Genomic DNA, 72,089 nt, shown 5'->3' with positions numbered 1-72,089 from the left:
TTCAAGTTAAATTTTACATAAGCATTTTTCTCAAAAAATGCTAGGCTGAATCTTTTCAAACATCACATATGTCTTTGGTATCATATGATGACGTCACAAGCCAAGTTGCACAATTCTGGCTTTTATTTTGTCAAAATTATGCCCTTTTAACGTCGAAATTTTGTTAAAAGTTTTACATATAATAGGATTTCTAAAAAACTATCTGGCCAAATGTTTTCTAACTTCACACATGTTTTTGACACCATCAGATGACCTTATATAGCAAGTTACATAACTCTATGTTACACCTTTGCAAAACTATGCCAAAATTTCATATTTCTATCATTAACCGTCGTAAGAAAGAATGATGTTTGATATTGACACATTTACAAGAAACTGAGGTAAACTTTTATTACGGAAAAGCTGCATCATACACAAACATGTCATTGTAAAAACATAATCCTTACAAAGATTTCCTCAAAGTTAGTACAGTTACATTATATTCATAAGTGACAATTTATGTAATCATTTTTTTTGTCTAAATAAATAGTTTTGGGCGGTGACTGATGCATAGCTAATAGTTGTCGCGAAGTATGTGGGATGTATAACATGGTAGACAATATGAAAAGGGAACGTGTGTGTCAGGCCGGTTGCATTAGACGTAAGATTAAGATTTGGCATCAGGTGTTTGATCAGTTGAAATATCGATAATGCACATCTTAATTTGGTGTCATATAGATTTATAGATACAAAGACAGATAGGTCATATGGCGAGTTGTCTAGCTTTTGATAGTCGAGGACGATCTCTGGTACCTCTCAATGCATTGTTTCAGGCATGGGCTGGTACCAGGCTAAACCCACAGACTTTTCGCAAGCCAGCAAGATGGATTCTTCACATCGGAGTATTCTTACACACAATGAAGGTTTCGAGTGTAAATTTTGGTTTTGGTTCGTTTTTAAATCTAATTCGAAGGCATAAAGATTGTGGTTAGGTAGTTATCATTTGGATATGAAACACAGGGTTGTTTAAAATGTATGGAGGTCAAATGAAATTGGAATACAAAACGGAAATATATGTATCTCATAAGAAGAATTGGGGTATGTTCTAGTAGTACATAGCCAGTTGAATGCTGTGACCTCTGGAATGCTCCGCCTGAGGGATCATGGGAATTGACCAGATGCCAGGCTCCGCCTACAGGTCACGTGGTACCACGAAATACTAAACCTCCGACATTTAGTAATTTATTATGTTAAATTAGGGGGCTGAGATATAAAAATGTTCTGTCTATCAAAATGAAGTGTTGTCATATTGTAAACGTAATAACGTGAGCTTTCATTTCTGAACTATTTTTGAAATGCGAAGTAAAAACCATGTCCGAGTGGGGAATCGAACCCGGCAACTTTCCTACCATCTTGACTAATAAACAACGGTAAATGACTTCGTATTTAACGACCGTTTGAATCATAATTAAGGTAGTTTACCTCCGATACCTATGTACAAACGCTTTTCAATTTTGAATGGAAAAATAGTAAAAACAACTAATTTTCTCGTGTTACCATGAAATATAATCTGTCAGTAACTGCCGGATTAAGAAATCCAGTAAATTTCTAAAAAGTTTGTTTAGCTGTGTGATATGCGATCACTGTCCTTAAAACACTGACTTAGGCTCTTTACTTCCATTGGAGGCGCGTTGTCTCACCGCATCCTACATTAGTACTCATGCAGCACAAAACAAATGACAAATTACCTAGGATTGTAAAGTCTATAAAAATGGGCCTTTGCACAGAATGCTGCAACCAAGCAAAATAGTACTGGACTCGGTTTGAATGGATTTGTTGATGAAAAGTGATGCAACGTGCATGAAAAGTGATACAACACACCTAACGCCCCCTCGTACCAGCTTAACTGGAACTCGGTTATCAATATCCAGATCATCGAGGACCAGAAAAGATTACACTGAATCCAACTACGGGGTGACATTTTACGGTCGCCACAAGGCTCTTACACTTTGCTTTTATGATGGTTAATAAAAACACATTGAAACGTCCTTAGCAAACAAAGAAATAACCAGGAAAAGTAACATCATTCATGCAAGTTTGATCGTGCCTGTTCGTGAGAGATAGGCTGAGAACATCATAGGTTTAAATTTAAGATCTATTTTATAAGTATTTTCTCACATTTTTTTCTCTCGTTTTATCTTTCACTTGTTTCACAGGATGTTCCACAAGATACGTCGTCTCATTTCCAGACATTCAGCTTGGTAAATCAAAGAAAAGAAGATGTACAAAAGAAAAAGTACCGTTGTGACTTTTGTACGAAAGGTTTCAACTGCTCATCACACCTGGTAGAACACCGAAGGGTTCATACAGGGGAGCGCCCTTATATATGTATATACTGCAACAAAGGGTTTACGAAGAATTGGAACTTGAGAGTTCATATAAAGAATCACCATGGAGATATGTTATAATAATTTATTGCAAACCTTACCACACACAGGATGTGTAGTATATTTTAAAGGATTTACGTTTCTGGATTCTAATTCAGAAAGTATTATACGTACCGCTTTCAAACTATTCTGAATGACTGACCACTGTCGTCATAGGGCTCCGTGTTAACTTTAACAATTTATTTCGTTCCAGAGAGTAAGTCAGAAAGTATTATAATGTATCTTTGGTTTTCAAACTTTACACAATGACTAAGTAAATTATTTTTAGCTCGACTATACGAAGTATAAGGAGAGCTATCCTACTCGTCCCGGCGTCGGCGTCTTTCCGCGTCCCCACGTTGGTTAAAGTTTTTTTACACTTTCTCTTTTTTCACCTTATCTCTGTAATTACTAGATGGATTTGATTCAAACTTGAAATACTTATTCCTCATCATCATCCACATCATCTGACATAAGAGTCATAACTCTGGCACCAATATTTCATGAATCATGAATTATCCCCCTTTTCACTTAGATTTTCAGGTTAAAGTTTTGATGCACTTTCACTCTATCCCTGTTGTTACTGAATGAATTTGATTCAAACTTAAAATATTTGTTCAGCATCATCAAATACATCATATGACACAAGATGCGTAACTCTGGCACAATTTTTCATGAATTATTCCCCTTTTTACTTAGAATTTCAGGTTAGAGTTTTATGCACTTTCACTCTATCTCTGTTATTACTGAATGGATCTGATTCTAACTTAAACGATTGTTCAACATCATTACCCTTATCATATGACACAAGGTGCATAACTCTGGGATCAATTTTTCATGAATTATTTCCCCTTTTTACTTAGAATTTTAGGTTAAGTTTTGATGCACTTTCAATCTGTCTCTGTTATTACTGAATGGATTTGATTCAAACTTAAAATAGTTGTTTAACATCATCACCCACAGCTGCATAACTCTGGCACCAATATTTAATGAATTATGCCCCTTTTAGCTTAGGATATACTTACATGTATATAGTGTTTTGATACATTTTATCTTTACCTCTCTTATTACTTTAAGTTGATATTTTTGACACAGATTCAGGCTATTGTGCAATATCTTCATCCACAATTGGAGTCATTAAACACTCCAGTGACAGCTCTAGTTTCCTCACATGTGCCCAGTTTCACTATCCAGCATCGAAATAGTCGAGCGCGCTGTCTCCTGTGACAGCTCTTGTTCTGTTTGTTTTGTTTTAGGTCACTGGCTAACTTGTTAAGGTCAAAGGTCCCAGACCTAACTTACAAAATGGTTTTCGTTTCTGGTCTGCTGACAACTCTGTTTTAATGAAAGTTTTATGTCCTGATTTATGCTTTCAAATTTGAGTAAATATGCCTACTGTGACGGTGCTGTTCATACATGTATTAAATATATTTAAATGCCTTACTGAAATATAACAACTCTGAGCAGAAGTACACAGAGAACATTAAGACTAAACCAAATACATGAGATGATCCACTGGAAGCATGAAGTGCAACAAACACAAACGTATAGCAGATTGTGCTATTAATTTATGGACAGCTTTCTTTTCTAGTCTTTTATCTCAGTCATCCTTGGACGGATATTGAAGTAACTTTGCCCGAGTGACGTGTCTTGAACTGTTGAAATTTTACACATTCAATACTCATAGAATCCTTTATGGTACAATTAAGGCTTTTTTGAGGGGTAGGTTCACAAGCTACCAGAAAAACGTATAGTTCTAAAATCATAGAATCTTTGTTATAATCGTAACAACAGTTAGTTCATGAGCTCCATGTATAAACATCGCGGTTATGTCACTGATTATGATCTTGCTGTGTAAGTGTTCTATATTAATTGAGATAACCCAGATTTTAACTTTTAGGATTCGATGGATATTTAACGTTTTGAAATTTGAATAGCTTTCGCAAATGCGGTGGTCCCAACGCCGCGGGGTGGAGGATTCGTAGCAGAAGCGGTATATAAATATGGCCGGATGAATGTATTTCCACTGTCATCGGTAAGTTTCCTTATGAGTTTATCTTATTTTTTCATGTTTGGCTGAAAACAACAAGTGAGACAGTAGCCGTGATACGTACTCTTCCAGCCACAAACATTTGTTCATAATTCATAGCCATTAATGTAACCACTTCTGTACAATTTGATGAGGGGCAGCTGATTTTGTAGAATTTCGATTGAAATGTTGGAATTTTTGTACAAACCAAAACCTGATTATGTTTGCATCATAACGTAAGTATGATACTATCAAACAACAATCTTTTCCTTGTGATCGGGGAACATTAAATGCAGGTACATAATATAATCGACCAAAAAATATTCAAACGCAGTGGGCGGTGGATGTAATTGCAACGCATTACGCTGTGTCCGATTCCTTTAATATCAGTTCTGGGGTTTGAAACTTAATTAAACTGCACTTTTCCCGGGATTTGACTTTGTTGTGACTATTACATCACTCTGACACCAGATAGCCATACCAGTCCAACGTTTAGAAATAGTATATGTTCTTACGCGACAACTTACTCATCGTTTATGCTGTATGACCGGTGTAGCGTGATTATCACACGGTCGTGACCAGGTCCACGGTTTATATATGTTTTTCAAAACCTGCCCAAATGCTTATTCTTTGTCCAATATTTGCAAAATTTTGCATATTAAATTCTCAAAGATAGCTTTTGTAACTTACATAATTTAATTTTGATTTTATATTCCTGAAATTTAAATATATTGATTTGAATATGCCCATTTTGACGTATTTTACCGGCTTTTATGGTGCTTCAGAAAAAACTTGCAGAACACAGTAACTTATCTTTTTCACGAATCAGATTGTCTTAAAACTTGCTAGAGGTGTTAAATATTGTGCATGGGACTGTTGTTTGTGAATAGCTACTCAAAATAATAAGATTTACACGCTCTGAAAATGACCTTTTTGTCTAAAACGCTACGAAAAACATGGCCGCGTTGTGCAAAAAATGAGTTGCTTATTTCAAAACTGTCCTATTATTCTTCAGTAAAACATCTTGTTAATTTAAGACTCTAATAACTTGCTTGACATACCCATAGGCAAATATCTGTTATCGGTGTAATTACACCTTTGGAGAAAAGCGTGATTCGCACGTTTTAATTTCATCATTCGCCGCCTGAAGAGACAAGATGGCGGAGCTTGCGAAATCGAAAGTAAGTAGATCTGCACTTTTGAAATAAAATGTTGTAGATTCTAGATCTTTCTGATTGACAGTCACTTGTTTATCTTATTTATCTGTTTTCACATACAATATGGATCTAGTAGATTACAAACAACCAGTTTAAAATAATCACCTAGTGTGCGGATGCTCTTAAGACTTCTTAAGTTCTTCAGCCAAAGCCTGGCCAGAGTGACATAAATAACTTTAGATCTAGGTCTACAAAGCAGCTGTAATTGTGATTTATTAGCTGTTTTCTACAACTGAAATTCGAAAAAAGTGATCCGTAATTAGATGTTCAGTTGGAATGTAATCCAAAAATTTAAAACAGGATCCATATCATATGGAACAGAGGAGATACTGAGATATTTTTATATGATATACTGTATGGGCAATGTCCCCACTTGTGTTAAACACTCGAAAGACCAAAATATTGGAAGCAGTTTCAGATCAAATTTTCATCGCTGCTGACCCTTTAAATTCTATAGGTTTAAATGCCGATTGTGTCACAATTTTGAAATTAATTTAAAAAGCATATATTTATCAAAAGGGGATTCGGTTAAAGGTAAATTTTATCTAACGTCGCTTTGTGAAACAATGAACATAAGCTCTGTAGAGCTTTTGAACGACCCTTTTTTAAGAACAGTTAAAACCAATTATACCTTACCCCCAGCAATTTGCGAGTATATAACATTTACAACTGGGCCTACTGAGGCAATCGTGATAAAGTGCCTTACCCAAGGTCACATCGCAATGGGAGTTGCCAGGAATCGAACCTGGGGCCTTCACCTCTGTAGGACAGCATAATAGCCCTATCAACCAATGCGTCCGCACGAGTTCCTCATTAGTTTATGTTAAATTATGTAGTATGTAAGTTGTTGGCTCAGCTCAATCCAGGGGTCATGGGTTCAAGCCCCAGTGGGGTCAGGATTTCTCATATGACACTAGTACTGGTTATTCCAAGAAGCAGACTCAAGAGTGGTTCCAGTAAGCTTAAACTTTGTACATTTAAAGCAAAATACTCTTTTTTCATTACCAACATCTTACTCTCACCAATATTTCACATCTTGTGATGGAACCCTCTTCACAAAAATATAGTGAAAAAGTACAAAATTTTAATGTACAACACTACAATTTCAAAACCCCATTAGTTTTCTAAAGTCCTAAGGTTTTTCTAAGATCTTTATCCTTTCAGCTGTGAAGACAGAATATGTTTTTTTGTTTAACAGATCAACTTTCTCAGACATTTGATGGATGTCTATACACCCAAAAATGTCCCCTTTGCAACTTTTTAGTTGTTAAGTGTCAGATTTCTTTTATTTCTTTAAAAATAAAATTAGATTATACTTTATTTGTGCCGTGCCATGAGAAAACCAACATAGTTGGTTTGCGACCAGCATGGATCCAGACCAGCTTGTGCATCTGCACAGTCTGGTCAGGATCCATGCTGTTCGCTAACAGTTTCTCTAATTCCAATAGGCTTTAAAAGTGAACAGCATGGTTCTTGATCAGACTGCGTGGAAGCGCAGGCTGGTCTGGATCCATGCTGGTCACAAACCCACTATGTTGGTTTTCTCATGGCACGGCTCATTTTCCTTGAAAGGGAGTTACAGTTGATAAAAAAGCAGCTTTTTAACTTGACATATTAAGGACTGTTCAACATTCACAAAGCCAAAAGTGATGTCCCCTGTGCACCTTTTTTGACATTCATTTAATTTACCATTATATAAGAAACTCTGGACAATTTAGAATTCATTGTTTGCATTTTTTCAGAAGTAACCAGTTTTCAAGTTAGGAAGTGGAAACATCAATTTTTTTACCCACATTATGTAAATGTTCACAAGTGAATACTGTGTAGTTGAAAAAAAATTTACTGACTATGAACATATTCTATGAATATATATTTTGCTGCAGTTTGTCTCCTGTGCATCTTCTTAGTAACATAATAAAGTATGTACGAATTTTACTGTCACATTTTACCATGCATGGCATTTTGTCATTTTCTACTCTCAGTAGGCAATGCATGTAGAATAAATGATTTCAATGTGTTGGTTATGTTTAAAGTCACTTATTTTTCAGTTAAAGGAACACATGCTGTTGAATAAGCATTGTGTTTCTTGTGAAAAAAAAATTATGAACAGTAAACTAATAATGAATGAATATTATACTGATTTTCAGTATGTGTCCCCAGTGCATCTGCAATATAACTCAATTTTGAGTTGAAAATCGTAGAAATTAAGATTACTGGACATTCTTGAAATTTGGCATGTTTTGAGCATTCAAAATTTGAGGAAAAAATATGTTTTATAATAATATGTTAATTTATTTTCATTAAGCAACAAATTTTCTAGGCAAAGTTTTATTTTCATGTCAGATTTGTGCAGAAAGGCTGATTTTAATCAATCTCCACAAACATTTGATTGAATAAGTTTCAAACCATACACATTACACCTATTACTTATCATATATGTTGAAAATATAACTGTTAATATATTTCCTTATCATAAAACACTGCAACATTTATCACCCATCATACTGCAATTGAAATTCACTGAACTTTCAAATTAAAGGCTGAACTATTTTCTGATAGGTTTTTCCAAAGAAGTATACATTTATTTTTATAGCTCTTTGGTTTTTCTCAACACTTTCCCAAAGTTATTTCCTTGAAATTTGAAGTATTTGCTATCACATAAAATAGGTGACCACCATAAGAAATAGGTTTTCAACTCTATGTCCCACTTTTTCTTCATTATTTTGAAAACCACCCAAATATAGAACAATCTGAACATCCAGTTATTTTGACTAAGTTGGAATAGGTAAAGGCAATTTTTATTTACCTTTACTTTGTGAAACAGTTAACATAATCTTGGTAGAGCTTTTTAGCAACCCCTTTTCAAGAACAGTTAAATACACAGAGCTAACTTAATTCTGTTTCACTGTTACAGTAAATAATAATTAAAGACACTGATTCTGGTGTGCCTGGTATGTGGCCTATGGGGATGATAAGGTCTGGTATTGGAGGTAAGGGCCAATACACTACCCTGTTGAGAAATTCATGAACAGTTCATGAATAATCCTTGAACTATTCGTGAACTTTGTTCATGAACAGTTCACGAATAGTTCACGAAAGTTCGTGAACTACAAATGGGACTTTTTACGGCATCAAAAATTCATGAACTGGGCGTGGTTCGTCAAGTTCATGAACTGGACTGATTCATCAAATTCATGAACTGGATGTGTTCATCAAAGTTCATGAATTGATAGGTTCATGAATTTGATGAACCTGAAATTCGCGAACTTGATGAACAGTTCATGAATAATTAATGAACTATTCGTGAACTTTTCATGAACAGTTCATCAACTACAAATGGGACTTTTTGCGGCATCAACTATTCATCAAGTTGATGAACCATAGTTCATGAACCAGGGGTTCATGAACTGAAAGTAACAAGATAAATGGAAAGTTGATGAACCCAGCTGAATTAGAAACAGTGATTTTGACAATAGTGACGTTACTATAGCAACTGCCTGATAAAGCCTGTCTGAGAAAAGCAGGCTTTCTCAGGTCAGTGACTTGAGAACACTTTGCAGTGTTTAAGCCTGTGATTAAATCCCATGGACATCCGATTGTGTCCATTTTGCATTTGAAAATTATTACGCCCTCATATGACACTGAAAAAGGTCTTTAAATTCCAAAATATAAAAAAGCGGAAAAAACAACAAAATCCCAAGTGAAATTTTATCCGAAATTCAGTTGCTAGATGGTCTAATTTACTTTAATCTCAAGACTGACATTCAGATTAGATACTAGCTTTGTTTCAGGGTCGTGAAAACATGTGACATTTTAAAAAGATTTTATATTTTTAAAATGAACAATTTATGACAACACCATAATTACTTATTTGATATTCAGTATACTCATGTTCCTTTTAAACCATTCCTTACTGTAGTATAATAAATATTTCCTTCTCATTTGCTGCACAAACTTCTAAAAAATTGCTGAATCACATGTGCAAAAAATTCCCCAGCATGCAACAAAATAATGGAAACTGATCATGTGACATAAATTTAATGTTCATGAACATTCATGAACAGTTCATGAACTTATTTATTTATTGTAAAAGGAAAACCTAAGTTTTATGTTTAATGAGTGAACAGTTCAGAAACTCCTTATTGGGTTCAAGAACTGGTACTGAACTAGAAAAAGGTTTTGAATTTTTAGTACTTTTATTGAATCTTAGATGACTTTTTCTTAAGAACACATCAAGAATGTTTTAAGAATTTAATATTCTTAAACTGCTCATAAAATGTTCATCATTTTTTTTTCAAGAATTTTTCTTGAATTCTATAGGTATATTGACATTCATGAAAAATTCTTGATTCATTCTTAAACAAGTTCATGAATATTTCAAGGATTTCTGGTATGAAATGAAAGACATCAATAAATTCACCAACCATGTATCAGTGTACACCATTATTCTTTGCCAGTGACATTTTCTAAATTGCCAAATAATGATGAAACTTCTGTTAGCTGTCCCCAATGTTTAATCAAAATTTTGTACAAATTGCAGACAACATAAAATACAAAATACATGTAGTAACATTCCTAGTCATATGTATGTTATCAGTAACTCTGATATTAGCCTTCAGCTGTAAATACTAGAAGCTTTTACAAGTAAACGGATCCTGTTTTATGAATTTTATGAATTTCAGACTTGATTGATCAATTCATTAATTTGAAGTTCATGAACAGTGTATGAACTTCAGGTTCATGAACCATCAGCATAATTGAAATAAAATCAAATACTGCACTGGAGTTCTGAATGAAGTCACTTGTTTGATTACTGAACTTATAATTCGTGAACTTAAAATCATGCACCAAAGGTGAAATTTTTGAAGAACCAGTTCATGAATAATTCTTGAACTTTAGGTTCACAGACAGTTGGTGAACTTTTTCAGGAATAGTTTCATGAACAATTCATGAACTTTTGGTTCGTGAACAGTTCACAAACTTCTTGAGGAACATTCATCGCATTGTTCACGAATGGTTCAGGAATGTTCATGAACAGTTCGTGAACAGTTCATGAACGCTCATCAGTTCATGGACTACAGCTCAACAGGGTAGTCTGGACCATTGATAGACTTGCTTCTGTTTATCATAATAAGCTACTGTATAGCTACTGTGCAGTAAATAAATTGCAGGTGATATTTCTCACCTTTATAGCAAATCAGTTCTCACCTTTATAAGGAGGTTAGAAAGCTTGATTGAATTAGGGCTAAATACACAAAGTGATAGGATAAAACTGTGTTTTTATCATATTTTTGATATACATCTCATCATTGCTGTTTTTTGTTTTTTTTATCAAAAATGTAAAAAATGCATTCAGGCACTTAGCTTTTAGAAATAATAAATTATGTGTATTTTGAACAATGATATATCTTTACTGCTGGATTTTATTATACATAAAAGAAACGTTATTTAGACAACACTAGGGGAATTATGCATTTTTAATATATAAAATCCTTCTGTCCATATCCCTTTTTATCTATTAAAAATGAATGCAACTGAACGCTTCTTTAATTTCTAATAAAATTCAGCAATTATCATTTTTTATGCCCCCGAAGGGAGGCATATAGTTTTTGAACCGTCTGTCCGTCTGTCAGTCTGTCGGTCTGTCAGTCTGTCCGCAATTTTCGTGTTCGGTCCATATCTTTGTCATCGATGGATGGATTTTCAAATAACTTGGCATGAATGTGTACCACAGTAAGACGACGTGTCGCGCGCAAGACCCAGGTCCGTAGCTCAAAGGTCAAGGTCACACTTAGACATTAAAGGATAGTGCATTGATGGGCGTGTCCGGTCCATATCTTTGTCATCGATGGATGGATTTTCAAATACCTTGGCATGAATGTGTACCACAGTAAGACGACGTGTCGCGCGCAAGACCCAGGTCCGTAGCTCAAAGGTCAAGGTCACACTTAGACATTAAAGGATAGTGCATTGATGGGCGTGTCCGGTCCATATCTTTGTCATCGATGGATGGATTTTCAAATAACTTAGCATGAATGTGTACCACAGTAAGACGACGTGTCGCGCGCAAGACCCAGGTCCGTAGCTCAAAGGTCAAGGTCACACTTAGACATTAAAGGATAGTGCATTGATGGGCGTGTCCGGTCCATATCTTTGTCATCGATGGATGGATTTTCAAATACCTTGGCACGAATGTGTACCACAGTAAGACAACGTGTCGCGCGCAAGACCCAGGTCCGTAGCTCAAAGGTCAAGGTCACACTTAGATATTAAAGCATAGTGCATTGATGGGCGTGTCCGGTCCATATCTTTGTCATCGATGGATGGATTTTCAAATAACTTAGCATGAATGTGTACCACAGTAAGACGACGTGTGGCGCGCAAGACCCAGGTCCGTAGCTCAAAGGTCAAGGTCACACTTAGACTTTAAAGGTCATTTTTCATGATAGTGCATTGATGGGCGTGTCCAGTCCATATCTTTGTCATTCATGCATGGATTTTAAAATAACTACGCATGAATGTGTGACACAGTAAGACCACGTGTCGCGCGCAAGACCCAGCTCCGTAGGTCAAAGGTCCTAAACTCTAACATCGGCCACAACTACTCATTCAAAGTGCCATCGGGGGCATATGTCATCCTATGGAGACAGCTCTTGTAGCTGGTTTTATTTGCTTACTTTTGATAAAAAGATCATAATCATTGAATAAACAAACTTGTAATTTCTCTTAAATAATTATTTTATTGTTAAGGAGTGTCAGAGAATTGCTTTCCTATAAGAGTTATAATTTAACTGGCCAGGACATTACTCAACATGACTGAGCAATCAATATTAGTATATTATCAGTTAAAATAATTTTGTGTACATTCTGAAAAGAAAAAAGAAAAAAAAACAGCAATGCAAAACACAGGAAATAACCAATTTATCTGTAGGCAATAAAATTTATGATTCTCTGACAATAATTAGGCTACATGTCAAGTCTACAGGGGTTTTATGGACCCTAATCAGACTGGACCAGACAGGATCTTGTATATTGGGGATTAAAAAGTCTGGTATTTGAGGGGTGGGGGGAGGGGTCACTTATATAGGAGATTTTCTTTGTCTTTTAATAACAATTCATTAAACCCAGAGGAAAAATCTCATTACAGCAAGTTTTGTACATAATATAATGTAAACATATATATTGAAAAATCTGTAAATTACGCCTCTAGTGCGACTCAAACCCACATTGATGAGGGGCAAGTGATTTGAAGCCAGAGACCTTAACTACTTGGCCACACTCACAGTGCCCCCTCACACCAAAATGAAGGTGAAAGATTGAACTATACCATGCTACTATATATCTTAATAACAATTTGTGCATCATTATTCTTTTAAGATAACAAAATATGTAAAAGTAACTTTAAGTCTATGGTTATCTTCAAACAGGTTCAAATCTCTTAAACACTAATAAAACTTTTTTATGCAGTTTAAGTCTCTTCACTTTTAGACTTCTGATAGCAAGTGTAATTATACTTAATTCTGTAACTGAAATGTTATTGAATTGTGATTGCAAATTGGAAAATATGATGAACATGATGAATTTCTTTCTATTTTGTCTCTTGGAACCCTCATTTTATTATTCTGCACATGTGCATGTCTAAGTAACTATACTAAATTAAAAAATAGATTTATAAAATAAACACATTTTAGAAAGATATGCAAAACTCCTTGCAAAACTATTTGGTGGTATTTTGAAATTAAAAAGCAGAATGGTCTGTGTTAATAGGCAAATTCCCTCTCTTCTTACTTATTCAAGTTCCCTGTCTTCTTTCTTATTCTGTATACATGTGTTGAAATAATTTAACACAAATGGGCCTTTTGTGACCTTCTTTAAAGACTACAAATTATTTTTAATCCCCCGCCGTGGCGGAGGGATTATAGGAATGGTCTGCGTCCGTCCTTCCGTCCGTCCGTCCTTCCGTCCTTCCGTCCGTCCTTCCGTCCGTAACAAAATCGTGTCCGGTCCATTTCTCCTAAACCCCTTGAAGGATTTTCATGAAACTTGGGTCAAATGATCACCTCATCAAGACGATGTGCAGAACCCATGAGTCAGCCTTGTCGGTTCAAGGTCAAGGTCACAACTCAAGGTCAAAGGTTTGAGCCTGCCATTTTGTGTCCGCTCTATATCTCCTAAACCCCTTGAAGGAATTTTATAAAACTTGGGTCAAATGATCACCTCATCAAGACGATGTGCAGAACCCATGAGTCAGCCATGCCGGCTCAAGGTCAAGGTCACAACTCAAGGTCAAATGTTTGAGCCTTCCATTTTGTGTCCGCTCTATATCTCTTAAATCCCTTGAAGGAATTTTATAAAACTTAGGTCAAATGATCACCTCATCAAGATGATGTGCAGAACCCATGAGTCAGTCATGCCGGCTCAAGGTCAAGGTCACAACTTAGGGTCAAAGGTTTGAACCTTCCATTTTGTGTCCGCTCTATATCTCCTAAACCCCTTGAAGGATTTTCATCAAACTTGGGTCAAACGATCACCTCATCAAGGCAATATGCAGAACTTATAAGTCAGCCTTGTTGGCTCAAGGTCAAGGTCACAACTGAAGGTCAAAGGTTTGAGCCTTCCATTTCGTGTCCGCTCTATATCTCCTAAACCCCTTGAAGGAATTTTATAAAACTTGGGTCAAATGATTACCTCATCAGAACGATGTGCAGAAATTTTGAGTCAACCATGCCAGCTCAAGGTCAAGGTCACAACTAAGGGTCGAAGGTTTGAGCCTTCCATTTGGTGTCCACTCTGTGTATCTCCTTAACCCCTTGAAGGATTTTCATCAAACTTGGGTCAAATGATCACCTCATCAAGAACTCATGAGTCAGCCATGTCAACTCAAGGTCAAGGTCACAACTGAAGGTCAAAGGTTTCAGCTCTGTATCTCCTAAACCCCTTGAAGGATTTTCATGAAACTTTGGTCAAATGATCACCTCATCAAGACGTTGTGCAGAATTCATGAGTCAGCCATGTCAGTTCATGGTCAAGGTCACAACTGAAGGTCAAAGGTTTCAGCTCTGTATCTCCTAAACCCCTTGAAGGATTTTCATCAGACTAGGGTCATATGATCGCCTCATCAAGAACTCATGAGTCAGCCATGTCAACTCAAGGTCAAGGTCACAACTGAAGGTCAAAGGTTTCAGCTCTGTATCTCCTAAACCCCTTTAAGGAGTTTCATGAAACTTTGGTCTAATGATCACCTCATCAAGACGTTGTGCAGAATTCATGAGTCAGCCATGTCAGTTCAAGGTCAAGGTCACAGCTAAAATCAAAGCTTTTACCCTTTCACTATCCATAGCAGTGGCGGGGGATTTAGCTGTCTTTCAGACTGCCTTGTTTTGTTATAAACATGGGTGTCAGGGGTAATTGTAACTTTTTCCATATTTGTAATATTGGAAACTTTAAAAATGTTCTGGTCAGAAACAGCAGGGCCAATTTTAAGACAAATTTACATTAACTGTCTACCATTATTGTTCAGCTTATTCCTTTTCATTCAGAAATCATGGGGGGGGGGGGGGGGGGGGGGAGGTCATAACCTAATATTCACCAGTCCTAAGTATTACATTTTCTACATTAACATTTTTTTCAGAAGGGCTCACATGTTATTACTGATACATTTTTATTAAATGAAGCATGTGTTCCAGATCATTTTACCTTGGAGTTTTAATGTATATATAGCTACTACAAAATTAATGCTAACTATCTTTTATCATTATACATAATGTTATCTACGGTGAAACTTTATATAATTAAGAAAATGACCATTGATACTTTCCCATTTATTTATATTGAGTTAAATTAATATTAACTAGAAAATAGTATATTCCAAGTGGTGACTTTTTTTTTCATAAAATAAAATTGTTGTATGCAATTCGGATATTTTCTTATAGCTGATCCCTCCACTGTAACAAACCTATATTATCAACACATATAAATGCATATTTCAGATTGGTACTTGAAAGTCAATGGTTGATCATGATGACCATCTTTTATTTAATGGAGAAAGAAACCAATATTTGCAGCTGGACAGGTTGTCACCACAGTTCAAGGATTTAGGTAAGGATGGACATTCTTACAGATCTATATATGAACATGGTGAATGGTTCTTTATAAAAGTATTTGTAATTTATACTATATAAGTTACAAATCTCATAGACTAGCCACTACACTGATAATTAAGAATTTGTCCAAAAAATTCAACCTTTGTCATTTTTCTTACTTTGATGTAATAGTGTCAGATGCCAGTCTAATTAAGTGATTTCATAGACTAGCCACAAGACTGATAATAAAGAACTTGTCCAAAAAATTCAACCTTTGTCATTTTTTTACTTTGATGTAATAGTATCAGATGCCAGTCTAATTTAGTGATTTTATAGACTAGCCACTAGACTGATAATTAAGAAGTTGTCCAAACAATTCAACCTTTGTCATTTTTCTTACTTTGATGTAATAGTGTCAGATGCCAGTCTAATTTAGCGATTTCATAGACTAGCCACTAGACTGATAATTAAGAATTTGTCCAAACAATTCAACCTTTGTCATTTTGAGGTTTATAACCAAATGGGACATAGGAAAATATTAAAAAAATCTTCTTCTCAAAAACCAGAAGCCCTAGAGCTTAGATATTTGACATGTAATATTGCCTAGTGGACCTCTACTAAAGTTGTTTAAATTATGACCCGGAGGTCAGAATTGACCCTGACCCTAGGGGTCACTTGATTTTACATAGGAAAATCTTCAAAAAAATTCTAAAAATAAACCAGAAGGCCTAGAGCCTATATATTTCACTTGTAGCATTGCCTAGTGGACCTCTACAAAATTTGTTCAAATCATGTCCCCTGGGGTCAAAATTGACTCCGCCCCAGGGGTGACTTGATTTTACATAGGAAAATCTTCAAAAAATTTATATAAAATAAACCATGTAGCATTGCCTAGTAGACTTTTACAAAATTTATTCAAATCATGACCCCGCCCCATGGGGTTACTTGATTGTACATAGAAAAATCTTCAAAATTTTCTAAAAATAAACCAGAAGGCCTAGAGCTTAGATATTTGACATGTAGCATTGCCTAGTGGACCTCTACAAAAAGTTTTAAAATCTTGTTTTTTAAAGTTACTTTAAGAAAATTTCAACTATATTTTCTCATAATTCTTTTGATTGCTTTTTATTATGATCTTTTGACCTTGAAGACTTGTCCTTAAGTGCAATGATAACAGGTGAGCGATATAGGGCCATCGTGGCCCTCTTTTTGTTTTTCTTGGGTTTTTTTTGCTACATTAAAATGTTGAATGTCAGTGTGACCTTCATATAAAGTAGCATATTATGAAGCAAAAAGCAGACTTGTTAAAAAGAATGATTTAAAAGGAAAATGTTTTGGATAAAACCAAATTTAGCTATTTCTATATGCAATATATTTGTCATTTGATACTGCAATTAAGTGACATCATTATAAAATATTTTTCTATCTATTTTAGGTCAGACATCAGCTTTTGAAGTTGCTTTCTTGGCACATCATGCTGTCCAGTGGAGTTCATACCATATGCCAGGCCTTTATACATGGTCAAAGAAGATGAATTTGTTATTCAATTTGTGAAATTTGATTTAGCGAGGACTTTCATATATGATGATTATATTCAGCAGATTATCTTCAAGTGTGCACTTTCTAGAATCACAGTTTCTAGGAGGTTTTCAGTTTAAAGTTAGATTAATTGAAAAATAAGGGGAGCTATCATACTCACCATGGTATCGACACTGGCATTACACCAGGTTTAAGTTTTTCTTACCAGTCCATATTTTAAAAGGACCTTTTGACAGTATTGAAACTTACAACAGTAAGGCCTCACCAAATTAAAAAGTTGTTCATCGGATTTGCCGCTCGTATATTTTCAGAAACACAAAAAAATATTTTTTTTTGTTTTTGGCTTGCGCTCGCCCCATTGAAAAAAATCAATCCAAAATTTTTTGGTGCGCTTCTTTTTACGGACGTAAAAGTGTATAAATGCTTGTAATTTCAGTCCTAGATTGTTCTCAAATGGATTTTAATCAAAATAAATACATACTACGCACACATCGTCTATAATAAATCATAACACTTATATTTAGTTGCATTAAAGTTGTTTCCCCTTTATGCAATTACGCCATTTTCTTCAAATGTTTACCAAATTACAAACTACAAAAAATCGATTTATTTCATTGAAAACTGGATGAAGAAAAACATACTAATTTATTTGATAACATCAATCTACATTATTTTGGTAAGGGTAAATACTTATTGATGCATGTCACTTATCTGTTTTCTGTTTTTCCTTGCCAAATGATCAGCATTTGCATACGAAAGTTGGTGGGATAAGGAATTTACATTACGAGTTGTTTTCAGAACAGTTTCGATTTTCAGATTTTCCAATCATTTAATAGACTAATGTTAATGCACGTTAATCTCCATTTCAGACTTCAATTGAGACTTTGTTTCAACAAATTTAATATGTTATGAAAGTTTAAAGTTAGAAAAAGAGCTGTACATAAGACATCAAGCTCGACTTTTCTGAATCAGAGATTTGCCAGTAAAAGGGGCATAATAGTCAGAAGCTTTGAAAGTACAGAGCTACTGGTCATTATATAAAACTTAATTTAAAATATTCTATGTTAAAAAGGGGCATAACTCTGTCTAGATTCAGACTTAAGAAAATATTTTCTCCAGGTGTAGACTTTGACAGTAAATAACTGTTCTAAGTTTCAAATCAGAAGCTTTAATAGATCTAGTAACACTCGCATAGATATTTGATGTATCAAAAACTTTGTAAAGTCAGCTAAGAATGCTACATCAAGTCACAATTGTGTGATAAGTATGGTGTAAGGTTATGCATTGTTGTTTATTACATATTTTCTAACAGCATTTTCAAAAGCATGCATTATTTGATTACAGTGTACTGTATGACAATCTTATTACCTTTTTTTAATGAGTTCGCTTTGTTGTGCGTCTGCAGGTCAGATTTTCTCCTGGGGACTTACTTTTTAATTTAAAAGGGCTATACATTCTATTTCAAAGTTTTTATTAGTCAGTCGAGAGCCAAATGAAGACAAATATATTTCTTCGCTCTTCGCTCGCTCCTGATTTTCTCAAAAACCTAAAAAAATATTTAAATTATTTTTTCGCTCGCTGCCTCAATTTTTTCAGAAAAAATCCGATGAACAACTTATCAATTTGGTGTGGCCTAATGTATCATCATTATACCAAGTTTTAGGCAAGAGTACATAACTCCATCAAGGATTTGACTGAACTATGGCCCTTTGAAACTTTTGTCACTTGTTTATAATAATAGTCTCTCTATATAGGCAAGAGTTCATAACACTATAGAGTATTTTGGATGAATTATGTCCCTTTTGGACTTTGAAATTGGTTCAGTTTTTGTACAAGTCCACATTTTGACAAAACAGTTTGACATATAGCTTTGAATCTTTCAACACTAAGTCTTACCGTTACAATAATATAACTTAAAATAGTTGTTCAACATCATCAGTCATCACCCACATCATATTACACAAGATGCATAACTCTTGCACTAAAATTTAATGAATTGTGCCCGTTTTGCTTAAAATGAACTTTGTATAGTGTTTTGATACACTTTATCTTTATCTCTCATATTACTTAATATTTTTAAAACAGACTTAGTTATTATGCCATATCTTCATCAGCCGTTGGAGTCATTAAACACAATAGTGACAGCTCCAGTGTTCTCAGATGTGCCCAGGCTCACTATCCAGCACCGAAATAGTCGAGCATGCTAACTGAGACAATCAGGTAGATAACTATGGACAGATTTTATGTCAAATCACCTCCCTTTATTTCAAATTGAAATGGGTACATCAGTGTAACTAATGAAGATACTGTTATGCCATCACATTGACTTGGACACTCAGTGAAGATACATATTGACTGAATTTATGACAAAAGTACCTCCCTTTATTTTTTATGTAAATGAATATATTTAGCAGCTTCTAATGAAATTGGTTTGAAAGGTTTTTTATGTCTTCCATGGTAAGATATAGTCATGTTAGATAACTTTTGCTTGAATGTTTATAGATATGAATACTTCTCTTATATATTATTGTGAAACTTGTACTGTGTATCTTCTACATGCATGTACCAATACATGATTACCTTCCCTGATTTTTATAAAAATGGATTTATCTCAGTAAGCATATATATAGGACTCATTTGAAATTTCATTATTGTCATTAGTTGGACAGAGACAATTATTGTAGATTATATTGACTGATTTTATGCCAAGTTACATTCCTTCGTTTCTTGTTAAAATAGGTGTATCTCAGTAACCAATGAAGATACTGATTTGAAGTGTCATTTATGCAATGAGATGGACTCGGACAATCAGGGTAGATAACTTTTTACTGGATTTATGACAAATAACCTCCCTTTATTTTATGTAAATGAATATATATCTCGGCAGCATCTAATGAGATTGCTTTAAAATGTTATGTAAGTCTTCCAGGGTAAGAAATAGTCATGCCAGTACAAAAATGCAGCATTTGAGCCTAGGGCCCTCAAACATGATATGAAGATTGGCCCTGACTAGTATGTGACCCACAGGTCAAAAGGGACTGTTACAATGAATTTTTTATCCTGATGATATTTTATGTGTAGCACTCTCGTCTAAAGTATTTTTGATTTATATGGAAAACAGCAGTATTGGACAGAATTGGATGAAAAGTACATTGTTAGAACTTCAAATATGCAACATAAAAGTGAATATAGGTAAATTTATAAATTCTCACCACAGGATCTGTGGGTTAGTGGCTTTGATTTGTTTAAATTCTGTACATAGGTCTATAACCTTAATCTGCTGAGAATTTCTTCCCTTAAATGATGTATAAGTCTTTAATATTGAAATAAATTTGCATCTGTGCTTCTATGGCATTATTAGGAAAGACACGTTATTATACATTGTAACAGTTGGTGTTTAGATCCTATAATTTGTTGATTTATTAATAATAAAACATAAAATAAATGTTGAAAGTTTCATAAAAGATCGTTTCTTACGATTTTCCATTTAACTCCCATCCAGTTTAAGCCCATCCAGTTTGTTAAACACTTCTTGAAAAATATTTTTAAGGAGTCTTAGAGTTTCATACCTGATAACTATAAATTAATGAGCCGCGCCATGAGAAAATGGACATAGTGGGTTTGCGACCAGCATGGGTCCGGACCAGACCGCGCATCCGCGCAATTTTGTCAGGATCCATGCTGTTTGCTAACAGTTTCTCCAATTCCAATAGGCTTTAAAAGCGATCAGCAGAGATCCTGACCAGAATGTGCGGATGTGCAGGCTGTTCCGGATCCATGCTGGTCGCAAACCCACAATGTTGGTTTTCTCATGGCACGGCTCATATTTTTGATTGACCTACTTAGATAAATATTATGTTAGACTTCATTTACCCGAGGGGTAATATATCGGACGTCATGCTGTAATCTGACGTCATAATTGATGTCATAATGGTCTCTTACCAGTCCATGCGTCAACCGTTGTTTATCGCAGAATATATAGAGCTTTATTTCCTTGTTTATTAGTAATCAAGGCGTTAGTCCGGGTGGTTTAATACTGCAGCATCAGAACGATGAACCTTGGTAAATTAGAAAATTAATCAAAAGAAAGCCTCGATTGTTTTCATTCTGACATGCACATTGACATTTTTATGCCCCCCTTCGGAGAAGGATGGGTATATCGTTTTGCAGATGTTTGTCAGTCGGTCGGTATGCAATCGGTTTCCGGATGATAACTCAAAAACTCTTGAGCCTAGGATCATTAAGTTGATAGAGAGATTGGTCATATAAGTCCAATTTAAATAAAATATATAGAAAATAATGAAACTATTCTAAAAAGAAAGACTTTATTTTTATGGGAAAAAATCCCATTTTTTCAAGTATGTAGCTTTTGATGCACACCCCCGATTTGATGCGCGCCTGAATACCCAAGTATTTATACCGTTGATGCAGAAATCATTCCTGAATAATTTTATATATCATATTCTTATATATGTCTAAAAGCTAAGACCGCCCGTGCGATTATCACAGCTATACCCGAAACCGTGTGATTCTCACGCCGTTTTTTTGTAGAGCCCGTTGTCCAAATGGCTGTTCGTTGTCCGTCCGTATTTCTTTGTCCTGACCATCAGTTTGTTATTGATTGATTATGGGATTTTAAAATAACTTATCACAATTGTTCACCAATCATTAGACGGCGTGTCGCGTGCAACACCCGTGTCAACATCTTACGGTCAAGGTCACACTGAGTTTAAAGGTCAAATACGGCTATTGACTTCGTCATTGAATGTGGGATTATAAAATGACCTGGCACAATTGTCACCATCGTGAGATGGTGTGTCACATGCAACACCGGCGTCAATATCTTAATGGTCAAGGTCACACTTGGAGTTTAATGGTCAAATATTGCTATAATTGACCTTGTCCGGACAATAACTTTGTCATTGAATGTGGGATTTTAAAATAATTTGGCACAATTCTTCATCACCATGAGACGGCGTATCGCGCGCAAACACCTGTGTCAATATCTCAAAGGTTAAGGTCACACTTGGAGTTTAAAGGTCAACTGTGGCTATAACTGACCTTGTCCGGACAATAACTTTGTCATTGAATGTGGGATTATAAAATAACCTGACACAATTGTTTTATTTGGCACAAATGTTTGTCTTAGTGAGACAGAGTTTCGTGTGCAACTCCGAGTCCTTTTGTCAGCCGGCGCGCACGACATGTTGCCCTTGGGCATCTCGTTTTCAAAGTATATATGTCTAATACTAAGACCGCCCGTGCGATTATCACGGCTATACCCGAAACCGCGTGATTCTCACGCCGTTTTTTCAAAGGATGTGGCTTTGATGCACACGACCGATTTGATACAAGCCTGAATACCCCATTATTTATACCCGTTTATGCAAAATCATTCCTGAATAATTTTATTAACCATATTGGTACATATGTCTAAAACTAAGACCATCCGTGCGATTATCACGGCTATACCCGAAACCGTGTGATTCTCACGCCGCCACGTAGTTATCGCAAGATACGGAAACCTTAAGACAAATTTTAATATGAATTACTTTATTACTTTTCCCATTTTTTTTTCAAAATATGTTGCTTTCATGCTCACTATAGAGTTGCTACACACATGAATATTAAATAAATAAATAAATAAATAAATACGCCGCAAAAAAATGCCTAGTACCCGCCCAGGCACTGGATTATTTTATAATTTATCTGCTCGTGGTTAAGCATTTCAGTCCAATTTAGATAAAATATATTGAATAAAACTAAAACTATTTTAAAAAGAAAGGCAAATATTTTCATAAAAAATCCCTTTGTTTTCAAGGTATGTGGCTTTGATGCTCAATTCCGAATTGATACGCGCCTGAATACCCAATTATTTTATATCCGTTGATGCAGAAATCATTCCTGAATAATTTTATGTATCATTTTGGTAAATATGTGCAAAACTAATACCGCCCGTGCGATTATCACGGCTATACCCGAAACCGTGTGATTCTCACGCCGCCGAGTAATTATCACAATATACGGAAACCTTTTAAGACAAATTTTAATATGAAATGCTTTATTAATTTTCCATTTTTTAACATATGTTGCTCTGGTGCTCACACCCGAGTTTCTTCACACCTGAATATTTAAAAAATTACGCCATTAAATGCTGGAATCATTCTTGAAAAAAATTGATACATCGTACTCGTATTTTATACATGTCTTAACCAGGAAGGTCTAATACGTATCAGTTGTTCCAACTTAGACTAACAACGTCCATTTAATATTAACGGCCACACGCCGAACCCCAAAATGCTAAGTAACGCCTCTGTCTAGTTTCTTTTAATGAATCAACTCGTCGTTAAACATTTGATTTTAATGCACTACACGGAAAAATCACTTCGAAGTTAATTCCACAGGATGCTCTGTTACCACGCAGATAATTGCTCAATACAGAATAATTATTTTCTTAAAATAGAAATAAATATATTTTCATCAAAATGTTATTACATTTTAGTGTGCCCCCTTGCGATGGCCTCAAGCCACGCACCGGAAAATAAAGTTTTAAAAATAGATGCAGAAGCCATTCTGAATCATTTTTGCATTATATAGGTATATCATATATACGCCGCCCGCATAGACATTTATCGTAGAATACTCCTCACTATCCGCCCCTGGATTTTTTAAAGTTCGTATCAGTTACTAGCCGCCCCTGGATTATTAAAGATTGTATCAGTTCATAACATTCGGTTTAAAAATAACAATTTAACACTACTCTAAAAAGGTCTGAATCATTGTGTTTATGAAAAAAAAACTTTCCTTTTTTCTTAAAACTATGTTGCTTTTATGCACACACCGAGTTGCTACGCACCTGAATATTAAATATCATTCTTGATAATCTTGTACGTGGTTTTTGTATATATGTCTAAAACTAACAACACCCGTATATTTTAACATACGATGTACGTCATATTTCTCTATCAAAAAGGCGTCAGTTATAATCCGCCCCAGGTTTCTATAAAGCTCATCATTAAACATTTCGTTTTATTGCAGTACACAAATATATTTATAATTGATTTCGAAGATAGGTAGATTTCTTTATTTCTTTCAAAAAAAGGAGAGCATGCAATGCTATACTTATGTTTCCACGCACATAAATAGTCCGCTTATACAGAATATAATTGTTTCCCTTAAATACAAATTTTACCAAAATATTATTATATTTTAGTATGCACGCACGTGTTTTCCCCATCATTGTCCGCCCCCGGATTACTTATATTCATATCAGTCCAATTCAGATGAAATATTGAAACTATTCTAAAAAGAAAGACTTGATTATATTTATGAAAAAAATCCCATTTTTTTTCAAAGTATGTGGCTTTGATGCACAACCCCAAATTGATACGCGCCTGAACACCCAATTATTTTATACCCATTGATGCAGAAATCATTCCTGAATAATTTTATGTATCATATTGGTATATATATCTAAAGCTAAGACCGTCCGTGCGATTATCACGGCTATACCCGGAACCGTGCGATTCTCACGCCGCCGCGTAATTATCACACGCGTGGTAATATTACCACGCGTGTGATATTCACGCGACACCGGTCTAATTCAAAACGTACTTACTGGTTTAATATGTTAACGATTTAAATATTATGCTGTGCAGAGTAACAGGTAAGTTTTTAGTGAGATAGAATATTACGTTATCATCTTAGTTTGAACTGGGTATAATCTAAATTGAAATGGTTATTCTAAAACACGCTACCTTATGATTTTTACTTTAAAATTTGTATCCATGCATTACTGTGGGAGCTTATTAACTTGTTTATGCTTTCATCACGGATGAAACTGTAGGACAAGAAATAACCAGACTGAAGGACAATCGATCGCTATGTGTATTCAGTTATTCAATATGCTCATTGCAGAACGTAATATGTAACATACGATTGTAACATACATACGATGGTAACATATATACGATGGTTCAAAAACAAGTTTCAAAAGTTAATATATGATAAAAGTATGAAAATGATAATAAATAACAGGATATAAGTTACGTACTACAAATGTATGACAAAATAGGGCCTGCTACAATGAAATAACATTTAAATATTTTTTTATAAAGGTCTGCCTTTTTCTATATACAGGTATTACGTATAATTCACTAACCTCAGAAGGGATTTGATCTTATATAATTGTAGCAGGACACTCGAATATTTTATTTTATGAATTGAGTAATGTAAGCATGACAAAGACTGTATGCGTTGGCTAGCACATGGGTTTTACACAGGTTTTGAGCAGCCATGGATACTTGCTTGTCGTTTCGCTTAAAGGCCCTTTTTATTACCACAATTGCCAAAACGCTAAAATTTCTTATCAACGTTCGTATTTACTGCAAACTGGCATAATACACCGAACAACTTTGTATTATATAATAGAAAATACTTTTCATACCCTGTTCCAAAACTGAGGCCGAATTACTAATATGAAAGTTAGTAATAACTGCCAAACGAGAGTTGTTCGAAAATAACTTTTGCTGTCAAAAGATTGTGTAAAGGGCATTGTGAAATAAATCATTGCAATACGCAATATTTCTGTAATTTGTTCACTTTTTTTTGTAACATTTTTGCTGATAGGCGAAGCTCAGAGAACCTTTTAATTATCATAGCTACTCATAGCAGGCAAAATACGTCAATCAGACCGAGAGTATGGCGTAATTCTGACGTGGGAGGCGGAAGTAAACAGTGTTTGAACTAAATACAATGAAGTATTACTATTATTTAGGCATGCAATGTCGTCATCGCCTTGCATAGATAATCAGACAGTTGTTTAGTTACATAGTGACATATTATTTTAACGTTTTTGATTTAGTAACATTTATTTACTGTAAGTGTTAGTTCGGAAGAAAAAAGAAAAGAATTTGTTACCATCTCAAAAATAGATCATATATCAATGTCTTATATTTGATTGAGACCAACTGAGAGGTGATTGAAGTTCTAGTCTTTTACTAGTCGTATCATGGGCTTCTATATGTAAGATGTTGGCATTCTGTTTCTTCGTATAGTTTTTAATATTCAAACAAGAAATCTTGACTTCTTTATTTTCAGTTTGAAATACTGGTATGTTCGAATTCATGAAACGCAGCAGCTCAACACTACCGTTTTATGATTCGGGTCAGATATTAGTTAAACATTCGATATAACCTATTGATATTTTGTTTATAATTTGGAACATGCGTTCATATAAACATACAATATACAGCAAAATTTTGCATGCACATTTATTATAAAAACATGGTGTATACGTTACTCTTGGTATAGTTTTCAACAGTAAGAAATGGAAGTACAAATGAATTGAAAATTATAGCTAACATGAGTTTTTACTGCTGTCATGTGTCAAAATGATGCAATGGTCAAACCCAAATCAGAATCCCGGGAAAAGTGCAGTTTAGGTAAGTAAAACGTCCGAAATGATCACTAACGGAATCTGACACACCGTAATGCGTTGCGTTTGTATCCACCGCCCCTGCGTTAGAATCATTTTTGGTAGGTTATTTAATATTCCTGCATTGAAAATTCGGCGATTACGAGGAAATAGTTGCTGTTTGATAGTATTATACCTACGCTATAACGTAAATAGTCATCAGGGTTCGTTTTATACAGAATAATTCAACCTTAATCGAAATCCTACAGATAACGGCAGTCCCTAATCCAACTGTACAGAAGTGTTTACAAAAATGACAAGGATTTGCACTGAACAAATGTTTGTGACTTGTAAAGTACATATGTGGGCTCCTGTCTCACTTGTTGTTTCCAGCTAAAGGTGAAAAAAAATGAGATAAAACTCATTAGAAAACTTACCGATTACATTCACCCGGTTACATTTATCCACCGCTTCTGCGACAAATGCTCCACTGCATCGGCGTTGGAACCACCGCATCAGCGAAAGCTATGACCAGTGTGATCAGTATGATTTATGTGTGACACTAATTACTTTCTGATTTCTGGTTAATAGTCATTACTTTAAATGGCTATTCAGAAATTAAAAAAACAAAACCAAAAAAAAAAAAAAAAAAAACGAGGACAGAGGACATGTCACTGCTCATCAGAGCAAGGTTTATTTCATAAACAGATGCGACAATCAAACAAAGACAAACACATGTTAACACCAAACTATCCTGTGTAATCATATGAAATTATAGTGATTTAAAGTAACGTTTGTTTGTTCTTTGACGACAACATTTTTATGATATCAATGTAGTTTGAAACTTGCTTTGTAGTCCTAATGCCTTTCACAGCTTAGAGAAAAAAGATATAGTTTTCTGACGTCAACAACGTCAGTGGCCTGTGGCGTTTACCTTTGACATGCTCCCGTAAATGGCTCCAGTGACATTATTTCTGGATCAAGCCACATGTATTGATTTGCAATCTATAGTTGCAAACTAACCCGTACAGTAGTATGTCATATTATCATTATGTCTACTGACTTGAAACAGTGTTTAGAGTAGATTGTCAATATAATCATAAATATCGAATGCCATGAAGTCTTAACTAATATCCATTTTATATGCACTTAAATGTTTCTGATTTTATTCTTCAGTTATCAGACGAAACGAAGCTGTACAAGGTTCTCCATCTCATAACCAGACATTGATTTCGGCGGAGCATGGCAAAGAAAGTGTACTAAATAAAAAACACCTTTGTGAATTTTGTAAGAAAAGATTCAAATACCTCTCGCACCTTGTGGAACATCAAATGGTTCATACCGGGGAGCGCCCTTATAAATGTAGATATTGCAATAAAGGATTCACCAAGAACTGGAACTTGAAACAACATTTACGTATTCATCATAGTGACATGATATAACGATTAATTAAACACTGAAGAACGTTGTAATCAGTTAAAATCATTCACTAAGAACATGATGATTTGCGACTGAATTCAAATTCAAATTCAAATATTTTCATAGTGGTATAATATACGATTAGATTAAATACAGAAGTTCTTAGCTCGACAAACTGACATATATGTAGTCCATAGAGCTAGTGTGCTCACGCATTCGTCGGCGTCAGCATCCCGATTTGTTAAATATTTTAAGCTGTTAATTCGGTAACCAAAAGTGAAAATAAAATTAAACTTTACACACATTTTTACTGGAAAGATTTTTGTGCATGTTCCCTAAGTTTTATTTTTGCACTTAGACAGTTATGCTTGTTTTGAGCTTTTGTGATCGTTCTGGGTCCGTCGTCGTCCGTCCGTCGTAAACAATTTGACTGTTAACTCTAGAGGTCTCAATTTTGGCCCAGTCTTGATGAAACTGGGTCAGGATGTTACCCTCAATAAAATCGTGGACGAGTTCGATATTGGATCATCTGGGGTCAAAAACTAGGTCACCAGGTCAAATCAAAGGAAAAGCTTGTTAACACTCTAGAGGTCACAATTTTGGCCCAATCTTAATGAAACTTAGTCAGAATGTTACCCTCAATAAAATCTTGGACGAGTTTGATATTGGGTTATCTGGGTTCAAAAACTAGGTCACCAGGTCAAACCAAAGGAAAAACTTCTTAACACTCTAGAGGTCACAGTTTTGTCCCAATTTTAATGAAACTTGATCAGAATGTTATCCTTAATAAAATCTTGGACTTGATCGATATTGGGTCATCTAGGGTAAAAAACTAGGTCACCAGGTCAAATGAAAGGAAAAGCTTGTTAACACTGTAGAGGGCACATTTAAGACTGTATCTTCATGGAACTTGGGTAGAATGTTAATCATGATGATCTTTAGGTCCAGTTTGAATCTGGATCATGTAGAGTCAAAAACTAGGTCATCAGGTCAAATCAAAGAAAAAGCTAGTTAACACTCTAGAGGTCACATTTATGACCATATCTTAATGAAACTTGGTCAGAATGTTAATTTTGATGATTTAGGTCATGACAAGTTCAGATCTGGGTCAGGTGGGGTGAAAAACTAGGTCACTTGGTCAAATCAAAGGAAAAGCGTGTTAACACTCTAGAGGCCACATTTATGAATTTATTTTCATGAAAAATTAGGTCACCGGGTCAAAGCAAAAGAAACGTTAGTTAGCACTTTAGAGGCCACATTTATGACCATATCATAATGAAACTTGGTCAAAATGTTACCCCCAATAAAGTCTTGGACGAATTTGATATTGGGTCATCTGGGATTAAAAACTAGATCACCAGGTCAAATCAAAGGAAAAGCTTGTTAACATTCTAGAGGTCACAGTTTTGGCTCAATCTTAATGAAACTTGGTCAGAATGTTACCCTTAATAAAATCTTGGACGAGTTTGATATTGGGTTATCTGGGTTTAAAAACTAGGTCACCAGATCAAACCAAAGGAAAAACTTCTAAACACTCTAGAGGTCACAGTTTTGGCCCAATCTTAATGCAACTTAGTCAGAATGTTACCCTCAATAAAATCTTGGGTGAGTTTGATTTCGGGTCATCTGGGGTCAAAACCTAGGTCACCAGGTCAAATCAATAGAAAAGCTTGTTAACACTGTATAAGTCACATTTATGACCGTATCTTAAGGAAACTTGGTCAGAATGTTAATGTTGATGATTGTTAGGTCAAGTTTAAATTTTGGTCAGGTGGGGTCAAAAACTAGGCTACCAGGTCAGGTCAAAGGAAAAGCTTGTTAACACTCTAGAGGCCACATTTATGACTGTATCTTCTTGAAACTTGGTCAGAATGTTAACCTTTATAATCTTTAGGTCAAGTTCGAATCTGGTTCATGTGTGATAAAAAAATAGCTCACCAGGTCAAATCAAAGGAAAAGCTAGTTAACACTCTAGAGGCCACCTTAATGAAACTTGGTCAGAATGTTAATCTTGGTTATCTTTAGGCCAACAGGTCAGGTGAGCAATACAGGGCCTTCATGGCCCTCTTGTTTGTCCGGTAATTTTACATGCTTATTCATTGTGATAAAGGATATGTAATGCGTTGACCCCAGTTGAGTTTTCTTGCCATTTTTTGACTAAGCAGCTTGTTGGGTAACGAGTTGTCCCAGTATCTTCGAACTTGATAGCATGATTAGGCTTATGAAATAGCTGATCCTTTTTATTTTTGAATCAGTAAGTCAAAGGTCAAGGTCTATGTGACCTGAACCTTGAAAACCATTGTCGCCTAATAACAGGTCACATACGCCTAAATAGTGAAAAGTGCTGGATTTAGTTTTGGGCCCTGGACTGTCTATTAATATTGTTATCAGATAACCTGATTACTAACCAAACTAATGTGCTGAATGCCTTCGACCCAAAAACATTGCCAATCATTAACTGTCATTAAGCAAGTCGTGCTTACCATATTCTTTATAAAAATGTTTTTATGCCACGTTTTATGATCAAAGACGTGAATATTTACAAGAAAATGTGACGTTCATTTACCCTCACCATGTAAATTTTTTCTTAAAATACATGAGAAGTGAGACCACTTTAACACAACACTCAAATAAGTGGGAGCTTTTCCGTGAACAGTGCGTTAAACGAAAAAAAACAACAACAAGAATTTTGAACAAACTTTTTGCCCTTACAAGAGCAAATAAAGAGATTTTAGAATTTGTGATGTATGATGACTATTTCGAGCATTTGTAACAAGTCCTGCTGCTTGGTTTTTGCATTCTCTGAAGTCTGTTGATCTGATAAGCAGGAATATCGGTGAAAAGGCCTGAAAAAAGACAAAAGAAATGAAAACGACTACATATACAAAATTCTTCCAAACTACCTAGCATTAGTCTGCGTATTTAAAAAAAATACACTGTGGCAGAGTGGTCAAAAGCGTTAGGCCTCCCCTTGATGGGTCGCGGTTCAGATCTTGGTCTAGACTCTCCGCCTCCCCACTTAGGGGCAGCATATATATGTAGTAATTGCAGCGTCCGTTCGTCCGTCCGTTAGTTTGTTGTCCCCGATTTATTTCCGGTCTGTAGCTTTGTCTTTCATCAAGGGGTTTGATATTAATTATTAGGCACAAAATGTTCCCCATAATGAGAAGATGTGTCATGCGCAAGACCCGGATCCCTAGCTCAAAGGTCAATAAACTCAGATAAAAAGACCATTTGGAAGCACAGAAGGCAACCAAGAATAATTATAGCAGAATCGGTTTGATTCTGTTCATGAGAGGTAATGAAATGTGCCACGCCTCTCATGCCAGCTAGCACCAATTAGGTCAAACTTTGAGCTCAAAGGTCAACAGGGCTTGTTTTTCTGTCCGGTCCATAACACTGTCTTATCTTTGAACTGATGTTAATACTACTTGCCACAAGTGTATGTTCAGACCTCTTGGCCAAAGGTCAAGGTCACACTTTGAGGTCAAGTATGGAAGAGATTTGTTTTCTATCCAGTCCATAACTCTTTCACCATTGAAGGAATTCAAATTATATACTGACCCGCCCGCTTAGCTCAGTAGGTAGAGCGTCGGTCTACGGATCGCGGGGTCACGAGTTCGATCCTCGGGCTGGGCGTATGTTCTCCGTGACTATTTGATAAACGACATTGTGTCTGAAATCATTAGTCCTCCACCTCTGATTCATGTGGGGAAGTCGGCAGTTACTTGCGGAGATCAGGTTTGTACTGGTACAGAATCCAGGAACACTGGTTAGGTTAACTGCCCGTCGTTACATGACTGAAATACTGTTGAAAAATGGCGTTAAACCCAAAACAAACAAACAAACAAATTATATACTAAATATGGCACGAATTTATCTCATAATGAGATGATATGTCATGTGCAATACATGTTATGAAAAATTTGACCAAATATTTTCTCAGATATTATTACATATCAGTTACTGTTTCTATTCAGATGAAACAGTATGGGAAAACGTGCATGTTTTCAAGAATAGTTTCTTGTTGTTGTTGTTTTAGTAGAAAAAGTCAAATACTGGCACGGATCAAGGTCACAGTTAGTAGAATAGCTTTCCTTTTTCACTATGATCATTAAATATGTGGTTTCTAGTTTATAACTTGAGTAAGGATTGACTTAATGTCACCAGATGTTTCGTAAAGCAAGGTAATATTGGGATCACTGCTATTAAAAATAGAAAAAATGGTTTTAACGACAAGAACTTATCATATTCATGTCCATATTAAAAAAAGAATTTTAGAGAGCTTGGCTCTAGGTATGATTTTGAAGTATATAATTAATATTTTAGTGTTGCCAAAGAGAGATAAATGCTATAAAGATAGACAGATCGTCAAAACTAAGAATAGTGCTACTTTCAAAAGTTTTAAAAAGTAGATAATTAAGTTATATCTGTTTGTAAATACAATCTAAGACTACTGATATTACACAAACACTTATAGACCTTGAGCTGACAATAACCCCACATCCCCACCTCTAGGGATATTTCTACGCTATGATTTTCTTAAAGCATATAATATGAGCTATCATTCTAGAAATTCTGCCATCTGGCAGTTGGGTTCCTTTTACGTTACAGCCTACTTTATACGTACCATTAATAATTTTATAGAAAATACTGTCTGGCATTACAGTAAAAAAAAACAAAGAAAAATATCAAACAGGGAATGCCACGCACCAAAAACGTAGCCTCCTCAAAACGAAACCCCCAGCACGCAGACGCGTGCACCACACACACATACACACACACACACACACAAAGCCAGCACATAAGGACAAAACGAACAACACACACGCACACAAAGCCAACACATAAGACGAAACGAACAAACAAAGGAACACAGTGGGGCACCGCCTTGGAACGGTCAGTGGCAAAAACACCACTGGGGAGCTTAAACCGGTTTATGGTGCACCTAACCTCACTCTTACCCCCACCATGTTCCAAAGACATGGGACAGTGTAAATAAAAGTAATCCCCTCCAGGTGAATCTCTTACACATGTAATGGAAACAAAAAGGCATGGCATGTAAGCCATAAATGGTTCACTAGCTACACAATATGTCAATATATAAAGACAGAATATACAGATTTATATTTTGCAGGTAAAACTGACACTATTAGGCATGTGCTGTACGTTACCAAAATTGTAACGAAAAATAAAAAATATAACTATGTGATTTTGTATATTATTTGAAGTTCAGTGTCAAAAGTGTTATAAAAGACATTGTGGTTATAACAGATAAGAGTCTGACATAACTACATCGGTTGTAAAATATTTATAATTATTACGGAAAAATAAGCGGAATGTATAGTAATGTATAGTAAAGAAGATAAAATAATATAATGTTGACAATATGAGTTTCAAACTTATAATGATTATTTTTCTAAAAATATCTGGGATATGGTAAAATATCTTGTTTAAACAGATATGTAACATGTACAAATTCCATAAATATGTATTAAAATCTATGTAACGAAAATTACTAATTGCACAAAATATATACATTTTTCTTCAAACTGAATTTGCAATCAAGATTAACAAAAATCATTTTTCATGTGAAATGAAACCAATTTCATTGATTGGGAAATTAAATGAATTAAATAAATAAATAAATAAATAAATGAATTACAAATGTGTGATATGATTTCCAGAGAGTGAGTGTTCAAACTTGCTTCATATATATGGCACCTTCGAATTATTTAATCAATGATAATGCTACAGTCCAGCGTATATTAAAACGTCAGTAGATGCAAGTAATGAAGTTGGTCAAAAATAAACTATAGTGACATGTGACTCGGCTGTTGCTAAGAAGGCATATTCTTTGGTTCTGCAGTCTAGAGATGCACTTAGTAACATAATTGTTAGAATGGGTGTCTTCACACAATCTGCTCTATATTTGGGTCTGTAGGAAAATTAATGAAGGGCAATGGTCTTGCAGAACTTGAAATAGAATCATGAATTTGTTCTAGTGGTTCACTTGATAAAGTATTACCAGGTAAACGCTACAACCATACCCTAAATGTACACGAGACTGTAACAGAAGCTCTTGAGCGTTTGCTTTTATGCAAGTTTGAAGAGACAGAACCCCGCAAGGAAAGCATTTCAGAAGACACTAATATTACAGAAACGGACTGAAAGTCCGTGCAAAGAAAAAGTGTTTGAAATAAAAACTCTCTTGAAGAGTATTTCAACAAATATGAGCAGATCAATTCAGAAATCAGAAAGGGTGAAAATGGCAAAAGTGCTCAATTTTGGTTTTGTAGATGCAGAAGAGCTACTCCGAAGTAATGATTTTAGTGCATCTAGGTCTTCTGTACCGGCATTGAGAAATGCTGTTGATATTACTAATTTCTACAGAGCAGACAATTAAAAGACAAGCAAATTCTTGGTTTGGCATACTTGGTTTCAGTTGAAACTGTGCTGCATATTTCCACTGGTGCATGATCCGTCATAATTACAGAGCCAGGTATGTTTAAGCAACACTTCCGATTGCAAACATAAATAGAGAAGACATGTCCCACCACAAAGAAGTATAACCTGCTCAGATAGGCATGAGTGAAGAAGAAGAAGTTAAGAGGGTTATGATAGTACAGAATCATTAACGAACCCATTCCAGGCTGAAAAGAAAAAAAAACAAAGAAATTCTCTATGTGTCGTCTGGTATTCCTGCGAAAGCAAAAATTGCTTGTGACTGAAACTGACAATGGATGGATTATCAAAAGAAGATTGATTGAAAAATCAGTTCCTTTTCAAGACCTCATTAAGAGAAGAAAACTTAAAACATTTGCCACAGCTGAAGTTAAGAGGAAAGTAACCAATTCTCAAAACAAAATACTACAGATGAGAGCAGAACGTAACGTGTATGAATAGTTGGCACTTTTGGCTGTTCAGCACAACATTGATCTAGAATTGACACTTTCTTTTCCTCTAGGACCCGTTACCTGACCATTACAGCTTCTGCGACTGGAATGCCAATGACAACAGACAAGTCACAACTACTTCACTATGTAGAGGCTGCAGCCATCCAAAAAAAGATGACATTGTTTAGTTGAATGACAGTAACACCCTGCTGCAAAGCTTGGTAACCATCCCTACAACATTTCAAGACGTAGCCGAAGCTGTGTTCCGTCAAGTACCTAAGACAGCATGTGTCGATTTTGTAACTGACACTTACAGTCCTCAGTCGATCAAATCATATCAGCGTGGAAGACGTGGATCTTCTCCAAAATTCTTACTTGTCAGGAGTGAAAACAAAAGTACCATGTGACTGAAAAGCATTCATGTCAAATAGTGAAAACAAAAGACAGTTAATCAATCTAATTTTCGAACAATGAAAATGTGATTCCTATGCACCAAGGATGAAGAGGATACAACTGTAATTTGTCAATGGTGAAAAGTGTTATTTACTCACAAGAGAAGATGGGAAAAAGTTCAAGCTCGACCTTATATACCACTGTTTCTATACAAAGGAAGTAACAGACACAAGAATAATATTCATTGCATAGATATCAGTACTACTAGCACTACACAATAACGAAAGTCAAAGTTAGGTCCCCAGATACAGACGCGTTTGTGTTGTTGGTGATATATTCAAAAACATGAAATACTGTTTTATTTTACACTGGAACAGGCAATAAGAGATGCCATTTAAATGCTCACAACATCTTTATAGACGAAGGAGAAAGGTTCTGCTAAATTTTGCCTGCAATACACTGTCTGACTTGTTGACACAACCAATGCTTTTGTTTGCACAGGGAAAGTAACACCGCTCAAATTAGTAGAGAAAAACCAGGTGTGTGTTGCAACATTAGCAGAAGTAGTTCATACACTTCACTGATCTGATGTCCTATTTAATGGCATCGAAAATATAGTCGGTGCAATCTATGGATTAAAGAATACAATAACATCAACAAACTTATATATGACATATTTCTTGCAAAGTATCAAGTACGTGCTGGAAATGTCCCGAGTACATAAAATTATAATGGTATGGATATGAGTCTATTTCCACTGTGCACGTGTGAACTATCAATTTATCCAATTCTACCAAAAGTAGATGAAAGTGGATAGAAATTTGGATCAGAAAGTTTGTTGAAATATGACTAGTGTTCCGATAATGTAGTACTTCAAGAACTAGCTGAGATTATTTGTGACACATCAGCACATGTGACTCTGATGATTTTTATGATGACTATGAAGAAGTTGAGATGACCGATATAATTGACACCATATACGAAGCAGACAGTGATTATGACGACTTAGGTGACTGAACTCCGCAACTAAATTGTTTCTCAATTTTGATTTATGTGGATTTATTTGGTTAAACAGATAAGCGGTTGAGTGTATTTTTTAGTTACTAAAATACACATTCAGTATCGTAACGTAGGTTACAATATCAGTGTTGTGCTATATGCATTTCTATATCAAACTAGTTCGAACTTGATAAGATACTAGCATTATCTAAGTTTGAACATCATTACAAGGATTACATAAGCAATCTATTGACTGAGAAATGAAAATATTATATCGTGAATTTTAGTAACGTATATAATAATGGTAACATACTCGTTCTTAAAACCGTTGAACGATAAATTTTTAAATACTAATGTAATGTGCATCTGAAAATACTATACTTTAGACATATCTGATATTTTCTGACAGTTAAACCTACTGAATCAATTTATATGAGTATTTTTATAAAACATAATGGTAACGTAAATTACAAAATAAATTGATCGATTTAGAGAACAAAACAAAGCGGGAACATTGACAACAGCATATTCTGCATATATCTAAACCCACTTGCTAATGATTTTGGTTGTTTCTACCATATAAATAATTGTTAAGGTAACGTAAATAACAGGCTGTAACTCATAGAGAACCCGCTTGCCAGATGGCAGAATTCAGAAATATGATCTATATACAAGGGGCTTCATAAATAATGAGGTCTACAAAAATCCCTAGTTGGGGGGAGGGTTTCACCTTCCAGCTCTAGGCCTATTACATAGATTTTTGCATACAAAGTATACATGCTTGTTACAGCCAAAACCATGCTATTCAAATCCTTCGCGACCAGCCAAACATATATTGGTCCTGATCGCCATCGCCCATCAAAATGTATAATTTGTTAGCTGTTTTCCATTTGCATGCTGTTAGACATGCTAGATTAAGAAATACTAGTTTGATTCAATTTGACCCGTTTCCGCTTTCAGGAAGTCTTACAAGAGAGTGTTACACGAAGGATGGAGTTCTTCTGATAACCTGTCATGTTTTCCTCTGATAACTGTTACGGTGTTCCTAGAAAACGTTACAATGTCCTTCTGAAATCTGTATGACAAAACAAGGAATCGGTCGACAAAATGGTAATAATGTATCTTTAAAAAGAGAGAATGGGGTGTAAAACTAATGTTTGATGATCAAGGTTGCCTAATCTTTTTTTTTTTTTTGCTATGGGTCAGAAAAAAAACCTGTTTAGTCTAATAATCAGCGCCACTTCTTTGGAATCAAGACATTTTGAGTAAAATATCGAAATCGTTTGCTTATTCATATATATTAATCTACTCATTCACATTCTTCATCCTCACCACACACGTAATAGCCTAATTGTAGTGCAAAGTTGCAAACATAAACCACTATCTAACAATTTCGTATCCAATTTTTCAAATGTTACAGAGTTCAGGTGATAACTCTAAAGATGTCACATATTTCTTATAACTTATGTTACTGCCAGGGTGTTTCCTGAGCTATGTTTAGATACTTTTTAGCTAATTTTATTATTAGAAAGGGTGTTAATCATGTTCTAACGTAAGATATTTATCCAAGGTTACCGGCATGGCTGGCTTAGGCGAAGGCGTCGTATTCTCAGCGTTATGGAATGTGCATACACTGCACATCGTTGCGGACTAATCTTCGAAAGAGAGGTGTTTGCATAGACGGCTTAAATCTCCGCTAAATGGATACGGAGACATTTGCGCTCCAGATGCATCCATCGTTTCCATTCAATTCTTTATATAACGGGTAGAAATTCCTTTAAATCATACTTTACAAGACCGGAAATTTATAAAATCGGCCATTTTTCTCCATCTGTTCTATGTACAATTCACCTCTCAAACAGTGTTGGAACCAGTTGATCTGATCAAGCTATGGTCAGTGTGATCATGGAGTCGTTCATGAGGAAAGCAAGGCGTCCAACCATAAAGCAATCGATTTAATATTTTACTAATTGGTTTGAAAAACAAAACAGTGTTAGAAGTGTTTAAAATGAAATAAAAATGTTTGAAAGGACAGTGTTGCTAAATCTCAATGTGACCTTTTTCGAATGATAAAAATTCAATATCAGCCTTAGACAAACACAAACGACTATTTATAATAGTCACACATATCGTGTTAAGGTTATTGTGGTTTATTGATTTATTCATTTATATGATATCACTATTTGCTTACACTAATACATATTGTTCTATAAACAATAGATTGCTACAAGTACATCGACAAATGACCTACTAAACGCCTATTTAATGCGTAAAAATGAAAGATTAGATTTGAGGCCCTGTCAATAAATTGAAGATCAGCGGAGGTTACTCCAAAATGTTTGACTACTATCACGTACTTCCGTCGACTAGGCACAATATTTAATAATTAGTGTTATCAAAGTTTTTATAGCCTAGACGGCATCACTCTGTTAACAAATAACTGTAAGAATTAATTTTTCTACAATTGCCCAAATCATTTATTTTAATTTATTTCATTGATGATATATGATTTACAGCAACTATTCTTTTGTTTTGATAAGTATAATTATAAATATATGCTCTGTCCCAAAATAGGAAAATCTTTATAAATAACCAAAATAAATGAAGACCCGGTTTGTTCAGTCACGTAACTGTATTTCATATAAACATTAAGTGGAAGGAACAGAAAGAATCTATACTGAATCAAACCAGTGCCGCAAATAAGCCAACAGAATGATCCGTAAATAAATCTAGAGAATGGCGATCCACAAATAATCCCAGAGAATGATCTGCAAAATAAGCCCAGAGAATGATATGAATGATATACCTTGATGTACACATCCGCATTCTAAATAACATTCATTGGTTTAAAATCATACGAGTTTTGTTGTGTCCCATGTAGGTTTTGGTAAAAAAAAAACCAAGGACAAAAGTTCAACAGAAACAGCCTATATATAGCACTCCACATGGAAACATTAGTATAGGTACTTGTATACACGTACTACACAATGACTGAGCACGTATGCACAAACGGATGCAGTTATAATATAGAAGTAACAAAGAGATACATACACGAAGAAGGAACACATTAGACTACCGCTTTTGAACGGCCAATGGCAAAATCACCACAATTGTGCGTTATTTTCGACACAAGCGCAGGTCTGTGGGCATGCTGTTCCATATGTTCCAGGTTCACATCCTGAAACAGAAGGACATTTGGAGAGTGTTAAGATCCCAGAAAGGACCCAATACTTATTAGTTGCAAATGTTATATGTCCTTATGTTTCAGCATGTGAACCTGGAACATATTGAACAGCATGCTCCCAGGCGTGCACAGTTTCGTCATTTATGTAATGACCCACTCTTTTATCTAATCATTATAAATACATTTGTTTGTTTGAATACTCATCAGATTGTGCATGAACATTGCTGATGATACGTTTCTGCTTTTGAATTATGTTAGTTAGAATTTCAGTTTCATATCTACAGTCCTACGACTTACAGACAAATCCAGCATCATCCTGATGCTCTAGTTATCAGTACCACTAATTAGGTTAATAGACTACCACTAATAAAATTCCAGTTATCATGCTGGGTCAGCACAGTGCTGTTTCGGGGTGCTGTACCATGTGCACACTGAGATAAGAATCAGGAAATAATAAATAAAATAGATTTATTTTGTGACATTCCAGATGTTATGTTAAAAAGAATATATGAAATCAAAATGAGACATTATGTAAGAACATGTCAAACAGTTAAAAGTGGTTAGTGCAAAATAATGAGAAATTACATGATTCAATTAGAATATGTACGAAAGACTCTTTATATTGAGTTTCAGCCGGTGTATGTGATTTTATTTAAAGACTTAGATACAATGTGTGGCCAGAGATACATCTTAGATTCGATGATTTTAAAATCCAGACAAGGATACTGGTAAGTATTTTTATTACTAAAATTTATCATGTTGTTGATACATCAGACACTAAATACTTACATGAAGAAATATATGAAACATTAAAACAGGCTGAGACCTGTTAATATATTTTTAGTTTTCTTTAAAAATAAAATCATGTTCATTTTATGCGACATTCAATATTAGTTGCTGAACAATTTTGTAGGAAACAAATAAACGTGACCTATCATTTGTCGGTGCGACGTTAAATCCAACAAAAAAAAAAAAAAGAAAAAAAAAAAGACCTTATTGATACCCATAGAAAAATTGCGTATTAATAATAATTTTGATCAACAAATGTTTCTATAAGGAATAAAACTCATTAGCGTTATACATTGTGATGTTGCACACGATTTACACATGTATTCAAGGGGAGAGGTGGTCTAGTTGATAATGTGTCGGTCGCTCAATCCAGGGGTCTTGGGTTCCAGCCCCGCTTGGGTCATGACCATGACTTCTCATATGACACAAGTACTTGTTTTTCGAGGAAGTGGACTCGAGAATGGTTCCAATAAGCTTGAAAGGTTTCATCACAATCAAGCTAAAACAAATTAGTATAAACTAATTCAAATATGTAGTCCGTAATTTATATGTCATCAGTGTTCTCTGCAAAATTTTATTTAAAACTGCTATATTTTTGCATGATTAATCAGGCGTGGATCCAGAGAGGGAATTCAGGGACCCAGACCCTTTCCCCCCCCCCCCCCTCCCTCCACTTCCCTAGAAAATAAAAATTTATATATATAAAAGAAGAGAAGAAGGAAAGAAAATAGTTTTTAAAAAAAGGCAGCATTAGGCCCGCATTTAAAGTGTAGCTGCTACTACATATGATCTCGACGTAATTCATATTTATGTTAATTATCTTAAAGAAACAAAGAATTTTATCTTAATGAAAACTTTATTATTTTTTCTTAAGTTTTACAGATGAGCTAATAAAAATGTGAAAATAAGGGGTATATTGTATAAAAAAAATTGCAGTGGAAAAGGTGTTCTTAAATGCTCCTAAAATGCCCCAGAATGCATGAAATGAAGCGCTGAATTTCAAAACTTTTCAAAATTATAGCGCTTTAATTTTGCGCACCTGGGGAAAACACTAGATTAAAGAGAGACTGTCTGTAGTTTGGATTTTTTCAGCATCTAATAAATGACTTGTTAATAACAAACAAATTTCGTGCCCGTATGCGAGTGAGAGTGTCTAGACCCATGGAACTTAAAAATAAATTATTATGACTCCCACACCAACATATTGATTTACTCCTGTGTGTCCGTCCATCTGTCACAAATCTTGTCTGCACTCTATGTTGAACATTTCTTATCCGATCTTCACCAAACTTGAACACAATGTGTTTGCCCGTAAGTCCTCGGTCAAGTTCGATAAGTAGCCAAATCGGACAAGGCACTTTGACCATTGAAGCACTGTATTTGGTAATCAAGGCACTAAAGTGTAATTTGGTTGTATCAAAGCACTAAAAGACTGATTGGGTTGTCTGTGATAATCAAAGTACTGAAAGTCTGTTTCGGAATTAAGAATGTGTAGGGAGTGGGGTTTACACTCGGACATTAATCGTCCTATCTAAAAATTCTATTCAAATGATTTGGCAGTCTTGGGAGACATACGCCTTTTTAAAGCAGCTCTAGTTTCCCTTTGTTGTAATCAAAGCACTGAATTGACTTTTTATTGAAAAAAATGGCTCAGCCCTGGGGAACCTCAGTCTGATTTTTAAGTTCCCTACCGGTTTCAACCGGAAGCGATTAACTTTACCCAAGTTCATTAGTCTGTGAGATATATTCATTTTAAATGCAATATTCCTGCTCCATTATACTACAATGTAGTTGGCAAGTCATGCGTATATTTTTTTTTATAAAACTCTGGTAAAACTGATGACGTCAACGACGTCTGAAATAAAAATTTGACGTCAATATCATGTGTTCTATTTCATGTCATCTCAGAAGCTTTAAAACTATGTTATCTTTATACATTAATGAAAACTGCCAATTCTATTCGGTTTGTTTTGTTTTTCACAGAAAATGACGATAAATGAAAAGAAACAGAAATGGGATTTGAGATACCTTCGCTGAAAGACATACCAGTTATTGTAGACGAAATTGGGAGACATTTGATAAGATTCTCTGACATAAGAACGTGGTTGAAAACAAACAAGCTCCCTGATGAAAATGAAATAAAATCAAGCAATATTTTAAATTGGTTTAAGAGAAATTGTAAAAGTGTTCTTGAAGTAGAAGATCATCCTGTATTCAGTGTGAAAATACTTTTGCATTTCTGTTTTTCGCATGCGGATTCCTATAACATTTGCAGAAATGTTACAAATGAAATAGAGAAGACAGTCCTTAGTTCCACAAACGTAGAACAGTGTATTAAAGACATATATCTGAGTGTGGCAAAGGCAGGTTATTTAGATAAATTAGCTGACGTTGAAATAGTTGAACATGACATACCTACTCTTCACTACCAGTATAGAAATGACTTTGATTCTCGAGAGTGGTGGAAAATATGTTTATTCGAACAACATTTTTCACGAAGACATAATATTACAAACATTGCTGAAGAAACATATGAAAGTTTGTTCAATAAAAAAGTGAATTTTCTGAAAGCATTACAGAATGCTAGCAGTGTAGCAGAAGAACTATCAAAGGAGTCAAAGATTGAAATAGAGCGACGTTTAAAGAGAAAGGAGTCAACAGAATGAGAGGAGACAGTTAGTTTGAATGGCTCTATGCGTCACAGCCCAGTTGTTTTGGAAGTTCAGTTGCTGGACAGTTTACCAGACCAGAATCTGATTGAAAAACTTGTGTGTGTTGATTGCACTAAAAAATGCAGCCATGCCCCATCAATTCATGTGTATGTTGAAACAACACAGGCGTCTGCATCAGATCTACAGGATATATCCATGCTTATAAACTCATTCATTCTAAATAAACACACTGAGAACTGTGCAGAAATACTCTTCTTTGAAAAAGGAACATTTAAACATTATGAGCAGCAAAATGGCGATTTCATGCGCTTTCAAATGCGTGACAATGTTGTTTGTGGTCGAATGAATGAAAATGTTGTCTACAAATGGATCAGTTGTGATTATGAGGAAATTTCCGCAAGAAACAATGAAAAATGTTCAAAATGTTATGGTACTGATCTGTTGAAGCCCCTGTCGATGAAATCTTTTGATGTTCTAAACGAATGGTACATCGAATCACCACTTATCTGCCAAATACTCTTCGAAACATTTCTAAATCCAAAGAGCTTGAGGAAACGGGACAATCTTGAGATGTTTCTGCAGAATAAATACTCACGTTTCTACAGCCTTTATGATATTTTGCTGAATATACACAACAAGAAATATCACGGCATTGTTCAAGAGATGCAAACAAAAGAACTGTCCATGAACTTCCAATGTATTTCTACAGTGTTTCAAGTGACATCAACAGCTGGGGCTACACAAAGTTTGAGAACTGCAGAAAGGAAACTGAAACAAGAGTCGGAAATTGAGCTGACATACTACAATACGTACTTGAAGAAATATCCATTGACTTACACTTCTTCTGCTGGAACAAAAACAGATTTGGTGAATTTGCGAGGCTGCATTCTGATTTTAATGATGGACAATTTGGTCAGAATGAAATATCACGGTGACCCCAATCCGGGTGAACACAGATCAATGCAGATATGCACTCTCCCGATCACTGTTAAAGGACTTCCAATAGATTCGATTGAGACAGAAACGTGGCATGAAAGTAGCTGTCAAACGTCCCAAAACATTTGCGAATGCAAGAAGGACACCCACCTCCAGAAAGATCAAATTGACACATACATTTTGTCGTTGTCAGAGGAGGAAAAGTCATCATTTGGAAGGTTTCGTCAACTATGTTGTCTTGGTAGTCGACGTTTATGGACGCAGATATTAGAAGGTATTAATTTTCATATTATATCCAACAACAATATCCGAACATCATTTGATTTGATTTTTATACCAAGTTGATTGATATTAACGCTATATGATATAACTGAACGGAACAAACAGATTTAATATGTGTGGTTAAACTTCTGAACAAATCTAAAAGTTTGTAAGACAAAATCGGTCAAATTTTAAGTATGCCTTGCATCTTTTTTTTGCAGAAGAGCTGCACCTTACAACACCTGTCAGGCCACAGAACAATGACTTGGACATGTCCTTTGCTTCACTTCTTCTTGATGATATGCCAGAATTGGAGGTAAGATCTGATGGATATTTCACTTACTGTCAATTTATCATGCATGTGTAATACTCTAAATGCCGAATAATAGCGAAATAGCTTTAACTAGTATATCTTTAAATACAGCATATCTGTACATGTATATGCTTATTCATAATACCTTTCACATATTTGATTAAAAAATACTTACATTTCATTTAGGAAGATACGACGACCGGTGAAGCTATGGTACTCATTGAAAATGTGGAAAGGATTGGTGAAATAAACGAAACAGAAGAAGATGTTAATGAAGATATTAGGGGGTTAGATCTGGATGACATTGAGATTGATGAAGCCGGTCTGTCGTATGAACCATGGGATGTTGAGGAGAGTTTGTTTATAGGTGAATTCATGCCCGAAAATGAAATGTCAGAGATCATTGATGTTTCTATCATAAACGAAATCGACAGCAGTGAAATAAGAGATACTGATAGTGCAAAAGAAGAATCCTACTCGATTACCTTGGTTTCCAGCAGTACAAACCACCTACACTCCTAACACGGCACCCTCCACCAGCTTTAGGAAGAGATGATGACATTGAAAAACTGAAAGAGGTCCTTGACGATGTACTTACCAAGTCTGATAACAACCACAGTGAAGCACATAAAGTTCTGTTCGGTCCTGATAACAAAATTTCGTCAAATCTGCTGAAACTTCAGGAAATGAACAAGAAGTATTGTATTTTCCTGCCGGAGTTCCCCCTCTTACATCTACGGAAATCGAAAATAACAATTCTATGTAGTGCATATAAAGACGCTGGATTTCTTCATATCTTAAAGTACATGCGTGATGAGGAATTTCAAGAATGGAAAACATTGATTTCTGCAGATCACATCGATATGGCCACGAAATATGTAAGACGATTGGCCATTGCCCTAAATATTGCGTTCTTTTGTGTATTCATGCAAACGTTACCAGATCAAACAACAACAGAAATTGAGATGGAGATGGACAGTTACAAATTCATTCAGAGGCATTGGGAGGATTTCGAAAATTTCTTGACAGAAGGAAGCAGGAAGAACGGCACTTTTGCATTACATTTGGATATGATGAAACACGCAGAAGAAGTTTGTGCAATTAGTCTGGCAGAGCGATTAGGTGGAAAAGATGGCTATATCTTGCTGTTGGCAGCCGTGAAGTCGAGTCTTCCTTTCTCCTTTTTGAATGGTGCGACCTCATATGCAGCATTTTCAACCAAACTTCTTCATGAATACTTCAAATGTGGACCGTACTACAAAAACATGAAACATACCCTATATACCACACCGATCAAAGGGAGTGAAGTTAACTTTGCACTGGATACCCAACGTGAAATTGACCACAAGGTAGCTCTTAAAGCCTTCAGAGCTGGATCCAGTACAGGCGCTATTGTTCCAAGGATGTCTTTACTTGATTCACTGAATGAAATCCATGAAATGTCAATCCAAAAACCCATCAATGAAAGAAAGACACAAGAGGAGCTTCTTGGTACAACCATATCTGGTACTGACTTGAAGTACATATTGCGAATAGTTGGTCTAGTACTACGCCAAGGTGGAATTTCAACTGAGGTAAATGAGAAAATCTGCAATGTGTATGATGTTAATAGACCAACGTTGGCAGAATCATTCCTTGACCAAAATACTGAGAAAATAGGTGACTATCTAATTCGAAAGTACATTGCGCAGTGTCAGATGTTTGGATGTCAGAGGTCAGATGCACCAGATGTAAGCAAAGTACAGGGACCAAAGCCATTACTTCAAAAATTAAAATCAGCAAAAGGAGTGACAATAAAGAGGACAACTGTAAACAAGAAATCAACAAAAACAGCTGATGACAATGGAAGGCAAGTGAAGGAAGAAAAACGCCGGAAGTTTGTGCAGAGGGAAGCAAAACGAATTGATTGTCTGAGTTCTGAAATGAACGCATGTCAAGCTATTGTCAAGCCCGATTGTTCCAAGCCAAAGGTACAAAAATCGAGTGGGATTAAAAATGCTCTGATCAATTTGCTTTCCACAAGCATACAAAAAGTTGACGGTTCAGAGGTTGAAGATGTCGAAAAAGTTCTTGAAGACAGACAATTAGTGTACCTTGCTAAAGGATCACTCACAGCACCAATGTTCGATGCAATTACTGTGGCTACAATTGAATTCGCTGGCGTTAAATTCAAAACAGTGTCGTCAAGTGGATCACAATACATCAAGTTTGTGGAGAACGCAGTCATTATGAAATACAAACACCACTTTCCAAATTTAAAGCAAATAGCAGTTTGTGAAGAAAAATATCATTTCACGCCAGATGACTTCAAGGCAGCCACTCGTTCTCAGAGACAAAAGAAAAACAATTTAACGATCACGCATCTGAAAACATCTGACGAAATCCTTACCACAGACAAGTTTGACAAGAAGACCATAGTAACTACAAATGAAGGGAAACAACTTATTAGCACATACCTGGCTCGTAACGTGAAGAAACTGAACATTCCAGTGTCTCTTATAGTAGACGTAGACAGTGAATATGAAATTACCAAATGTTGTTGCAATGAAACCCATTGTCGTTGTTTCATATACACAAAGCCAATTCGTGCAATATTTTCCCCAAATCAACTGGAACCAGAGGTAAAGGTGTTGGAACACATCAAACAAACCAAAGGAGAAGCAGAAATGGCACAGATTGACTGGCTGATAGAATACAGTCCAACCACACGAGTCTTGTGCAAGCATTGTTACCTCAGGTGATATTGACTCTGTTGTTTTGCATCTGTTTGCCCTGGCATATCAATGGCCAAGATGTGAAGATTCCACAAACTTCAAAAGCAATGTGTTCGTAATTCTTCAAAAACCAGGAAAAGTACACGATATCTATAACATAACGGGAATCATCCAACTGCTGGAAAGTGCTTGGAAAGATCCATTCATCTGCCAGAAGGTGGCTCTTGCTTTAAGCCTTGGAGGAAATGACTACTTGCCGAAATTTCATGGATTTACTCATAACACCACAATCGAAATGTTCATGAATCACGACTGTTTCAGACAGGGTCTCTTTCAGTTTGAATATCAAAGAGAAAAGCTTCAGATCCAGTTAGACATCACTCTGTATAAAATTCTTATTAAGGCTTTATACTGTCCAAAAACGCTCCAGTTCACGGACTTCTCCTACGCAGAAGTAAGACAGATTTCCATCCAGCCGTTATCGAAATCAAGGGGACCGTTTAAAACTCCTCAGTCATGGATGCCACCCGAAACTGCCGTCGAGCAACTTGGAAAAAATATAGGCTGTCTCATTCAATATTTCCTGACGCTAGGATCTCATTCTTCTCCCCTCCCAAACTTTTTAAAAGATGGCCGAGGGACAAATTGAGTATGACCTTGGACCAGAGGCTCGTGTTGAAAATATTGAAAGCTGTTTCACGCGTAGTCAAACAGAACTCCACAAGAAAGTCAGTGACCTTAAAGTGACAGCATCCAGAAAAAGGAAGATGGATCAAACCCCACAGAAAGGTCGCAGAAGAAAGATTCCACAAGTTGGGTCAACACCAAGGTATGAAACATTATGTTTTATTATATGTTCTAAAAATAACCTGAACTTCATTTGCCGAAACCACTCATCTTCCAAAATATATTTCATGTTTAATGGTTACTGTGGGTTTTCCCCATTAAACATTACTTTCTAAAAAATAGAATGGAAGTTGAACTGACATTGACTCTAGTTACAACATGAACAGTGGAAAATCATCAGCTACAGGCGTTACTTCAGCCAATGATAACTGACCAAAATGCTCAAATTAAATCATCTACAATATATTTCAGCGATTAGAATATGTATACACGCACTAATGATTCCAGGCATTTTAAGTGTCTTCATTTAATTAATCTTTAATAAGTTTTCACACATTTATTGTTACTTTCAAACTTTAAACATGTTGCAAAAATATTTGTTAGTTATTCATAAACCTGAACCCATATAATAAAACAGTCATTGATTTTTGAGCCATTGGATATGATGTGATATTCACCGGAAGAAGGCAATATTGACCTCAGCTATCGCCTCGGTCAATATTGCCATCTTCCGGTGAATATTACATCATATCCAATGGCTCAAGAGTCAATAATTCTATAATGTAACATTATTAGGAGTGGTATCGGTAGTGGAAAAGTACTTAAAATCAAAATGGTTACCAGTTTACCATCTTGTATCTAACCCAGAAACATGTACGCGTGCATCGATCAACTTATTTAAAATCCAAAAATGTATACAAGTCGGCCATCTTGGGTCCAGTCCGAAAAAAATATTACGAGTGAATCAACTTTATTTAATGATAAATATTTCGACAAAGTTAATGGAAATGGCTTACTGATCTCTGAGATATGACTTAGGGCCGTAATTGCTACGCAGTCTTTCGTAAAAGTGCTTTAAAATCCAAAATAGCCTCTAGTTGAACAATTGAATCTGACTCAGAAACAATGTGCGGAAATCAACTGTATACAATAATAATAATTTCTACAAACTTTAATCTCTGAGACCTATCTCTAATCTCCGAGATATGACTTCTGATAGAAAACCATTAACTGAATCAAAACATTGCTGCCCATCGATCATCTTTTATTCGACAAGGAAAAATTATGCTGCCATCAACTACATACAGTGATAAACATTCCCACAAATTTAATTGAACTATAAGATGACTCCTGACACATTTTACGGACGGACAGTCAATGTTCGTTTCCTTGGGCGTATACAAATATTTATAGCTACTTTGCAATGAATTGTCATATTTATGTTAAAAAATTACCGTCTCAATATTGCATTATGAGCATGAAAACATTTATAATATTTAAATTCTAGATTATCCGACAACAAAAATATAAGATTTGATTAGATATCTGGAAATTAATACTATATTTCCTATTAATGAATGTACTAGTATGTTACGGGAACACATGAGAATTAATTGTTTAAAATTTACTTTTTTTACAATGAAAATATCTATACATAAAGGCCTATTTAACGTGTACTTAACACTAAATCCTCCACATCTATTTTTCTTTATTTGGCATTTATAAAATATTTTATAAACGAAACATCATATGCTAATGTTAATTATATAACCGAACTTCAATTTGAAAGAAACATGTTGTTTTAGCCTAAATCTGGAGGTCAGTGCCTTGAAACATGTTCTACAAAGCTTAATTTTCGACATTAAAACAAAACTTTTATCATTTCATCTTTGTCAACTAAATACCATGTACATGTATTTTTTTTCAGGAGAAAACGTGCCAACACAAATGCTTAGTTGCTTAGCCTTCCGTGCTTTTCACAACCATACAGGCATGCAGTTTCAATGGATGGCAACAGAAAATGACAAAAACATAACATATTTGTCAATGATTTAAAATTATTTACTTGATAAAAATCTTGATACATACATTAATTAATCCTAATAAGTGATTTTATACATAATCGGACAATTATTGAATTAAAATATTTGTAAAGTATGGGACAGTTACTGACACTGTGAAAATACCTGTTAATATTAATATATATATATTTGTATGTATATAGTAGTAGACTAGTTTCCAATTGCTTGTATTTATATATGAAATGGCACAATAAAATGTTACTTGATCCTTATCTTGTATCTATTGGTAATTACCCCGAGATAACATGTGTGGTAATGATAGTCAGCGGATCCCCGTGGTTCCCTGCGGTGAAAAACTGATTTCAGGTTTCACAGGCAATAATCACCTAGGTATTAATTAAGTCCAAGAAAAGTGGTAAAAATCATAGATATGGTAGTAAGTCGTAGGACTGTCTAAGTTGATCAAGATTAACTTTTTCCTGACGGTAACACTTAATAACATGTAATACAAGCGGACTGTTAGACGCTCTAATGTGAGTACAAATAATATACAAAATACTCTTTGAATAGGAAATGTCGTATGTTGTACTTGTTACTGATCTGTTTCCGAAATTCAGATTACATTTGAATAATTATTTTGTAGGATTGTAACATGAAAGCAAGAGCCGATCCGAACTGATTCACAAACGATGATTTCACTGCCTTTGTAGATAGATATATCGAATCTTGACTCTTGGTCAAGGTAAATATGCTACAGCTGTTTGATGCATTGTTATTTTGAGAGACTAGTGTAGTATGATTATGGCTAGCTTCGAGTCATTTCAAAGCATACTACTTTGCTAAAACACTTTCATTTATGTAACATAAATTGCAGTTAAAGTTGTTGCAGTAGCTTTCTTTGATATGCTGGTATTGTGCTACCGTTTTAGAATTCATCGCAGACCTGGCGTTTGTCAGTGGTCTATTGAGGTACTGTGATCGCCGGTTCCTTTTAAATACAATAACTTCTGAATTTTCGAAAACTTTTTCCTTTCAGTGTGACAAGAGCATAACCATTTTTTTTATTATAACTGTAATGGTTCAAGGGTAGACACGTAAGGTTTTGTGTCTTTATGTGATAATGTCTTTATTCGAAGTAGTGTCACTCTTGGAATTTTAGGTGTTTTAGTGATTCCATTTTAATTGATAGTTTTAGGATAATTTCTTTTAAGAAGTGACGACATACGTTCTTTATTCCTAGTTGCCGTATTTGAAACAGTCGGATTAATACATCTTGCTAAATTACATGGTATACTTATGTTTGTTTAGGTTGACATTATTAGAATTTTAGGAAATGTTTCATGTCTGTTGTTTGAAGGAAAATGTCGGTTGAAATCCGCAACCTACTTTCTCCCTCACACGAACGTCTTGAAAAATATTCTGATAATACAGTTATAATACAGGTACACTACACAATAGAATGTGGACAGCTTAAAAACTAACTCGTTTGAGCTTTTCTTTATTCAGTCAGTTTGTGTTTAAATATGTATTAAAGTTTGAAAAGCACATCTAACTTAATGTCTTATACTGTAGAAACAGTGTATGGTCTAAACCCTAGTTTTGTGTATAGAGCTACATTAATTCTATAAAACTTTTAGGTAGTAAACACCAAGTCTTGGCTTCATTAATTTTACTATGATTTTGTAACTTTGAAACAAGTAGACACTGTACGAGTATATTCTCTATTTTTGTATGAAAATAAGGTTATCCCATGTATAATTTCCATCATTCCACCATGGAAACACAATAGTTTATAGTTATTCTGCGGTAGGTTTCAGTAGGTTTAGTCCAAATGACGAAACAGTCATTAGTTATATATATGATGTAAATGTTGTGTCTGTCGCAAACTTTTGCAAAGTTTTTTAATCAAGTGAGCCTAATACTAATGTTGCAAATGAAGGTTTTAACTTAGTTCCCATAGGTGTTGGAAAGATATGCAAATTCGTTTATAGATTACCATCTTGTGCAACTATATTCCTGTTCAAGTTTACAATGAACAAAACCACCTCTTTTATACCTTAGCTTGCCAGTTGTTACTACCAAACAAATAATCGTAAAATGTGTTTCTTTTTCAGCCCCACGGCATAACATCAATTTGCTAATCGTCACGGATGGAAAGTTCTGAAAACGCAAGGAAGGGAAAGCCTTTCAAGGTTCAAGACGATACAGGGAAGAGGAAACATCTTGTGATTTACAAAACGTTCGAATCATTTGAGGAAACATGTAAGACCATCGATTACTATACATATCAGTTATTAGCAGTCTGTTTTTTACATAGTTGGTTTTTAACATACTTGGGTTTCGTGTAAACGCATAACGACTTTTTAAATCGCTCTGCGTCTGTGGTCCGTCATCCGTCCTTCCGTCCATCCTTACGTTAACAATTTCTCGTTATCGCATCTTCTCAGAAACTACATGGGGGATTTTGACCAAACTTTGTCGCAATGATGTATTGATACCCTAGTTGTGTCCCCCGAAAATCAAACTGGTTCAACAATTTTTGAGTGAGTTATAGCCCTTTGTTTATTTTTATAATTTACATAGATTTAGATAGGGAAAAACTTTGAAAATCTTCTTGTCCAAATCAACAGGGCCTAGGACTTTGATATTTGGTGTGTTGCATCATCTAGTGGTCCTTTACCAAGAGTGTCCAACTTATTTCCCTAGGGTCAAATATGGTCCTGCCCCGGGGGTCACATGTTTTAGTTATATAGACTTGTATAGGGAAAAACTTTAAAAATCTTCTTGTCATAACCTACAACATTCAAATTTGGCCCTTATGTATAGTTTTGAGTGGCTAGATGAACCTTGATATGAGTTGACCTTTATCTTGACCTAGTGACCTACTTTCACATTTCTGTAGCTACAGCCTTCAAATTTGGACCACATGCATAGGTTTGTGTACCGAAATAAAATTTGACCTTGACATTGACCTAGTGACCTACTTTCACATTAATTTTGATATGGACCACATGCATAGTTTTGTGTTAGGAAATGAAATTTGACCTTGACTTTGACCTAATGACCAACTTTCACATTTCTCAAGCTATATCCTTCAAATTTGGAACACGTGCATATTTTTATGTACCGAAATGAACTTTTTCCTTTAGATTGACCTAGTAACCTACTTTCACATTTCTGTAGCTACAGCTTTCAAATTAAGACCACATACAAAGGTTTGTGTACAGAAATAGACTTTGACCTTGACTTTGACCTAGTGACCTACTTTCCCAGTTTTGAAGATACAGACTTCAAATTTAGATCTAATGCATAGTTTTGTGTTCCGAAATGAACTTTGACCTTGAAAATGTCCTAGTGACCTACTTTCACATTTTCCAAGCTACAGGCTTCAAATTTGGACGACATGCATAGTTTTGTGCTCTGAATTGAAATTTGACCTTGATTTATACCTAGTACCTGTTTCGCATTTCGCAAGATGCAGCCTTTAAATTTGAAGTACATGCATAGTTTTATGTACAGAAATGACCTTTGACCTTGAAATTGATCTAGTGACTTACTTTCACATTCCTCAAGCAATAGCTTCAAATTTTGACCACATGCATGGACCACATGCATAGTTTTGTGTACCAAAATGAACGTTGACCTTGATTTTGACATTGATCAAGTTTTGAAATTTGGAACATTCAAAAATGGCTCAGTGGTGGGCGCCAAGATCTCTCTGTGATCTCTTGTTTTTAACTCAAATTGGATTTGGTGTAACTACTGAAACTTTTTAAAATCTCCATTATTTGCCAGGTTAGGTTTCTTAAAAAGCTCTTTATATTTCAAGGTAAAAGGAAATTCGAAATTGATATAAGCGACCAAATCACATTTGAAACTGAAGACAACTTTCAGTTGGATGGGGAATCAATAGAATACCAAGGTGATAATGCAATTCTAATTGTTCGCGTTAGAGGGGATGAAGATGTCTCTGGACCAGTTTCACCTAATATACCGGAGCAGGCTGCAGATTCTGATGCAGCGAAACGGCAAACAGAAGGTAGGCAGAACGGGAGATATTGAGATACCATAGATAAGCATAAATGCAGTCAAATATGGTCGAGAGACCACGTTTACTCAGAGACCATTTGCATTTAAGAAACTAAATTTTCAGATCCTTTATAATTATGTTGTTCAAGAACAAAGTATGTTGTATTAAGAGATCATTTGTGATATAAGACCGATATTGACCCCGCCCTTTGGATATCTCTTAATTTAAAATCCTAGACAGTTCTTTATTTATTTATCATTTGACTCGCAATTTCGAAATAGGATTTATAAAGTCTTTGTTTAAGAACAATTATACTTTTTAATAAAGTAAAAAGTAAATTCGTATATTTTAATCAGAAAACAAAATATATAATCCGAAGTTATCAGCGTTTGGTAACTTTGACACCTCTTAAAAGCATGCACGGGTAAGGCAGTGGTTCTGTTTTCTCGTACACAAGACGTCATCACAAACACACGATTCAAATGGACATCAGACCAATCGACAACTTTAGAATACATAAACCAAACGAAAAAAATTGAATTATTATAAAAGCAAATCTGAAAATAATTAAATGCATACCTAAAGGATAGGAATACATGTGAACATAACTTTAGTTTGTTCGGAAAAATAACAGTAACAAAAATCTGCCAAAACTTATTTATCCCTTAACCGTCCAGATTTTTCATTTTTCCAAACTAACTCAATGTCTCAATTCAAAGGACAAAAGACCAAACAAAATATCCGCAATACATTTATTAAAGATTATAATAATGGTGGTTTAAAAAGGACTGATGTGCAGACGTTAGTAAATACAATAAATGGTAGTTGGTTGAAACTAATTTAAGTCAGACGATAAAGACGCCTGAAAAACGTCTTATTCAATGGAAATTCCCATTGAATAAAGTACACTTTTAACAAGAGCACCTTTCGTGGGCTGAGCGCGAAACTATTGTAACTGTATATGAATAAAGAACAAGATACAATAGTTTCGCGCTCAGCCCTCGCTTTCTTTAAGACGATATCAAGCTGCTCTAACACAAACATTATAAACATTTCCAGAGAAATCATTTAGAAAAATTCATTGATGAAAGTAACAAGCGGAACAATTTTTACAAAGCATGGTTCGAGAAGTGTATAAAATGATCAAGGATTTGTAAAGTTATGAAAACAAACCATTCAGTTCTAAAAATTTAAGGGTTATCAAGCTGTATATATAGGCCAATACCATCCACTTATACTAAACACCACCACTGTCTGAAAAGAACAAATACAATCGGAATGTTTAATGATATGATAAAAGTATTTATCTTATTTACAAAATCATGAGGTTGAAAAACACTTTTGAATACTTCTACGACAAATACATGTACTTACAAAACACTACAAATACTTCTTCTTCTTCTTATCGTTCGCGCATAGCGATATTGCATGGTGCTGTGGTTGGTTAAGAGAGTGCCAATGGCCCAGCACCTCTGTCTTCAACTCTCTAGGTTTCTTTCGGGGTTACCTCACCCTTAGTTCCGTCTTAAAACCCTATCCTGGGAACACAGGGGCTATTTTTCCCATAGCTGGGGGTCTGTTCATAAGCATCAGGGCGTGTCCACACACCGGTGGGCCTGGCATGCCACATGTGTGGGGGCAGACCTCCTCCGAGTCCCCTGCAGTTCTGTCTGAGGCCGCAAGGTGCTCAGTTACCGTGTGGCGCCAGCTCGGAGGCACTGCAAAAGGGCTTGTCTGCAGAGAGGCTATGTACTGGCAGGGAAGACTTACGCACTCGGCTCCTTTTTCACCAGAAGGCTAGCCAGCGGTGGAGGCTGAAAGCGGAAGGTGACAAGCACACAACCCACAGCACACCACACTTGACGCATCAGCAGACCAATTGCCACAATACTAAATATAAATTTAGATTTGAACAGTATCTCAAGAATACCTTTTTGAAATACTATTGAGACTAAATTGAGTGCATTCAACATATTATCTTATGCTATAAATGCAATTTTATCAATCCAGTCTCTGTGGTTTACACATACTCTGAGATTATCCATATATTAAAAATTGTTTGTCCATTTTGAATTTGAATTTGATTTAGATTTGCGAAGTATTTAAACTTAAATTTTATGGTTATTTTAGCAAATCCTTCGTTTTTGAAATTAAATAAATACACAGTGCCCCAAGATTTTTTTTAACATTCGCCAAAGTAAGAAAAGAGTATAGCGAGTAAGATAAAGAACAAAAAATGGCAAATATGTTCCTATTTGTGAAGAAAACACCAAATTTTGCATTAAATTACTTTAACGTATTCCAAATCTTTCAAGAGGAGGAGACACGCTATATCTGCCCTGGAATCTCCTTAAAGTTTTAAATCAATTTAAAAAAGGGAGGTAAAATGTCTTGGTATTTTTTTTTCTTTAAATTGAAATTTATCTATAATATAAATTAATGTTTCATATGATCTAAACATGGATAACATATCACTAGCACAGACAAACAACCACTTGTTATTGAAGAATATACAAAGTTTACTGCAAAATGCTCAAGATACATACTGAAAAGGGAGGTAATCTTATTTACTGTATGTTTAGTTTCACAACTGCGTGTAAAAAGATGTTTCTTAAGAAGAAAGCATGAAAGTTTGAATTTAAGTATTATAAAGTATACTGAATCTGAAATGGACTACATATACGATTGTAGGCTTAAATAGACCAAAACATGAGGCCCCAAAGTGGAACTACTTTTTATTTATTTCAATTAAATATATCTAGAACTTTTTTAAAAATGTAAATTCATTACCTTAACCCATTATAACCCTTGACACAAAATTTATTGAATTACATTTTATACCGTTTAATATACAAGACTCGGGAAAAATAATATGAGGTCCTTAAAGGGGAAATGTGTTAAAAATCACATTTTAAAGGCAAATTAATTTATTTTAATCGTTACCCAGCCAGCATTCTATATCGGCCCGATATCAAACCGACGTCGTTGTCTATAACGGCCCGATATCGGCTTCAATATCGGCTGCAAATAGGAATGATATCGGCCCTACGTCGGCAGACGATATCGGGCCAACATCGTAATGACATCGGTCCGACATTGGCAAACGATATTTGGCCACCATCAAAATGATATCGGCCCGATATTGGCAAATCATATCGTTGTCGTGTAATAGTGTGACACGCAGTGCTTCATCAAAGTTTTCTTCAAATATACACTTTATAAATTCTCAGAGTAATTTACTTGAGAACAGATGTGTCTCGCATTATGTGTATGATGGTTATTTGATTTTATTGATATAATATTTTTCACAACTATATACTACATGTTTTATACAGTTACTTAAGTTTTCTGTATATTCTTAACACTATTAAAATTGTTCAATTAGAATTTTAAACATATTTATATTTTCATTTTTTTGTAAATATAAATATTTCTACGGCGGCATTCTACATAAAATAAAACTGCATCTTAATTACAACTTTATTACATAAAAAATTTTGATAAATACCGTCTACACATTTTGTTTGGAACCTAGTTTGATTAATTCTGGCATACATCATATTTGCTTAATAAATTAGCACACATAAACAATAAGATTACTTTTTCACGTTTATCAATAATATTTTGAACATATAGCTATATTAGATAATCCAATATCGGCCCGATGTCAATCCGACTTACGAAAAAGTTACACTGATTGATGTCGATCTACCGATTTAAATATTTTGCGGCAGTTCAACGGTCCGATCTCGGCGATATATGATCATTTTGTGTCGATTCACCGTAAAACCTAAATAATGTCAGAAATATCTAAGAGTATCTTTTTTTTTTATACTGAAGGTCAGGTAAAACAAACACTTTTGGAGTAGTTACTGCCACGAGTCCCAAATTGTTTAACAATTTACAGTAAATGTTTTTTTTTTTTTTTTTTTTTTTTTGGGGGGGAGGTTGCATTATTTTCAGTAGTAAAAAGGTTAGAGGACAGATTTTTTCTCATAGCTATTTCTGACCTTCTCCGGAACAGAGTTTTTAAATTCCAATTAAAAAATATTTCGCATAGTGTGATGTTCACCACTGTTTTGCTACATCTTGTATTATGTAAATTATATGTCATCATGGGTTTTTGTAGCCTATATGAAAGTAATAAAGTTATCTACCTAACTCACTCACTCACAACGGCCCGACGTCGGCCCTACATCGGCACATTTTGCCGACATTCCGACATTATACCTATATCGGGCCGATATAGTCATGCTGGCTGGGTAAAATTTAAAAAATATCATATTACTGAACTTAAGTAAAGAAACAATATTCATGGATCTTATGTATAACATATCAAAAAAGTAAAACATGTTCACATGTTTAGGTACGAGGTTACTTTTATATCTGTAATTATTAGGGAAATAGATCTATATCAAAAAGAATGACCCTACAATAGGTCATTTTTGTATGTTATATGTATATGACGTGATCATGTTTTCAAACCAAATGACTCATTTAAAGACCCATAAAATAAACGAAACTGATATTTACACCCTTTTAATATATATCTAGGAATTGTAATAGGTTTCCCAGCACTTCTCTTATACATTTATTTGACAAATTTATATTTCTTATACACGAATATTTCTTATACACGAATGTGTTATTGCACTAGTGTAGCATTTAATTGATTGGTTCTATGAAGTGTACATGGTAATGAAAGTCAAGTATCATTACTGGTCAGTCCAGATTTAACAGAATTAAGCAATGCAAGGGTCACAATTAGGTATACAGACACTGAATAGAAAACTGGCGGAAAAAAAACATGGTAGTCGCAAAATGGCGCATTCAAAGAGCCCTCCTTTGCTCTAACTCTTTTTTCCTTCCCTTTTTAGCTCACCTGTCACATAGTGACAAGGTGAGCTTTTGTGATCACCCGTCGTCCGTCGTCCGTCCGTGCGTCCGTGCGTGCGTGCGTCAACAATTTCTTGTCTGCACGATAGTGGTTTCATTTATGATTTTATTTTAACCAAACTTGCACACAACTTGTATCACCATAAGATCTCGGTTCCTTTCTTGAACTGGCCAGATCCCATTATGGGTCCCAGAGTTATGGCCCCTGAAAGGGCCAAAATTAGCTATTTTGACCTTGTCTGCATAATAGCAGCTTTATTTATGATTTGAATTTTACCAAACTGGCACACACCTTGTATCACCATAAGATCTTGGTTCCTTTCTTGAACTGGCCAAATTCCATCATGGGTTCCAGAGTTATGGCCCCTTAAAGGTCCAAAATTGGCTATTTGGGCTTTTGTAGTCATATAGAGACTTCATTTATGGTTTTATTTGATGCAAACTTCCAAAATATCTTCAACAACAATAAATCTTGGATTCCATGACAAATCAGATATAATCGTAGGTTCCAGAGTTATTTTATATCTGATTACCTCCCCTGATTGTAATCAAAATGGATTTATATCAGTAAGTACTTATAGGACTTATTTGAAATTCCATAATTGTCATTAGTTGGACTGAGACAATCAGGGTATGGACTGATTTTATGTCAAATTACCTCCCTTTATTTCAAATTAAAATTGGTATATCTCCGTAACTAATGAAGATACTGATCTGAAATTTCATTTATGTCAACAGATTTATTTGGCAGATCCTTCTTTTGGTCACTTACAATATTTTTTTTTTAATTACTTCCATTTTACGTTACTACAAATAGCTTATTTTTAGTAACTTTTTTATTATTGGCTGTAGTGAAAAACCGAGACCACTTTCCTGTGGTACAACATGGATGGTACCTCCAACTTTTAGGTGCATTTTGACATATCTGTACCTTGTAAGATTTTTTTTTCTTTTTGGTTAAATTTCTTCCCTTTGTTGTTCCTGTCCTTTAGACTTAGATATTTTTTCTGAGGACCTTCTTGTCCTCAAGTGCAATGATAACAGGTGAGCGATATAGGGCCATCATGGCCCTCTTGTTTACATTTTTTGTTGCTGAAAACACATAACAGATCCATCCTTGGCATGTAGGAAGCATTTTCGCAATAATATGATAGTATGGCAGATTTATTAATTGAAATGTAGGTCATACAGTTTAGGGTATCATTTTTACTTGGTATTGTATTTGGTTTGTTTGACTGAAGTACATTACCCGCAATATTTCTTTTAATGATTTTATTCAGCACTGACAATATTCTTTAAGAAAATGTAAAAATATAAGCTACATACATTTAAAACGGGTGCTGCTCTGTGCTGTAGCCATTTGAAATTTGTCAATTTTATCTGGAATAAAGAAGCCAGCTATTAAGTATGTTCATACCTTAAAGTCTTTCCTCAAACGTGGCTTCATATATGAATATTAGAAATGTCAACATGAGGTAATTTCGATGTTTCCGTGCTGTGTATTTCCTTTAGGAACTAGAATTTTATCTGGCACAATTTACTGACTTACAGCTTGATACCTTTGTTTTTAACATTACTATGTTGTATTGAAATTATAACATGTGGTGCATTAACTTGTATGCGACATGGTGCACATTTGTTTGCTGCAGATGCATAAAATAAAACCACAAAGAGGTAACGTTACGAGCAACCAACACTTATACACACTGTTAATTTCTATATTTTCCACAGTAAAACTGTTTGCTAGTTGTTAAGCTTAATTTGGTCGTTCTAAACACTTCTGGTACATGTTGACTAATTCCGCAGTAAGCCGTCTATTTGGCATAAAAACAAGGACAAGAATCCAACAGGAAAGGATACATCAAGGAACGTAGACATAAAGCTAACATTCTTTATAATACATTATCTGGTTGTGATACTGTCTCAATACGTTAGCAAGACATGACAGCTGGAAGGAAAAATTATTCTATCATGAAAAGAAATATCAATATGAGACCAGAGAATATATTTTCGTAAGCAATTAGACATATTAAAAGCAACCCCGTAAGAGATGTTCACGTATGTTGCAAATACCATTGTATCCGGCAGGTTGTAAACGGGGATTTATAGCATACATTGACATTGCTAATGCTGTCAACTGGAAATGGTCAAAACAGCTGGTACTTGGCTTTGATTATGTAATACGCTTCATAATTAGCTACTATAAGCTGGAGGAAACTCATCAATGTAACTACAAAAATACATACAAGCAGATATAAATGTATCAAGCCGATCCTGTATACTTAGACATTTTTAAGACATGTGGGCTAGAGAGTGAAATAGGCAAACCAGTTATAGTTTTAGTTAAATATTGAAGGGGTGTTACGCCTAGAATTAAACGTTTTTTATAACCTGATCGTAACTTTTCTTTCAACGTTTGTAATTTCACAAAAAGTGCTTGGGACATTATCTAAACAAGCAATTGTTCTACGACTTATAATTTCGCTACTGAGAGGTATTCCTAACACTGTACTGGAAGAAGAGCACATACCAGCTATGATTATAACTAGGGCGGCCTGCAATAGTCATTTTAGGCGGAGTGTGAATCTATGGTGGTTATCAAACAATCGATTAAGCCATCCAAAAATGGGATCATATACAGTTGTTAGAATAGAGGTTTGTTAAAAGATAATAGGTAGGGGTAAATTTCTCGGAAGCACAGAGCACCAAATTATGTATATACAGAGTATGTACAAGTAACTTTAATAACTTTTTACTAGTAAGCTTTTCACTTCATTCATTATGTAATATTTTAGATACATGTATCATTATCAAAAAATAATAGAACCATCCATAAAGAATGCATGCTGTAATTAAGAATACATCTCTCAAGTACTGAAAATAGAGCTATCACTAAATGTGAATTGAACTTTGATACAATGAAATTTAAATGTTGTGATCGTGGCCTTTAACCGACTAGTTCGACCTTGACCTTGGTCCGAGTGACCGGGTTTGTACACTCTGCAAGTGGTCTTGATGAGGTTAGCAATGATCTAGTTTCATGAACAACCTTCCGGTGGTTAAGAAGGTTTGAAATGAAAACAAATTTAAGCTTTTCGAACCTCTCTGTATGACCTTGCCCTTGGATTTAATAACCCGGGTTATGCATGATAAAAAACGTTTGGATAAAGTTAACAACTGATGTCAATTATCAATTTATTTTACTGCTTTAGAAGGTATGGAGTGAATAAAGATTAAAGCTATTTGACATTTGACCTTTTAGTGTGGACTAGTAACGTTGTGTGTTCTGCTCATCGTCTTTGTGAGATAAATAATTGCTGCAACTTTATATGAAAATCTTTCAAGTGGTTAAGACAATACTGAGCGGAAAATGAATTAAGCTATTTGACATTTGAGCCGCGCCATGAGAAAACCAACATAGTGCGTTTGCGACCAGCATGGACCAGGACCATCCTGGGCATCCATGCTGTTCGCTAACGATTTCTCTTATTGCAATAGGTCTTGAAAGCGAACAACATAGATCCTGACCAGACTGCGCGGATTCTGGTCCCAAACGCACTATATTAGTTTTCTCATGGCGCGGCTCATTTTATCTACAAGTGTGGCCCGGGCCTTGAACCCTGTGATCTTGGTTGCGCACAGTGCACGTTGACTCGTTTAGGTAAATAACTGATACTAGTTGTCTGAAAAATCTTCCAAGCGGTTTAGGCCTTTCGACCTTTTACCTCTATGTATGTCTACATTGAACTTTCAGACCTTAGTTGAGCGCTGTGTGTCGCCTTTATGAGGTTAACAACTGGTGCTTGTATTTGTAAAATCTTCCCAGAGGTTTACAAGCTAAAGAGAGGACGCGATGGACGGAAGGACGGACGAACGGACGGGTGGACATTCGTGGCAACCATATATCCAACATATCGGTATACTTTTTATAAACGGGTCTAATCGTGTTTTATCATATAGTACATATTCAAAATAATCACTATCTGCGCTTAACAGAACATAATAATTATAAAGGACTTCATCGCATATCTTTCATGCTATTTAACATGTATTTAAGAAATATTTTATAGCAAAACAGTGCTTTATCACTATTTATACACGATGGGCGGTTATACGTCGGGCGTAATAATTTTACGAGGGCGCAGCCCCAGTGAAATTATTTCGGACGACGTATAACTGCCCGAGTGTATAAATAGTGATAAAGCACTGTTTTGCTATAAGTTATTTCGATTCTAATATGTTCTTTATTGTAAAATTTATATCAGATATGATGGAACTGTTTATTCGCACAAGCATGGCGCCAATAGTAGGTATTTGTTAAAACACGCCAGGACCGGAATAAATATATATAAATTGTTTATGTGGAATTGAAAATAAACGGGTTATCTTTTTTTGTTACTTTTACTTTGCTTTACTAGTATTTCAGACAAACGCCTGCCACAAACTGGCATGATGTATTTTCACTTTTATCTAGATTTTTATATTCGAGTGACCTCAGTGGCCAAGTGGTTAAGGTCGCTGATTTCGAATCACTTGAATCTCGCCGATATGGTTTCGAAACATCGCTTGACTGTAAAATCAGCGAAAATAACAATTTACAAGTTCTTTTCTGTATTTTCTTCATCTTTATGATTACAGATTCGAAACAGAAGGTAAATCCAAGTGCCAAACAATATTCTGAGTGGTCAAGCAAATTGATGGAAAAAATTACAGCAGGTATGATGGATGTCAATGTTTATACATGTTCGTTCAAGTCACGTTTGAAATCAATTTTGCGTTTGATATCTGAGTTTTTTCGTTGTTTTCAATGATGTAGAGGCTTATACGTAAAATAAATCCCTGTTATGAGCAAGTGAACTCATGATTCCGAGGAGAGCCGTTTTGGCCTAAGTACTTCTATCCTCAACGTAATAACAAAGCCATATTGAAATTTATCAAAAAAGTTAAGAGAAAATCCACCATTCATTCCTTTTATTTCATATGTATTTAACCTTCGTCTTACTATCATGTTATTGTCCACTTTTAACGAAATGAATTGAAAACCAATATCACTGTTTGACTTCTATTGTCTTAAATGTAAAGCTATACTGCAGGCAATGTGAAGGTCCTTTCGACGACGCATCTCCAAATGTTCCAATAATATATGCTAAGGAATGTCAGGTCACCGGCAGTTATATACAATAACCGATCTTTTTTTTTTCTCTACAAAAGGTCGATAGCTCTGTAAAGTAGAAAGTCAGATAAGAGCCCAAAATGAATTATTTAACACTTAAAATGGAATTTAAAAGAAAAATCAGCATTACAGCTATTGTTAATTATAATCATCGCTTGTTATAATTATGATGTCACAATGCGCGCCTTTTCCCTAGGGAAAAGATTAGGTGGAAAGTTTATAGCAGTTCAAGAGAATTTCGAAACATTTTAACATACTATGTGAGTTGTCTTGTAATGTACGTGTTCACCGTCGTTTTGGTGATGTGCAATTTATATCAGCCGGCATTTATTATCAGAGTACCTCTGTAGTTAGTTATGACTTTTATGGTCTGATAGAACCAACAAAATCCTGGATATATTTATTAATTGAGCTTCCTTTCTAAGACAAATAATTGTTTTTGTTCGCAACACAAGAGTACCACACACTCTAGATGAGTCTTTACCATGCACTACAGTAAATGTAAATATATATATAGTTTTAGAACGTTTCATAACGTATTTTTAGCTCCACTATTCGGAGAATAGGGAGGCTGTACTACTCGCCCCGGCGTCAGCGTCTGCGTGACCCTTCTTGGTTAAAGTTTTTCGACAACCTTTGTTTTTCTGTCATATCTTTGTTACTATTGCTTACATCTTACTGTAACTTCACATAAACATTGTCCAGTATGCAAACAATGTATGTTTAGGGGCTGAACCCATTATACCCAAGGTCAAGGTCACCAGGCTGTTATACTTAGGTTATTTTTAAGGTTAAAGTTTTTCGGCAACCTTTGTTTTTCTGTCATATCTTTGTTACTATTGCTTATATCTTACTGTAACTTCACATAAACATTGTCCAGTATACAAACAAAGTATGTGTAGGAACTGAGACCATTATACCCAAGGTCAAGTTCACCAGGCTGTTAAACTTAGGTTATTTTTAAGGTTAAAGTTTTTCGGCAACCATATCTTTGTTACTATTGCTTATATCTTACTGTAACTTCACATAAACATTGTCCAGTATACAAACAATGTATGTGTAGGGGCCGAGCCCATTATACCCAAGGTCAAGGTCAACAGGCTGTTATACTTAGGTTATTTTTAAGGTTAAAGGTTTTCTGCAACCTTTGTTTTTCTGTCATACTGTCATATCTTTGTTACTTTTGCTTATATATTACTGTAACTTTACATAAACATTGTCCACCATACAAACAAAGTATGTGCAGGGGCTGGGCCAATTATACCCAAGGTCAAGGTCACCAAGAAGTTATACTTTGAATTATTTTCATGTTAAATATTTTTGAGAGCTTCGTTGTTAGACATATCTTTGATACTTTAAAAGATATTGACTTGAAAATAAAGTATTTGTTTATAATCATCTGCATGTGTGGCTACATACCCCATAACTCTAATTGTGTTTTTGACAGAATTATGCCCCTTTTGTACTTAAACGTTTTTGCAATCTTCGCTTTCTGGATACTACTTTAATGCAATATAAGATAAAGACTTGAAACTTAAAATATATCTTTATCATCATCATCTGCATGTGTGGTAACAATACCCATAACTCTGATTTGTATTTTTGACCGAATTATGTCCCTTTTATACTTACATTTTTTACAAATTTCGTTTTTCGGACATAACTTTGGTACTAAATAAGATAATGACTTGAAACTCAAAATATATCTTTATCATCATCATCTGCATGTGTTGTAACAATCCTAACTTCTCAAAATTGTGTATTTGATTGAACTATGCCCCTTGGTTTTAAAGTAGAGGTCTCTTATTCAGACATATATTCATTTTACTGTCAAATCCCCGAATAGTGGAGCGCGCTGTCTTGCGGACAGCTCTTGTTTAAATTAGTAATTGTGCCCCCATGAGTGGTGGAGGCATATAGATTTGGTCTTTTCCGTGCGTGCGTCCGAAGTTAGTGACACGCCTAGCGCGAAAAGTATTTGATATAGATTCATGAAACCTTGCATGAGTCTTTATCATGATATGAACTTGCGCACCTCCTATTTTTTGTCTGGATCCCCCCCCCCCCCCCCCCCCCCATTTTCAGAGTAATGTCCCTGAAATAGTCAAAAATGCACATTTTTACCTTGTGACATGCCTAGCTCGAAAAGTATTTGATACAGATTCATGAAACCTTGCATGAGTGTTAATCATGATATGAACTTGCGCACCTCTTATTTTTTATCTGGCTCCGCCCCCTACGTTTAGAGTTATGGCCCCTGAAATAGCCAAAAATGCACATTTTCACCTTGTGACATGCCTAGCTCAAAAAGTATTTGATATAGATTTATGAAACCTTGCATGAGTCTTAATCATGACATAAACTTGCGCACCTCTTATTTTTTGTTTGGGTCTGCCCCCTATTTTTTAGAGTTATGGCCCCTGAAATAGTCAAAAATGCACATTTTCACCTTGTGACATGCCTAGCTCAAAAAGTATTTGATATAGATTCATGAAACCTTGCATGAGTCTTAATCATGATATGAACTTGCACACCTCCTACTTTTTATTTGGGTCTGTCCCCTAGTTTTTTGTTATGGCCCCTGAAATAGTCAAAAATGTATATTTTCACCTTGTGACGCATCTAGCTAAAAAAGTATTTAAAATAAATGGTTGAAAACTTGCATAAGTCTTTATCTATTGGTAAAGTTATGGCCCCTGAAATAGTAAAAAAAATGCTCTTTTTCACCTAATTATGTGCCTAGCTCAAGAAGTATTAGATGTTAATTCAGGAAACCTTGTAGGAGTGTTTATCATGATGTGGCCTTGCACACTTGGTATTCTTCATGAGAATCTTACTCTTATTACAGAGTTATGGCCCTTGAAATAGCCAAAATATTAGATTTTTGTTAGTGATGCTCATAGCTCAAAAAGTATAGAGCCTAGAATAATGAACCCTTTTCATAAAATGTGTGTTGAGGCTATACCCCATTACGACTGCAAACATTTGAATTATTGCCCCTTATTTGTGACAAATGTACCAGTTGGGGCCCACCCTGTGTCCTACTCCTACAGACACATTCTAATTTTCTATATATATTTGTGTAGGCCATCTTGTTGCAATAATTTTGATGGCGGTGTGACAATATAATAATATATACTTACCCCCAAGATACGATTGCAGTATATATTTTTGTTATCTTGACAGGCAAGGATAAACTTGAAAAACACATTAAGCAATATGGAGAGAAGGGAGTAGAGAAAATAATAAGAGAGACGTTAGATGATGGACGTACGGTTCCGTTGGTAATAGCAGTGATGGGCAGAAGCGGAAATGGAAAATCGAGCTTAATAAATGCAATACGAGGAGTTTCGAAGGGTGATCCGACATATGCTGATGTCGGGACAACTGAAACAACCATGACACTAACACCTTATCCCCACCCACACTATGAAAACATTATCTTATGGGACATTCATGGAGTTGGAACAGACAATTTTCCAAAAGAAACATACTTATCAAAAATACAGGTTGATAAGTATGATTTCTTTATCATATGCTCCTCAACGAGATTTTCTGATGACGACTCTTGGTTAGCTTCCGAAATACAAAAAAGAAATAGAAATTTTTAATTTGTTAGGACAAAAATCGATAACGACCTTCGTGAAGCTAAGCACGAAGCAGGTTCTAAATTTGACGAGAAAAGGGAGTTAGAAAAAATTGGAAATGACTGCAAGCAAAAGCTTTCGTCGCTGTCCGAACTTCCTGTATTTCTAGTTTCAAGCTGGAAAACAGAGAAATACGACTTTCCACTTTTCATTGAGAGTTTGGTAGAGGATGCCCCTGAAATAAAAAAAACGTGTTGTAGTTTTCGGGTTAATTAGTAATTCAGAGAAAGTTATAAAGGCTAAAGCCGAATACCTAAAAGGGGAAATTTGGAAAGTGTCATTGCTCTCTGGTTTAGGGGGTGCAATACCAGTTCCTGGCCTTTCATTGGTAGTAGACTTTAAATTGATACAAGCAACTGTTGAGTCGTATGGTACTCAGTTTCAGTTGACTAAAAAAGATTTGGCTCGATTTTCTGATAGCGCAGGGTTACCATTAGATGCTTTCAAACAGGCAGTAGGTCTAAAATTATCTGAGGGGTTTCTATCATCACAATGGTTGAAAACATATTTATCAAGCATGGTAGCTGGAGGGCTTGCGGAGGATGGAGTTTCATTTATTCCCGTAGTCGGCACTGTAATTAGTGCAGGAATTTCTTACAAGGTCACCGGGAGAGCACTAGCAAATATTTTACAAGATTGCAAAAATGATGCTTTAGCAATATTCAAATACCTTGCCAAGAAAGAAACAGAAGTTTAAACACTATTATTTGACAGGAGCGAATACATACCGCAGTCGTTGTCAGAATTTCTTTTACCATATCCTAACATTTCAGTTCTTAACTGCTTGTTTACACATGTTACACCGTCATGCGAAAGATGTGTATTTTCCCCGAAGGCTTTCATGGAAAGAGTGTGTTGCAATGCAATTTAGAACATTTGCTATTCAAACAGCCACCGTTAGCGGACGATTTTGTCGTTAGAATATAAGCATATTACTTTAAAGGTGTGCATCCTTGCATCAGATAATCAAAGTGAAAGAAAGTGAAAACTGTAAATATAAGGCTTAACTTATGGTTATGTTATCATGATTGTACCATTTGGATATAAAATACAGACTGTTAAAGGCAGTACTGCACGTTTGGTGACCGAATATATTGGTGCAACGTCATTTATCCGGATAACGTAGAATAAAGCCTGGACATAGGGAAATGAAAGTAGTTTTTTTAATTAATAGCAACTCATGTGTAAATTTATCAAGACGGCGACGTTACTCTCATTTTAAAAATAAAATATTATATTTAAACACTTGACACAATATCTCACATATATCTCAAAAACAATGACACGGACTCATACATGTTATTTCGCCGTATTATTAACCATGGTTTTTACGACTGTGAGAGGTTTTATTAAAATCTACATTGTAGAATAAAATCTATTTGCAAAAGTGTTATCAAAATTGAGATTTTCCCATAGACTTCCATTATGAAAACTTGTTTGAGGTTAAAATTATTCAAATCAGTCAAGCTAAAACTCAAGCACACGACTCTGTGTTTTTTATTTGTAGAATTTTCGAAGTATATTCTTAAGTTTTGAAAAATCAGAGTTTAATCAAATTCTACATCGGAACGTGCAGAACTACCAAAGGCCTTGTGATTCCGCATTGCCTGTGTATTTCATATCCAGTATATATTGTGATTATGCTTACACATTTATGATGATGCATACATATGCCTTTACAGGTGTGGACTCTCAACCTGCCTACTTGAAATGCTTAAATTTCGTTCTGTTTGTTACTTTAAAGTTCCTGTTATTAACGGACCATCAAAAAAAAAAGAAAGAAAACAAAACAAAAAAAAAAAAAAAAGACTTCGCGTTGTTATTCGGTTGATTTACGACGGTTCAAAGTTCTGGTTAAGTGGTCAAGCATGGCCAATTAGACAATGATCCACAAGAAGATCCTATTCAGTAAACATACTATCATGCTCATTCAAACATGATTATAGGAATTTTGATGAACTTCATTGATCCGAGTAGTAATGAACTAAACGTGCGTTTATCGCAGAATATACTTCATTTGCTGTTGAAAAAGTTAAAATGTTTTACAAGAGAAAACATCTACAAGAATATCTACTGGACATATCGGGATAAAACAATACGCTATATTTATGATATTTCTGTTACATAATTAAAACATTTGTTTCGTAAAGTGAAACTTGAGCTTGTGGTAGGCCTAATAGCTTTCTACATAATGAACACTGTTAATGAACATTAACGAGACATTTCAGTTTTAAACTTTTAAATGACTCAGAGAATAACAAATGTTAATGTAACAGGCGTTGTTTTCAATTCAAATCATAGTCAAGTTTGTTTATTATCACCAGCTACGCTACTGAAAATATAGATCTACAAAATATCAGCTGTTTCGACATTCATTTTGAGTACACATTTTTTTTTAATATTTGAAGCATTTAATTATTTAGATTCCTAAATGTTTGGTTAAGTTGTAACATGTAAGTGGTGTCTCAGTAACCACTTGTTTGAATGAATTGAATCTTAACACACTTGTTCACTGTGATGTACACAGATTTAAGTAACGCTTATTGCTTGCCTCTGTTTCCGAACAATGTTTGGTTAAGTTGTTGCATGTAAGCTGGTATATCAAAACCACGTGTTTAAATAAATTGAAACTTAACAGACTTTTCACGTGCTATGAACCGGGTCATTAACTTTTTTACAGTCTCACAACAAAGTGATGCCTCCTTTCTTGACATAGTATTTTATTTTTGTAAATATTTTTGTGACATCAAGCGTTGCTCTTGTATTTCTTTAGTGTATTGTTTTTGTTGTCATCATCGTTGTTTTTGTGAATTCGTGAGACTGCAATGAGTTACCCGTCTGAACCACGTGTGTGTCACTTATGGGCTTATCGTATGAGGTCGTATGTGCTTTTCATTTGGAGATGTCGTCCGATGTTAAACTTTTGATGAAGCATGCATGATTATTGTAATAAAATAACGTGCTATTCATGTTCAGTATTGAGAATGTGATGAAACAAGGTTTTCTTCCAGGAGTGTTTGTTGTAAATGGCTTCATATTAGAATGTTTTGAAACAAGTTATACGAACAATGCCTACTTGTAAGTGGTTTCTCTGTACAAAAAGACAATTTTAGTCATATATTCTTCTATTCAACGATGAATTTTTCTTTCGAATTACGTAACGGCCTCATTTCATCACTCCCTCCTTTTATTTCGTTTTCATTTTAACGTAAGCGGTCTTTAAAACTTATTCACACGCATTCTGTGTATACAAAATAAGTCCTGTAGATTTTTTCATCTTGTTTTAAATGTGTCTATGTATACATTGTGTTTGTTCAAGTACATGTATTATTGAAATAAACGAAACTTGTACTTTGCAATTGAACTTTTTTATCCGCCCTTTACAAATGAATGTATGTAAAATAAATCCCACTTCCTGACAATAAATATTAGCACTTAACCGTAGCATAGTCCTGATCTGGCCGTTTATAACATGTAAACCTGTTTATTTTACGTACATAACCACAACAAAAACGACAATTGTCCCAGACTGTAGACGTAAGCAGGAAGGGAATTATTCATGACCATGAGTTTTGCATAACTTAATCTCATGGAATATGTATGCTCACTATCAGCCGGCTGGAATACTAGCTAGAGCAAAAGTAATTACTAGAAAATTGTCATTTCTTACAAACGTTTTAATGTGCTATAGTATGAAAAGTACTACATTTTTGTAACAATATACGAACATTTGATAAGACATCGAGGCCAGTTAGCCTGGTTGCATGATTATTTGTTATAAATACAGCTAACATTTTATAAGTAAATTTTAAACTTATCTGATGGCAGTTGAACATGTGTAAATAAGGTCAGTGAATTTTGTCCCATATTTATAACGTCCGATAACACCCTTGCATGACCGATATAATACCCCGTCGAAGGTCAAAATTTGGTTTGGTTTGTCATAAGATACAATACGGACAAAGATATTTACTAGAAATGACAAGCATATATGTGACTTTTAACTGAATGTGGATTTTCAAGATCTTTCTGCATAGTAGTTTTTTTGAAATAATCATTTTAAGATTTTTGTTCGAAAATACCCCGATCGACATTAATGCTGACAAAAAATACAAGCATATTTGATCTACACAAACTACAATAACTAAGATGTGAAATTAAAATTGACTTTATGAGAGATTTTTAGTCATGTATATAAGCAATGTGAAGAGAAAAAACAGTGATGTATAAATACATGTGCAGTACTACAACACTGTTATTTAAATTGCAGTTAGCACTGTTGCTTTCAATAATTGTAAGTGTTTTGTACAAAAGTAGATGTATCAAATATTTTTTAAACTTGTTGGAAATTAATCTTTCCTTTTATCTCAATACGGTGAGCTATTAGGTCTGTCGTTCCTGTGTCAACATTTTTACTTAAACATCTTCTCCT

The 72,089-nt window shown here is 35.0% G+C and overlaps 3 protein-coding genes and 1 long non-coding RNA gene across 6 annotated transcripts in view; all 4 read left to right on the top strand.

Moving 5' to 3' along the window:
• Window positions 1-28,399, top strand: part of LOC123541498 (zinc finger protein 62 homolog) — an 85,328-nt gene extending 56,929 nt beyond the window's left edge. The window contains exons 12-14 of the mRNA XM_053525791.1: window positions 2,133-2,440; window positions 24,931-24,938; window positions 27,864-28,399. Coding sequence (XP_053381766.1) covers window positions 2,133-2,440; window positions 24,931-24,938; window positions 27,864-28,129 — 582 coding nt within the window. The 3' untranslated portion in view covers window positions 28,130-28,399. The remainder of the gene's footprint in view (window positions 1-2,132; window positions 2,441-24,930; window positions 24,939-27,863) is intronic.
• LOC123536966 (uncharacterized) lies at window positions 4,981-17,523 on the top strand. 2 transcript variants are annotated; one of them, XR_008367766.1, is made up of 4 exons: window positions 4,981-5,016; window positions 5,502-5,615; window positions 15,641-15,749; window positions 17,169-17,523. It is a non-coding gene; the product is annotated as an uncharacterized LOC123536966 (long non-coding RNA). The 2 variants fall into 2 exon arrangements; XR_008367765.1 differs by lacking the exon at window positions 4,981-5,016 and having other exon boundaries at window positions 5,467-5,615.
• Window positions 28,400-39,801: 11,402 nt separating the features above from the next.
• Window positions 39,802-70,992, top strand: LOC128549503 (uncharacterized). Of its 2 annotated transcripts, none has more exons than XM_053526233.1 (6): window positions 39,802-39,859; window positions 50,368-50,444; window positions 52,026-52,173; window positions 53,741-53,950; window positions 63,476-63,553; window positions 67,197-70,992. In XM_053526233.1, the coding sequence occupies exons 3-6, from the start codon at window positions 52,062-52,064 to the stop codon at window positions 67,619-67,621; spliced, it is 825 nt and encodes a 274-aa protein (XP_053382208.1). In that variant the 5' UTR covers window positions 39,802-39,859; window positions 50,368-50,444; window positions 52,026-52,061; the 3' UTR covers window positions 67,622-70,992. The 2 variants fall into 2 exon arrangements, with proteins under 2 accessions (XP_053382208.1, XP_053382209.1); XM_053526234.1 differs by lacking the exon at window positions 39,802-39,859 and adding an exon at window positions 50,555-50,653 and having other exon boundaries at window positions 50,403-50,444.
• Window positions 43,048-45,217, top strand: LOC123544733 (uncharacterized). Its single transcript, XM_045330797.2, has 3 exons — window positions 43,048-44,249; window positions 44,458-44,552; window positions 44,736-45,217. The coding sequence occupies exons 1-3, from the start codon at window positions 43,061-43,063 to the stop codon at window positions 45,069-45,071; spliced, it is 1,620 nt and encodes a 539-aa protein (XP_045186732.2). The 5' UTR covers window positions 43,048-43,060; the 3' UTR covers window positions 45,072-45,217.
• Window positions 70,993-72,089: the final 1,097 nt, after the last annotated feature.

This window comes from Mercenaria mercenaria, chromosome 16 (assembly GCF_021730395.1).
Source record: "Mercenaria mercenaria strain notata chromosome 16, MADL_Memer_1, whole genome shotgun sequence".
In the NCBI taxonomy this organism is placed as follows: domain Eukaryota; kingdom Metazoa; phylum Mollusca; class Bivalvia; order Venerida; family Veneridae; genus Mercenaria; species Mercenaria mercenaria.
The sequence above is the reverse complement of the archived record's forward strand: the minus strand, read 5'-3'. Positions and strand labels throughout refer to the sequence as shown.

Bases quoted from the DNA above. Each gene is read 5' to 3' on its own strand.
- LOC123544733 (XM_045330797.2), top strand. From the start codon at position 43,061: ATGCGTCACAGCCCAGTTGTTTTGGAAGTTCAGTTGCTGGACAGTTTA. The intron at 44,250-44,457 runs GTATTAATTTTC...TTTTTTTTGCAG, and splicing joins ATGGACGCAGATATTAGAAG to AAGAGCTGCACCTTACAACA. The intron at 44,553-44,735 runs GTAAGATCTGAT...CATTTCATTTAG, and splicing joins ATGATATGCCAGAATTGGAG to GAAGATACGACGACCGGTGA.
- LOC128549503 (XM_053526233.1), top strand. From the start codon at position 52,062: ATGGAAAGTTCTGAAAACGCAAGGAAGGGAAAGCCTTTCAAGGTTCAA. The intron at 52,174-53,740 runs GTAAGACCATCG...TTATATTTCAAG, and splicing joins CGAATCATTTGAGGAAACAT to GTAAAAGGAAATTCGAAATT. The intron at 53,951-63,475 runs GTAGGCAGAACG...TTATGATTACAG, and splicing joins AGCGAAACGGCAAACAGAAG to ATTCGAAACAGAAGGTAAAT.